This window comes from Cryptomeria japonica, chromosome 11, assembly GCF_030272615.1.
Source record: "Cryptomeria japonica chromosome 11, Sugi_1.0, whole genome shotgun sequence".
NCBI lineage: Eukaryota > Viridiplantae > Streptophyta > Pinopsida > Cupressales > Cupressaceae > Cryptomeria > Cryptomeria japonica.
In genome coordinates this window covers 620,341,387-620,413,475 of record NC_081415.1, presented here as the reverse complement: position 1 = coordinate 620,413,475, position 72,089 = coordinate 620,341,387, and positions in this window count along the sequence as shown.

Below are 72,089 nucleotides of genomic sequence, written 5' to 3'. Positions count from 1 at the left end.
AATTGTTGCAAATATTGAGAAATCTCAATTGATGGTCGTATGTCTGTTGTTGGGGTTTCTGTTATATATCTTCTTTAAGTTCTATGTTTTCTCCTTTATGTACTTTTCGGTTATAAGTACACAAAAATCCTAAATACCCCTATCATACAAGGGAGCTGCCCCTCTCAAACGCAGAGGAAGATCGTGTTTCACAAAATGATCTCTCCAACTATTGGAACATTTGTCACTGCTTATCAGGAAAACAGGGTCAGTTTCAAGTAAATGAATGCAGTGACAAATCTGTTTACCAACACACTCCAATTACACCATCAATTTTTGTGCAACCGAAGGTTTCAAACCCCATGGATAAGGGGAAGAATTCTATTTAGACTAGCTCCTACCTTGCATGGGTGCAAACTCCTCATGTGGCTTCATCTATTACAACCCAACACACATATTCGCTACTTCATTCTCGCAGTCCTAAAGGACAAGTTGGTGGTGAAGGTGAAGGTCATGATAAATGTAGAATTATCTCAAGGGACTCTTACCCTGGTTTTCAACCCACTTCAAAAAAATTTTAGAATAGCTTCTCCTCTCTTGAGGATGAAGAGAGCATGCAAGACTTTGAATGATGAATTTTCTCTCATGGAATGTTCAGGGCCTTATTGACCCCACCAGAAAATATTTTGTGTGGAATATTAGACAAGCTCATCTTGGTATTTATGTTTTCTACTTCAAGAAGTTAAAATTTGAGTTTTCATGTTGGCTACTACATGTTATGTGATATGGCTAGATGGCCTCATTTTTGCTTCAGAACACGAAGTTGGCCGAGGAGGTTTTGTCACTCTTCTCTCGCCACATTGGCTTTCTACTATTGTTGACCATGGTCAGATCCCACTCAGTGGTTGGTGTGGGTCCTCATGTCTGTCGACAATCATTCTTTTGAGATCATTAATATTATGTTTCCAATTATGTTGTCAAGAGATATTGCTTGTGGCAATGGATTATTGATTCCTTTCCACCTGCCACTTGGGTTATGTGTGGGGATTTTAATATGGCTAAAGTGGCTTCCGATAAAGATGGCATTTTGCCTTTCTGGTGGATAGCTAGCGAACGTGAAGCCTAGTTTCACATGCGCAATAAATTGGGATTTTTTTATCCAAATACTATATGTCGCCCTTCTTGTTGGATATTGTTGGTCATTATTGCTGCTAGGATATGTTGTTATCACTGATGTCAACATATTCCTGTGTATTGCTCTAGTGATTGCTAATTGGGAAGATCTTATGATCTAGTTTGTTGTTTTGGTTTGCGGATCACTATTTTGCAGAGTTTGGTATATCCGCCGATATATTTCGATGTGATCAAATCTTGTGCTGAGTTTTTGGGATATTGTTTGGGATGGTCTTGTGTATCTTCATTTCAGATGGATCATGATTTGGTGCTCTGTAAGTTATCTTTCTTCATGACAGTTGTTGATTGGTTGTGTTCTTGAGCTTTCAGAAGTTGACCGATGAAGATTTAATGTGGTGTTGGTGTAGTTGTTCCTGATGATTCCAACATTCTTGTTGGTGTTTCCTAGTCATGTCCTATTTGTTTTGGTGATCGACATTGATCGTTGTGTGATTTTTTGATGGTTTCTATCAACCGGTGATGATTTTGTGTTATGCGGTATTCCTGGTGGTGTAGCATGTTGCGGTTGATCTTGGCGTGATTTCTGATGGAGTAGTGTGTTTGGGAATTTATTTTGGGACCATGTGTCGTATCTAAAATTCATCATTATTTAATTAGAAATAAAGGGAAATCACAACTCCCTATCGAACCAAAGAATCCTAAATAAACCAATGAAATAATACAAAACAAAGTATTAGGAATATAAAATATTCAATTAAAACTCCCTATTCCATGATCGCATATGGCTTCCATTGTTCTTCTCTTCTCTGTGGTATGATGGCTCTTAGATATCGTGCTGGTAACCTTCAAGTGACACAAAGATTCGAAGTTCGTGATTGTTTAAAATAGAGATTGAATGTTGAATTTATAGATTTTTGGAGAGGATTGATTGAGAGGTAAAACAGAGTGATCAAGAGGTGGAACTCAGGTGAGCTCACATATTGATTGATAGTTGAACTGCTGATTTGGAGGTAGAACAAAATAGATTGAATAGATAAATGAGTTAACTGATTGAGAAAAAAGTTGACTAAAAGATGAAAAAGAATGATTGGAGGATAATTTATTGATGACAAAGAAAGATTTATTTAGAAAAAGCTAATTGGAAGATAGAAAAAGAATGATTGGAGAGAATTAAAGAAATTATGTAATTAATCAATTAATTGAAATGATTAATTAAATAGATGGAATAGTTAACTAATTGAAAGCTTTTTGGAAAAATCAAAGTGGAAGATAGAAATAGAGATTGAAAGATAATTGATTTAATTAATTAATTAATTGAATCAATTAATTTAGCATGTGCTTGCACTTTGACTTTGATTTTCAATTTAAGCTTTGCATGAGATTTAATTCAAATATTGAATTTATTTTAAATTCAATTTGTTATTTGAATATGTTTAGAATTTGACTTTAATTTTCAGTTTGATTTTTGAAATCATGCACATGTATTTGAAATTGGAAGAATATTTATTTGAATTTGAATTTGGAGAATTAAATGAAATTAGAAGAATTAATGAAATTAAATGAAATTAGAATTTGGAGATTTGGAATTGGAATTAGAAGAATAAATTAGCTAATGAAAAACCCAAAGCTCATGTGATCGGATGGAGCAGCGGAGGAGATTAGGGCTTCGGCCCAAGGAGTTGCAGGGTTTCTGATCACATGGGGGGCTCTCCCATGAATGAAGATCTGAAGGCCAGGGAACGCAACAAAGTAACAAGTAGTTGTGACCTAGTAAACACCCATGGAAAAATCCAAGCAAGGTTTGGGAGGATCAGAACAATTTTTTTTATCCCCAAAAGCAATGGGGGGAGGAGGCGAAAGCCAGGGAGCCCAAATTTTTTAGAAGTGAGAACTTCAACAACTATGGACATCATAATAAATAATATGGACCTAAAACCATCTTGCAAAATTTTCAAGAAAAACAGTGGCATCCCAAAAGAAATCTGCAAAAGATGAGCAATATCCCAGAGAAAAGGGAGGGCGCGAGACCAGAGAAAGTTTCGTTGATGCTAGATAATAAAAGTTGGACCAGCTCAGTGGCTTTTTTCTGGGAGTGGGGTTTTTTAATGAAATGCTTTGGTGACTGGCCGTCTGTGGGAAAAATGAAAGGTTGGTGTGCCAAAAATTGGAACTGCAAAATCAAACTAAAAACCCTACCAAATGGCTTCTTCTTGGTAACTACTGATGATGGTAAGGATAAGCAGTGGATTTTGAATAGTGGGCCTTTCTTTATGGGCAGTAGGGGATTGCATATTAGGGATTGGGAACCCAACTTCAATCCCTTGCTGGCATCGATTGAAGAGGTGCCCATTTGGCTACGTTTATATAACCTCCCCAGAGAGTATTGGAACAAGGAGTCCTTCCAAGCAATAGGTAACAAACTAGGGTTCTATATCAAAATGGATGAGGCTATAGAATCAAAAGACTTCAATATGTATGCACGAATCTGCATTGGTTGGAAACCCGACAATCCACTACCAGAACACATTGAGATCATAACCAATGTAGGGCAGTGGCTACAAAAGACTGAGATTGAGGAAACAAATAAAAGATGCAAACACAGCAAAAAAGATGGACACATGGAGGATACATGTCTGATTGGCCCAAAAGGAAAAAATGTGGAGACAACGATTAAAGATGAGGTAAATCATTTTGTGAATGAAGCAAATGCAATGGGTGGGAAGGGAATAGTAAATGACACACCATGGCCTCTGCAACAACCTTTCTTTCAAGGGGAGGGCTCAGTGGCCATTGAAAATAGAACCCATGAGGAGGATGAAATAGTAGTGGATGCTTCTCTCATAAACAAACATATGGAGGTTGTAGGTTGGGTAGAAGCAGCTATAGTTAGAGTGGAGAAAGCAGTAGAGATCCTAGACAAAGCAAAGTCTAGAGCTTCCCCTCCTGTGGATATGGGACTCATTTCGGAGTTAGTCTAGAAGACTGAGGATGCTCAGAATTTTGTACCTGAAAATGATGGAACTAATGAAAAAAAAGAGTCTAATGACGATGATGATGAGGATGAATGCGGATAGATGGATGGATGAGGAAGACATCCTGGAAACAAAGACAGTAGAGCAAACAGAGCCTGTGTGTAACAAGGTACATATGGGGGAAAAGAAATCTAGAGGTAGAAAGTCAAACCAAGTTAGAATTGCATTGGCTGGGAGTGTTAAGGGACAAAGCAAACTGGCAATAGGGAAGGGAGTTACTCTTCATGAAGGAAAATGAAAATCATAACTTGGAATGTTAGGGGTTGTAATGCCCCTAACAAAATTCGATTGATCAAACGAGGTTCGGATCAATTAAGGCTAGATGTAGTGTTTCTACAGGAAACTAAGCTTGATAAAGAGGAAGCTAGTTTGCTCATAAGATCTTGGAAGCAGTGGGCGAGGGACTTTGTGGACTCGGAGGGAGCCTCAAGAGGTTTGGGTATACTCTGAATCCTGACCAACCACAAGGTAGAGGCAATCGTTGGTTCCCGTATGTGGCAGGTGTGTAAGATTCATTCCTTTCCCTTAAATGTTGATTTTATTCTTATTAATGTTTATGGCCCGACAAAATCAATTCATCAAGGAAAATTTTGGCAACCCCTCTCTTCCCTCAGTCAAGAATTGGAAGAAGGAATTATCATTATTGGGGGTGACTTTAATGCCGTTTTGGATTTAAATGATAAAATGGGGGGAAAGAGAGGACCTTCTTCGTCCCAGGTAAATTTTCAAAATTTTGTGATAGGCAATGGTCTTAGAGAAGTCAAATCCAAGGAAGGTCAGTTCACATGGCCGAATTGTAAAATTTTGGGGAACCATTGTTAGCATTTCACAAAGGGAGATTGTTGGCATTCTAGTAAGTTTGTTGGTATGAGGATATTGAGAAGGTTGTTGAAGATTGTGGATATAACTAAGAAAGGATGATTACTATCTTAATAATATTATTTTTTCATTGATGTCAAGCAATTGATTTTTTGATTCAGTACGATGTTGCCATATCTTAAAGAGTATGTTTTGATGAGTATAAAGATGTCGATAAGTGAGACAGAATGAATGTAAAAATGAAGGAGAGTAATAAGCTATTTAATGGGCAACTATTATCGAGTCAGACAGTGATGAGATTTTGTTGTTTTGATTATGTTGATATCCTATATATATATGAGTATTCTAAGAATGAGAAAAAATTTCATTCAATAGATGAGTTAAGGTTTGATGTTGTTCTATGTTACCGAGCATGAAGCTAGTCGATAAACACTAAGGTTATCAATATCGGTTAAAGAAGGTAGAATATCTACCGAGTAAAGGTTCAGTATTTACCGAGTAACAACTGAGTAATAACAAAATGCATTGGATGGATAAAAGCATTATTAAATGAATAATTCCAATGAGCTAGAGATGTATAGATGATTGGTATGTCGTGAAAGAATTTTGTTGAAGATCTACAATAATGAAAATACAAGAGTTAGATCTACAGCGCAGATTGAATGGTCATAACCTAGCACAAGTTCCAAGGAAGGAATACAAGTTCCAAGGCGAGATAAAATGTTTTCAGATCGAAGGATACAATGAACCTAGTCAAGTTTGAAGATCTGATGGCTAAGATTGATCATGGGAAATGTGATCAAGGAGATTAAGCAGTTAGGAATTGTTTATAAATAATAAATTGTTGATGAACAATAGAAGCGAGAAAATAGAAGAACAGTGATACTACAGTAGTGATCACCGAGCATAGAAGATTGAATATCTTATTAAAGAACAGATTGAGAAGCCCAGCAAGGAGAAAGATAAGTCTTATGACAAGATTATTTTGAGCACATAGAGTCTGCTTTAGCATTTCAGATGTGAAGTTGCAGATATATTTTACATTGTTATTTATTTTGTAAGTGACAGGAAATCTCTTAACTGAGTGGACCTACCAGTCTTATTTGTAAATCCTCTAGCAAGGTAACATTCTGAATGAGTGTTTGAAATCCTTTGACAAGGTCACTTCTAAAAAAGTGAAAGATTCTAACAAGTCTGAGGGAAATCCCTTAACTGGGTCATATCTAGCAATGTGTTTATGTAATCTGTAACAAGATTGGCTTTTAACCAAGCATACTCTAGAAGGGTATATTTCTCAGTGGGTCCAAAATCCCACAGTGGCTTTTCCCTATTTGGGTTTCCACGTTAAATCTGGTGTTAAATGTGTTATGATGTTTTAAGTGTATATGATTATGAGTTTGAATGATTTACAGTCATAGTTGCATATCAGTAAAGGCTACCGAGGTTGAATCTGATGAATACATTGATTATTGAGTTTTTATGATTCACCCCCCCCCCTCCTCTCATCTTACTAACAATTGGTATCAGAGCTTTGGACTTTGGAAGAAAAGTTTAAAGGTACTTGAGGCAAGATCCGAAGATGTATAAAAGGGATGCACCAAAGCTAAACAAGTCTAGTTTCTCCACATGGCAGAAAAGGATGAAGTTGCACTTATCAGGAATTGGAGAATATGCAATATATTATCTAGGGAATGATTACAGTGCACCTAGCACCTACCTGATGACAATGGAAGAGATAAAGGCAAAGCAAGAGCATATTCAAGAAATGATTGAGATAACATCACCATTAACCGACTCAGAGTTTAATGATCTAGAAGGCTACACTGATGCCAAAGCAATGTGGAACAAGCTTATATATGTGTATGGTGGTGATGAACATGTTCATAGAGAAAAAGTAGACAGTCTAAGAGGTCAACTTGAATCCATGAGAATTAATGAAGCTGAGAACATAACCCAATATAGTACAAGGTTAATAGAAACTGTCAATCAAATCAAAGGAGCAGGATGAACTTGTGTGGGGGAAAAACTGAAACTAAGCAAACATGCCCTAATCTCACTTTCAATCACACATTTGTGGAATACGAAAGAGCCTAGAGGTATCACACAATTGGCTACTTCTTTTTGTGGAAGAGAGAGCCATGGGCTACCTATTAGGATTTCTATTCCTTTGTTGTAATTGAAAGATAAAATGATGCAAGTTCAATCCCTAACCCCAAAGTGCAAGTATGAACTAATAACAAGATTGCAGAATTGAACCTAAACAATGGAAAGCTGTAAACACAAGGACAAGATAAGAATGTAAATGCGTACCTAGTGTTAAAGTATGAATGAAAATGTTCGGGACGGGGGCGCGGGCGCCACTGTCCTGATTCTGCCCCTGAAACTGCTCTGGAAACTGTTGTTTTGCAACCTGGAAAGCTGTCAAAAATGCTGAAAACTACTGTCTGTCAGGAGGACCAGGGCGCCCAGCGCCCCTGTCCCAGGGACCAAGGCGCCCAGCGCCCCTATCCTGGCAGGACCAGGGCGCCCCACGCCCCTGTCTTGGTCTTTTTCTCTGAAACTTGGTGTGAAGTTCTGTCTCGGCCTGCTTCTCCCCGATCTGCAACTTGCGGCGTCGTCCGAATCCCAAACCCTGCACTTATATCTGAAAAGGTGTTTTGGGTGGCTATATAGGGTTTTGCCTTAGTCAAACCCCCGCTTTGGTGATTTCCACCTCCACGAATAGCCAAGTTGTATTGTAAAAGTAGTGTGTGTACAGACCTTGTGTGTGTGCAAGATCCTAAAATGAAAGTAAGCAAGCTAGAGCAACCTAGAAAGTAAACCCTAATTGTTTGTAAATGATAATGTAAATGCTTCAAATCAAGATGTAAAAGAGATCTAAAGCATGAGTACAAGTGATATAATGAGGCTTATGCAAAGACATGAAAACAACATGAAATCATACCCAACCCCAAGGGAGGGGTACAAGCCAATCTTCAGTCGGTGATCCCCTATTGCTCTTCAATATCTTCAAAGCCCTAAATGGATGAATGAAATTGATAGATGTTTGATGGATGGATGTTGAATGTTGTTGAAGTCTTCAAAGATATGCTCTTTCGCTACATAGAAGGTCCTTGAAACCAAAATTCGTGATCCTTTCAAATGAAGAAAGAGAGCTCTTATGTATGAAACCCTAGGTCTTAATTTCAACTTTTGGCCGACCTAGATATTGAATCTCCCGCCAATTTCTTGGGGTTAAGCTTTATTTTATGATTGGATTGCGCTCCTAAAATTTTGGGAAAAATGTCCAGGACCATGTGCACTCCGGGCGCCATGGTCCTGACAACTTTTCACCAAATTTTCAGGGCCATCAGATATGATGATTTTAGAGAGAATCCCAAAGTTACAGCCGATTTCGAGATGTTTTGACCCCCAAAATCAAGCCCCCAAGTTCAAAATAGGACCTAATTAGGGTTTTTGATTAAATGATGTATTAGAGGAATAAAATGAAAGGGGCACACTTTAATGAAAAGGGCCCAACTTTATGATATGGGAGATGATAAAATAGAACCTTAGACCTAATTAATTTAATTAATTAAGTGCTAAAGGGGAAATGCAATGCAAAATGCAAAATGCACCAAGGCGGGTGCTAAACTAGGTGTGAAATTGTACCACCCTAGCAAGTGCGTACAATTTACGATGCTACATTTAGCCCCCACTTTAGCGGTCATATGAACACTACGTGCATATGCAAGCTAAAGTACAGAAAAGTAAACATTATTTGAAAAAGGATATCTCCATAAGTCTGTCGAACGAAGCCCCCAGCGGTATCTGCAGTACACAGTTAGGAACCGCACCCTACAAAACACACGTTAGATCACAAAATCACCTAATGCTTACTAAGGAAGGTGATGAAAATTTGAGGGTAGCTATATGCCCCCCCCTGTTTCGGCTTGCTAATTTTAGTGAGTTGAAACAGGGTATCATGTTTACCACTTCGAATTGTTAAAGAATATTGATGACAAATGCTCACAAGAAGATTTGATATGAGATCAAAAACTAATGGAGAATCATTTGGTAAGAAAGAGGACTAAATCTCAATTCCAACACAACAAAGATTGTGAGGATTTGAGAGTTCTCTAACACAAGATGAAGGATGTAAATGGAAACAAAATGCAAAGAGAAGAAAAGAAAGGAAAAAAAGCATGAATACACACAGTAGTGATCCATGAGAAGAATAGTGAGAGAGAAAACATGGATTTCTCACCCCTAGATCTTGTCTAGGTGATCCATGGGAAAAAGGACATGGAAAACTAGCCCCTAGAGTTTGTCTAGGTGATCCATGTAAGGGAGGAGAGTGAGAAAGTCTAGCCTTATGCCGCTAGTTCCACTCAACCTCGTGCATGTGTGTGTAAGGGAGGTTAGAAGCACCTCATAGGAGTCTATGCCTGAGTATGCTACAACCTGTATATGTATAGTACAAAAGCGTGACATCTCGCTCTAAGAGTTTGTGCTCTGGTTCCGAGAATAATCACCTTGCATAAAAGAAAAAATGGAGACATCTCGCTCTAAGAGTCTGTGCTCTGGTTCCGAGAATGACCCATTGCTCAAAAAGTGTAATGTTTATGTCATAAGAAAAGTAGAACAAGGATACCTACCTTCATCACAAAAGAAGATACCCCAAAAATGCAACAATGTCATAGATCCAAGCAAGAGAGTTTTTTACTCTTTAAGCCAGGATAAGATAGTTGAAAAGGGATATCTTGTAGTATGTGTAAAGGAGATCCTTAGAGGAGAAGAGATCTTTGTACAAAAGACCCCTATCCTCGAGAGGAATTGTCTTAGACAAATATAACATCTTCTAGAATAAGACAAAGAAGAGAATAAGAATGCAATACTTCCTTCTTTTGCGAGGTGAAAGTGATTCTTAATGAAGGATGACGCTCTTTTTAACCCAATTGGGAGAGTGAATTCATTATGGATGTATTTTACCAAGTGCAAAAGAGGTTGTAGTCAAGGACTTACACCTCTTGTAAGAGAGAATCCTTGAACAAACAACAACAAATGCATACAAGGAATAACATCAAGTAATAAAGTTCACACCATCCACAAAATAGGAAAAAGTGGATCCTTACATAAAGAAAAGATCATTGCCTCCCAAGGATAAGGACAATGAGAAGGACTTACACAATTTTCCAGGGAGAGATTTAGACATAAGAAAATTGCAAGACATTAGTGTATGTAAAATGCTCCTCACAAGAAGTGGGTAGGATAAGAAAGAGAATACACGTCTTCTCCCATATCTAGGAAAAGAGAATTCTAAAGCAAAGATAATCAGTATTTCCACACTATTACCCCATAGGAACAAGAGATAACATAGAAAAATTAGGTTATTATGTTGCTTCAAAAATATGATTGCACTTGAAATTGTACCATCATGAATGACAATGAGCCCCCAGTAAATGAGCTACCAATGTCACATAATGATGAGCAACATAATAGCCATTAATGTTATTTAAAGACATGATAGATTGAATGAGGTATTTGAATATGACATGCTAAATGCTCAACTATAAGTGAGATCAAAAACATGTATAAAATGATAAAAATTGAAGAAGAAAAGTCACAAGAAATCTTAGAAGAGGGATGAGTGTAATTTATTAGAGCCTTATCCCTGGAGGAAAGGACTTTATGATGAATAGGAGATAAAGATTCATAAGTGGATTTAGAAATTTGAGGGGATTCATAAAGAGATTTGTTCATCGCCAAGATTTTCTTATGAGGGGAATGAGAGTTGATAGAAGTAGAAGATGATTTAGTTGAAGTGAGATGATCATCACTACTAAATATAGCATTCACATTGAGAGATGGTCTTTTAGATGCTTTGCTGGGCTTAGAAAGATTATATCCAAGTCCAAATGAATATTCATGCATGTTATGTTCTAAAGGAACTTTAATTCCTTGTTCATTTGCGCCACAACCATTTCCACTATCGCCACTCTTAGCCAAAATGTGAAAACCACGACCATAACGATTAGCCATTTCAGAAAGAAAAGGTGGTTTTTCATAAGACAAAGAATCAAATTTTTCAGAATTAGAGGTGTGAGGAGAAGAAGTTTCAGAAGCGGCCACAAAATTATTGCTCATAGGTTCAGGTAAGACTGATTGATCTCTAGTTTCTTCCTTCTTTTTAATTTTAATCTCTCTAGGAGGAACCCTATATTCACCTACAAAGGTGGGATTGAAATCAAGAGATCCCCAATCGTCTTCTACGAGAACCTTCTCAGGATCAAAAGCCTTTTCATGTGTAGATTCAAGTTGAGAAGAGTCTTCTTCAAGAACTTCAGACTCATCCAAAGAATTTTGATTATCAGAGGGTGATGATTCATCCATAGGTATCTTGTTTAACGAGTCATCACTAGAAGAGGAAGGCTTAGAAGAACTCCCTTTGGAAGTAGATGTTTGCAAACAAGATTGAAAATTAGTATCACCTATCAAGGTATATGTCTTATTATTATAAATAAATTTAACTTGTCTATGCAATGTAGAGGGGACAGCTTGCATACTGTGAATCCAAGGTCTCCCTAATAACAAATTGTATGTTAGATTTCCCGACATAACATGGATAGGAGTAGGCAAAGTAACAGGTCCCACTGTGATGGGTAAGGTGATAATACCTAATGAAGACTTAGCCACATTATCAAAGCCTCGAATGGGACGAGAGTCAGGCTCAATAAGGGATGTATCCACATTCATCTTATGCAATAGATTAATGCTACACACATTAAGGCCAAAGCCATTATCTACCAGTGTTCGTCTTATAGCAGTGTCATTTATGATAACCACAATCATCAAGGGATCATATTGATGTTGAATTTCACTAGTAAGCAACTCATCTTGAGTAAACACAATTTGAGCTTTAGGATTCATCACAGAGTTAACCAAAGACACTATATTACTAGATGTATTAGGTGGAGGGACATTCAAATCTTTCAAGGCATCTTGTAACATTCCATGATGAGCGGAAGAAGTTTGGATCAAATCCCAAAGGGATATCTTAGCAGGAGTAGTTTTAAGTTGTTCAATGAGATCATATTCCTTACCAAGGACTTGTGAAATATGAGGAGCTTGAGGAAGAATAGGTTGGGAAGGAGGAAGTGAAGTTGGGCTAACTGGAGGAGGATTAGGTTGCCTACTGTTTCTTGTGTTATAGGTATGAGCAACCGCATGATAACTCTCTCTAGTCAGTTGTTTAGCATACTCATAAGGGCTCTTAGTAGAATAACCTCCTTGCATAGTAATAATAGGTTTCTTAGGAGTGCAAAAAGAATCATTAGCATAACCACCTTGAACCACTAAGATAGGCTTATTTAAAGGTTGAGAATTTTGAGAAGGACAAGCACCTTGGACAGTGAAGAGAGATTTGTTAGGTGTTTCATTCACATGTATCAAATTGATTGAGGATGGTTTAGAGGAATGAACAAAAGTGTTGGAAGAATTATTGATAGTCTTCTCTTGCACTAAAATCTCATCACGAATTAAATCAATTTTAGGAGAGAGACAAGGGGTAGGCATTGATGTTCTAGTAGGAGGAGTAATACTAGGAAAGGTCATATCATCCTCTATCATCAAAGGATCTACATGGGGAATAAACTCTCTAGGAGAAGGATCAACATTACTCTCTAAAGTCTCACTTTTGAGACGGAGATCTTTGAAAGAGATGTTAACCATCCTGCTTTGAACTAGGGTACCCTTATGAGGAGAACCAGGTTGAGGAGAGGGAGATGCTTTATTTTTAGAGGGAGAATGATTGAGATTCAAGGAAGGTGAGAAACTATCAAGGGAGTTTTCAACCTTGATTTCATCCCCTTTGGCCAGGGTTCTCTCATGGGGTAGAGAATAATCTACACCTTCTTCTAATGATTCATCCCAAATAGTGAAGTTGTTGAAAGGAATGTTTGAAGTATTGTCCATTTCGGGAGAGGAGATAACATTGTTTATTAATTCCTCATCCTTAGGAGGGAGAGCATCAATAGATGTGTTAAACTCATCCTCTTTCCTCAAAATATGTTCAATATGATCTTTAGGGGAGAGAGAATTAAGGAAATTTCTTATTATTTCATCTTCTTTCTCTAAGGGATGCTTATGGGTAAGACAAACTTTAGGAGAAGGGTAAGCATTTATCATTAATTCATCATCTCTAGTGGGAATTTTGTTGGAAAAGGAAATGCCATCACTAGGAAATGTAGGGATAATGTCATCTTCTTGCACAAAAGGATCCTCATGAAGGGAGTGTTTTTTAGGAGGAACATGAAAATATGTCTCCAAAGATTCACGCTTAGGAAGGAGATCTTTGAAAGAAGTGTTCATAACCTCTTGTTGCACTAACATGCCCCCATTAGAAGGACCAACTTTAGGAGAAAATATGTCAATGTCTATTAATACCTTTTCACTTAGAGAGGTATCATGTAGGGAAGGTGAAGTAACATTAAGAAAGGTGTTTATGATATCATTCTCTTCCTCTAGGATAGCTAAATAGGAAGGGCACATTTTAGGAGAATTGTCAAGATCACTCTTAAAGTCTTCATCCTTAGAGCATGGGAGAGTCTCAAAGGGATTGGAAGCAACTCTTTTAGGCACTAAAATGTTGTTATAGATGAGGGGAGGTTCTTTAGGAGAAGGAAAAATTGAAACAAGGGAAGCTAACCCATTATCAAATGAGTGCATCATGACAACAATTTTTCTCTTTCAAATGATAACACATGCAAAATAGAAGGAAATGTTTAATTTTAACCAATGCAAGCACTTAGAATGTAGATTTAGAAAATGAAATTTATGAGTCAAATGAGTTCCTAAATCAGATTTGAAATTAGTGATCCCAATTAAGCTATCCACAAGTTCAACTTTGAATTGAAAAATTGGGGTTTTAGCAAAACTTTCCTCTAGATTTTTTTGAATCTTGCAAGAAATTAAAACTTGTAAATACAAATTTGATTTTGAAATAGCATAAACACTCAAATTTGAAAACATAAATCAGAATTAGAGAAGATTGGAGTTCACGTCCGGTTCACCAAAATGTGTGGGGGAAAAAGTGAAACTAAGCAAACATGCCCTAATCTCACTTTCAATCACACATTTGTGGAATACGAAAGAGCCTAGAGGTATCACACAATTGGCTACTTCTTTTTGTGGAAGAGAGAGCCACGGGATACCTATTAGGATTTCTATTCCTTTGTTGTAATTGAAAGATAAAATGATGCAAGTTCAATCCCTAACCCCAAAGTGCAAGTATGAACTAATAACAAGATTGCAGAATTGAACCTAAACAATGGAAAGCTGTAAACACAAGGACAAGATAAGAATGTAAATGTGTACCTGGTGTTAAAATATGAATGAAAATGTTCAGGACGGGGGCGCGGGCGCCACTGTCCTGATTCTGCCCCTGAAACTGCTCTGGAAACTGCTGTTTTGCAACCTGGAAAGCTGTCAAAAATGCTGAAAACTGCTGTCTGTCAGGAGGACTAGGGCGCCCAGCGCCCCTGTCCCAGGGACCAAGGCGCCCAGCACCCCTGTCCTGGTAGGACCAGGGCGCCCCACACCCCTGTCCTGGTCTTTTTCTCTAAAACTTGGTGTGAAGTTCTGTCTCGGCCTGCTTCTCCCGGATCTGCAACTTGCGGCGTCGTCTGAATCCCGAAACCTGCACTTATATCTGAAAAGGTGTTTTGGGCGGCTATATAGGGTTTTGCCTTAGTCAAACCCCCGCTTTGGTGATTTCCACCTCCACGAATAGCCAAGTTGTATTGTAAAAGTAGTGTGTGTGCAGACCTTGTGTGTGTGCAAGATCCTAAAATGAAAGTAAGCAAGCTAGAGAAACCTAGAAAGTAAACCCTAATTGCTTGTAAATGATAATGTAAATGCTCCAAATCAAGATGTAAAGAGATCTAAAGCATGAGTACAAGTGATATAATGAGGCTTATGCAAAGACATGAAAACAACATGAAATCATACCCAACCCCAAGGGAGGGGTACAAGCCAATCTTCAGTCGGTGATCCCCTATTGCTCTTCAATGTCTTCAAAGCCCTAAATGGATGAATGAAATTGATAGATGCTTGATGGATGGATGTTGAATGTTGTTGAAGTCTTCAAAGATCTACTCTTTCGCTGCATAGAAGGTCCTTGAAACCAAAATTCGTGATCCTTTCAAATGAAGAAAGAGACCTCTTATGTATGAAACCCTAGGTCTTAATTTCAACTTTTGGCCGACCTAGAGATTTAATCTCCCGCCAATTTATTGGGGTTAAGCTTTATTTTATGATTGGATTGCGCTCCTAAAATTTTGGGAAAAATGTCCAGGACCATGTGCACTCCGGGCGCCATGGTCCCGACAACTTTTCACCAAATTTTCAGGGCCGTCAGATATGATGATTTTAGAGAGAATCCCAAAGTTACAGCCAATTTCGAGATGTTTTGACCCCCGAAATCAAGCCCCCAAGTTCAAAATAGGACCTAATTAGGGTTTTTGATTAAATGATGTATTAGAGGAATAAAATGAAAGGGGCACACTTTAATGAAAAGGGCCCAACTTTATGATATGGGAGATGATAAAATAGAACCTTAGACCTAATTAATTTAATTAATTAAGTGCTAAAGGGGAAATGCAATGCAAAATGCAAAATGCGCCAAGGCGGGTGCTAAACTAGGTGTGAAATTGTACCACCCTAGCAAGTGCGTACAATTTACGACGCTACAGAACTATTGAAGAAAAGGATGTAACAAGTAAGTTGCTCAGAACACTTCTACCTGCTTATGCCATTCGCATCTCTGCGATCAATGAATTAAGGTATGTACCAAACATGCCAGTCTCTTTGGATGCTACTATCGGTAAGCTACATGCATTTGCGTTAAGTAATTTTGATAACAGTGGGTCTTCGGTAAATAAATTTGAATCTTCATTCAGTTCTTTTCATCTTGGTGAATCTGATGATTACAATGATAGAATGTATAAGTATATTGAAGGAAATCACAGTGGAGCAAGTGAGAGATTTCACAAAAACATGGAAGAGGAACACAAACTATATGAGGAGATCAAAAATCAAGAAGAGTTTGAAGCATTATTAGCCAGAAGGTTACCAAGAGGCAAAGATAAGTATAAAGGAAAATTACCTTAAAGGAAAGTTACCTTTTAAATGTTTTAATTGTGATAGAATAGGACATATGGCTTCTAACTGTCCTGACAAAGAATCTAGTGAAAAGAGAGAATACCGAGATAATAGACAGAAAGACAATCAATACAGAGGATACCGAGACTTCAGAAGGAGAGATAGAAAGACATGCCTAGTAGCTAATGAGGAATCCAACGATGACAAATATGATGAGACTGAGACAGAGGAAGTTATATATGTGGCTATCAAAGATGGATCAGAGGAAGAAAGGTATGAGGAAAAAGCCTTGATATCTCACATAAATAAAAATGATTCTTGGATCATAGATAGTGGATGCTCACATCACATGACAGGTGATAAACACAAGTTTGTTAAATTAGAAGACTATGATGGAGGTTATGTAAGATTTGGTAATGATGCACCATATCCAGTAAAAGGTAAAGGTTCTATCACACTTCTTGACAATGCTAAATGTGATGATGTATATTGGGTTGAAGATTTGAAATACAATTTGTTGAGTCTGGCACAGCTAAACAATACAGGATATCGAATAGAATTTCAGAAAGGAAGTGTCAAAGTTCATGACAAACATGGAAAGTTGGCTGCTACAGGGACACAAACAAAAGGTAATACATTTCATCTTGACTCAACTTGGAAAAAATTGTTTGTATGCTAAAATAGAAGATACCTAGTTATGGCATAAAAGGTTTTGTCATGTAAATTTTGATAACTTGGTCAAAATAAGTAAGAAGCACTGAGTAAGAGGTCTACCAAGCTTGGAAAAACCTAAGAATGCAATATGTTGAGGATGCCAGATGAGTAAGATGACAAAGTCAATCTTTACAAGTAAGTCCTACACTTCTAAAGGAATTTTAGATCTTGTGCAGACTGATCTATGTGGTCCTATGAAAGTTCAAAGTTATTATGCTGATAAATAATTTGTATTATATGTGGATGATTACTCAAGGATGATGTCAGTTATGTTTTTAAAAGAGAAATCAAAAGCCTTTCAAATGTTCAAATGGTACAAGGCTAGAGTGGAAAAGGAAATAGGAAGACAATTGAAATGTCTAAGATCTGACAGAGGAGGAGAATTCATTTCTGATGAATTTAACCTATTTTGCAATGATCATGTATAAAGAGACAAGTATCTGCACCGAGAATTGTTGGTATTTTGGTATGGTTTTGTCATTGATGTCAACACCTACTAAACACTTATCAACTCTGGCACTTTGGAGAATCAACAGCATTCACTGACAAGCAAGTGACTCATGCATAGTCACCGATATCTGCTACACTGGTAAGATATAATGATCACGGGCACTTGGAATGATATGGAAAACACTTGGTTATGTCGAAGACATTGTGTGGACACCTTGTTTTGGAGTTTTGTGTATTGATACATTAGCATTTGCATATTTGTTGTTACCAGCAAATAGGTCTAGGGTTACACCGGCAGATTTATCTTTTCCAGATCAGCACAGCACGCTATGGAGATGATTAATTATTGTTGTAAATGCATTAAGCTGACATGTTGAATCGGTTATTGCTTCAGATATTGTATTGTTTGTAAAATATTTTTATTGTAATATCTTGTAGAGCTGACCTACTAAAATTGGTCTTAGGGTATGGTATAAATGTAAGATCTTATTTGTAAGATCAAGTGTGGAATGCAAAAAAGGGATTGTGTGAAGGTATATGCGAGAATAAGAAGAGCTATACATGCTGACATCATTTGAAGATTGAAGGAGGGTTTTTGTGAAGACAATCAAAACCACACCAGTACTAAATCCAGCATATGAAGATGCTATTTTGAGTAGTACATTCTTATTGGATTTAACCATCCAATTGTAGTCAGTGTGACTCCCATTTTGTGATTGAGCAGTGAGCTCTAGGTGCTTGGCCTTTCTGCATGTGCAGACCCCTTTTATGTACACTTACTATCTATAGTAGTATCATCTGATTATGGGTAAGGTTTCCCACTGTGGTTTTTCCCCTTACAGGGTTTCCACGTACAAATATTGGTGTTATGTGTTGTGGATGACTTTGTCTTTATGTTTCATGCACTAATCCTTACTGGTATAGCAATTAACTGTTAAAACTGTCTACCGGCATATTAAACTAGTTTACCAATATTAAGCATTAAGTTGGTCAAGTTGTTTTTTGTTTGAATTTATTTGACAACTGATTCACCCCCCCCCCCTCTCAGTTGTCTCCGGGACCTAACAATTGGTATCAGAGCTTAGTCCTCTTTTGCAGAAGTTTAATAGCTTAAGGAGATCCAATGTCTACTAACTATTTCAGAAAGGACAGTCCTAAACTTGATAGAACCAACTATGGCATATGGAAGATTAGAATGGAGACACATCTAAATTGCATTGCAAAGGACATCTGGGATGTTACAAAAAATGGTTATACTGCTCCTACTCCAGGTCAGCCTAATCCACCTACCTTGGGAAAAGATGAAGAAAATGATTGCAAAGCAAGATAAGCACTTTTGAGCGCATTATCAGATCAACAAATCATGGGACTATCAGATAGGTCTACTGCTAAAGCTGTTTGGGATCATTTGGAAACACTGAATGAAGGAGATTCCATAGTCAAAATTGCAAAACTTGAAAGCTTTCGGGTTAGGTATGAACATCTAAAAATGGAAGAAGATGAAAGGATTTCTGCTTTTATGGAAAAAGTAAATGAGATTGTTTTGTGTATTAAATGTTGTGGAGGAACCTTAAGTGAGGATGAAATTGTTTCAAAAGTTTTAAGAGGATTTCCACTGGCTTATAAAATGAAAGTCACTGCTATAAATGAGTTAAGAACAATGCCTAACACATCAATAACTAGGGATACATTGATTGGGAAACTTTCAGCTTTTAAAATTGAAGAATTTGGTCCTGTTGCTACTATAAAGATAGATTTGGCCTTTAAAGCATCAACATCATCTGCTCCATTATTTGACAAATCTGATTGGAAAGCCTTTTATGCAAGAGAACTTGAAGAAAGCGAGAAAGAAAATGAAGAACTTGAAGCACTATTTGCAAGGAAAATGCCTAAAGGTCCAGTTGGAAGTAAGTATGAAGGTAAAGCACCCTTTAAATGTTTCAACTGCAATAAGATTGGTCATATGGCTTCAAGATGCCCTGATAGGCATGCTAGAATAAGAGAAGAAGCTAGAAGAACATACAAGCCTAACCCTGAATATCAGAGATACAGATTTAAGAAGAATAAAGATAAATCTTGTTACATTGCTGATGAAGGTGTGACTGATGATTCTGATGAGGATCTGGCAAACAATGGATGGGTTTTTGTTGCTATAATAGAAGATCAACTAGCACCTACTGCTCAACCGGTAGAACAGGCCTTGGCAGCTAAAGTTGAAGTAAAGGATGAATGGATCATTGATTCAGGATGCTCACATCATATGACAGGAGACAAAGGTAAATTCTTGAACTTTCAAGAATACAATGGAGGCTTAGTGAGATTTGGAGATGACAAAGCTTGTTTAATCAAAGGTAAGGGTACAATATCTCTTGATGGTAAGCATAACACTGACAATGTTTACTATGTTGAAGGATTAAAGCATAATCTTTTGAGTGTTGGTCAATTAGTTGAGAAAGGATTTCAGCTACAATTCAAAAATGAAAAATGTAAAATCATGAATAGAACTAGTTTGGAAATTGCAACCAGTAATTAGACTAGAGGTAATATCTTTCATTTAAATAATAATGAAAAGACATGCTTAATTGCACATATTGATGAAAGTTGGTTATGGCATAAGAGACTATGTCATGTAACCTTTGATTGCATGGTAAAGATCAGTACTATTAAGGCAGTTAGAGATTTACCTAAAATTATCAAACCTCAGAATATAGTATGTAAGGAATGTCAATTTGGAAAACAAGTTAGAGCTAGTTTCAAAAGTATTCTAGAAAAATCCAATAATGCTCTTGATTTGATTCACACTGATTTATGTGGTCCAGCTAGAACTAAAAGCTTACAAGGTGATAGATATTTCATGCTAATCATTGATGACTATTCTAGAATGTCTTGGGTTACTTTTCCCAGAGAAAAATCAGAAGCACTAGGAAAGTTCAAACTGTTCAAAGCAATGGTAGAAAATGAAATCGGTAAGAAAATCAAATGTCTAAGATCAGATCAAGGAGGAGAATTTACATCTAAGGATTTTAATACATTTTGTGAAGTAAATGGAATCAGAAGATAGCTATCAGCACCTCGAACACCACAGCAGAATGGAGGTGTTGAAAGGAAAATCAGAACTATCTTAGATGCAGCAAGAAGTATGTTATCAGAAGCAAACCTACCACATGTATATTGGAGAGAGGCAGTTAGTACAGTGGTCTATACATTCAACAAAGTTCACATCAAAGGTGAAACCAGTAAGACCCCTCATGAACTATGGTTTGGTATTACTCCTACTCTTAAATATTTTAGAATTTTTGGAAGTAAATGTTATATCAGAAGAGATGAGTATATTGGCAAATTTGATCCTAGAAGTGATGAAGGAATATTTCTTGGTTATTCATCTAAGAGCAAGGCATATAGATGTTTTAAAAAAAGATTTCAGAAAATTGTTGAAAGTATAAATGTAAAGATTGATGAACAATTCAGAGGAACTTCAAGGTATATAGACTCTGAACCAGCAACAGAAATTTTGATAAATGAACCTACTCTAAATCCACCAGTACATAATGAAGATCCAGTTACCCCGGTATCATCTGAGGATTCCACAGTAACTGAGGAACAACAGCAAACAAAGACACCCCAGTATGTAAGACTGAATCATTCTGAAGATCAGATAATTGGGAACAAGTTTAAAGGAGTTATGACAAGAGGAAGATTGGAAAATGAAGAGGTATGTCTTATTTCTCAAATTGAACCATCATCAATTAATGAGGCATGTGAAGATAAATTTTGGATTAAAGCTATGGAAGAAGAATTAGAACAAATTGAGAAAAATAACACTTGGACATTAGTTCCCCAGCCTAAAGATAAAAATGTAATTGGAACCAAATGGGTATTCAAAAACAAACTTAATGAAGATGGTAAGGTTGTCAGAAATAAAGCAAGACTAGTGTGTAAGGGATATTCTCAGAAAGAAGGAATTGATTATAATGAAACCTTTGCACCGGTAGCTAGAATTGAGGGAGTCAGATTATTTTTGGCTTTTGCAGCATATAAGAACTACAAAGTATATCAAATGGATATTAAATGTGCATTTTTGAATGGAGATCTTGAAGAAGAAGTTTACATTGAACAACCTGATGGATTTTCTTTGATAGATAACAAAGATATGGTTTGTAGGTTAAGAAAAGCTTTGTATGGATTGAAACAAGCTCTAAGAGCTTGGTATGCAAGATTGGATAAGTATCTTTTGAAGATTGGTTTTTCTAAAGGAAATGCAAACATCAATTTATACTATAAAGTGACTAATGATGACATCTTGATTATAGAAGTATTTGTTGATGATATAATCTTTGGAGGAGAAGATGGATTATGTAAAGAGTTTTCCATTAAAATGTAGCAAGAATTTGAAATGTCTATGATTGGAGAAATAAAATTCTTTTTAGGATTGCAGATTTCATAGACTAATAAAGGTATATTCTTGAGTCAATCCAAGTACTTAAAAGAGTTACTAAAGAAATTTGGGATGGAGAACTCTAAACCGATAAGCACACCTATGACTACAAATGACAAACTATCACTAAGGGATGAAACTACAAATGTGAATCCAACTAGATACAAATCTATGATAGGAGGTTTACTGTATTTAATACAAACCAGACCTAATATTATGAATGCAGTATGTATTGTTTCAAGATTTCAGAGTAATCCTAGAGAAAATCATGAATTAGCAGTAAAAAGGATTTTCCAGTACTTACAAGGTACTATAAATCTTGGATTATGGTATCCTAGAGATGAAAACTTTGAATTATGTGCATACACAGATGCAAATTGGGTAGGAGATGTGGATGATAGAAAAAGCACCACCGGCAGAGCATTCTTTCTTGGAAATAGACTAGTCTCTTGGTTGAGTAAGAAACAAAGTTGTACATCTTTATCAACAGTAGAATCAAAATATGTTGCAGCAGCAACTAACTATACACAGGTACTATGGCTTAAGCAAATGTTAAAAGACATAAAGGTAAAATGCAAGGAACCTATTACTATCTATTGTGATAACACTGCAGCAATTGATATATCTAAGAATCTGGTATTACATTCTGAAACCAAACATGTTTCTATCAAGCTGAATTTTATAAGGGAAAATGTTGAAGCAAAGGAAATAAAACTAGTTTATGTGAACACTAAAGAGCAAATTGTAGATATCTTTACTAAACCTCTGCCTAAGGAGACTTTTGAATATCTCAGAGATCAGCTTGGGGTCATACCCCCGCCGGTAGAGACTTAGAAAGTTAGTGATTGTCATCAACCGGCAGAATTAATAGAGAAATATTTTATTCGAGCCTTGATGGGAAACTACTTCTCAGGGGGAGTAGTTGGTCTACTAAATTGATTGGTATTTTGTATATGAACTTTGGCATTTGATGTCAAAGGGGGAGAGATTGGTATGGAAAAACACAAGGAAAACACATGTTTCTCCCAAGGGGAGAGATTGTTGTTTGAGAGAGATTATTACTCTTTGTATCTGTATTTTGATTTCTGGTTATGATCTCTTTTTGGAGATTGTTAGTTCTTGGTATTTGGCATTTCTGTTTTGGCACTTTGATGGTTTTTCCATCTTGTGTTGCCATCAATGCCAAAGGGGGAGATTGTTGGTATTTTGGTATGGTTTTGTCATTGATGTCAACACCTACTAAACACTTATCAACTCTGGCACTTTGGAGAATCAGCAACATTCACCGGCAAGTGACTCATGCACAGTCACTGGTATCTGGTACACCGGCAAGATATAATGATCACCGACACTTGGAATGATATGGAAAACACTTGGTTATGTTGAAGACATTGTGTGGACACCTTGTTTTAAAGTTTTGTTTATTGATACATTAGCATTTGCATATTTGTTGTTACCGACAAATAGGTCCAAGGTTACACTGGCAGGTTTATCTTTTCCAGATCAGCACGGCACACTATGCAGATGATTAATTATTGTTGTAAATGCATTAAGCCAACATGTTGAATCGGTTATTGCATCGGATATTGTATTGTTTGTAAAATGTTTTTATTGTAATATCTTGTAGAGCCGACCTACTAAAATTGGTCTTAGGGTATGGTATAAATGTAAGATCTTATTTGTAAGATCAAGTGTGGAATACAAAAAAGGGATTGTGTGAAGGTATATGAGAGAATAAGCAGAGCTATACATGCAAACATCATTTGAAGATTGAAGGAGGGTTTTTGTGAGGACAATCAGAACTACACCGGTACTGAATCCAGCATATGAAGATGCTATTTTGAGCAGTACATTCTTATTGGATTTAACCATCCAATTGTAGTCAGTGTGACTCCCATTTTGTGATTGAGCAGTGAGCTCTAGGCGCTTGGCCTTTCTGCATGTGCAGACCCCTTTTATGTACACTTACTATCTGCAGTAGTATCATCTGATTGTGGGTAAGGTTTCCCACCATGTATTTTCCCCTTACAGGGTTTCCACGTACAAATATTGGTGTTATGTGTTGTTGATGACTTTGTCTTTATGTTTCATGCACTAATCCTTACCGATATAGCAATTAACTGTTAAAACTATCTACCAGCATATTAAACTGGTTTACCAGTATTAAGCATTAAGTTGGTCAAGTTGGTTTTTGTTTGAATTTATTTGACAACTAATTCACCCCCCCCCTCTCAGTTGTCTCCGGGACCTAACAAGAACACCTCAGGAAAATGGGATAGTTGAAAGAAGAAACAGATCAATTGTAGATTGTGCCAGAACCTTGATGATAGAAAAGAGGGTACCTCAAACATTTTGGAGAGAAGCGATCAGCACTGCAGTTTACACCCTAAATCAAGTACAACTAAAGAAAGGAACTTTGAAGACATCGTATGAAATCTGGTATGACAAGAAACCTAATGTAAGTTACTTTAAAATATTTGGAAGTAGATGTTATGTTCACAAAGATGATAGAAATGGAGAGTTTGATCAAAAATGCAAGGAAGGAACATTTCTTGGTTATTCTTCTAGAAGTAAAGCATTTAAATGTCTGATCAAATCATCTAAAAAAATAGTGGAAAGTGCAAATGTGAAAATTGATGAATTTGCAGAAAGAAATGATGAAGGAAATTCCAAAGAACCAGAAGATTATGAAGAGTTTGTATATGTTCAACCGAGAAGTCCTACCGAGAAAGTTGATGAAGAAAATGAAGAAAATACCCAGTTACCGAGTGATGAAGAAGATCATACAGAGCCTACCGAGAGTATATTAGCCAATTATGTCAGAAGAAATCATGCATCAAGGCAAATTATAGGAGATAAGGATGATCCAGTGATGACAAGGAACAAACTGAGACAAAACACGTGTCTGATATCTGAATTTGAATCGAGAATAGTAAAAGAGGCATTTAGGAATGAAGATTGGTTAAATGCTATGACAAAAGAGATTGAACAAATCAAGAAGAATGAAACATGGACACTGGTCCCAAGACCAAAAGAGAAAAATGTGATCGGTACAAAGTGGATTTTCATAAACAATCTAAATGAAAAAGGAGAGGTCATTCAGAATAAAGCAAGACTAGTTTGCAAAGGTTATGCTCAAGAAGAAGGAATAGATTATGGTGAGACTTTTGCACCTATGGCAAGACTTGAAGGAGTGAGAACATTGTTGGCATATGCTGCTTACAAAAATTTCAAGGTATATCAAATGGATGTTAAATCTGCATTTTTAAATGGTATAGTAGAAGAAGAAGTTTATATTGAATAGCCTGAAGGATTTATTGAAGACAAGAATAAAGATCAGGTATGTAAGTTGAACAAAGATTTATATGGTCTAAAGAAAGCACCTAGAGCATGGTATGAAAGACTGCACTCTTACTTAATCAAGATTGGATTTATAAGGACAAGTGAAAACAACAACATGTATATGAAGAATGATGAAGACAATGGAATACTACTTTCAGCCATATTTGTTGATGATATTATTTTTTGTGGAAATGACTTTTTATGCAAGAACTTTGGAAATGAAATGTGCAAAGAATTTGAGATGTCATTAATCGGTGAAATAAAGTATTTTATAGGTTTACAGATACTGCAAATGAAAAATGAGATTTTCATTACTCAATCCAAGTATATAAAGGAAATCTTGAAGAAATTTGGAATGGAGGATTTTAAACATATAAGTACTCCTATGACTACCAATTGTAAACTATCAAATAGTGATGAATCTGCATCTATTGATGAGACACTTTACCGATCTATGATTGGAAAGTTGCAATATGTGGTTCACAGCAGGTCAGATATAGCACATGCAGTAGGTATAGTTGCAAGATTTTCTACAGATCCCAAAGAAACCCATATGACAGCAATCAAGAGAATTTTCAGATACTTAAGAGGCACAAAAGATTATGGTTTAGTGTATAAAAAGAGGAATGATTTTGACTTAAAAGTCTACACTGATGTTGATTGGGCAAGGAACATTGATGATAGGAAAAGCACAAGTGGTGGAGCTTTCTTTCTGGGAGACAGACTAGTAAGTTGGCTTAGCAAGAAACAAGGATGCATTTCACAGTCAACAGTTGAAGCTGAATATGTCGATGCAGCATTAAATTGTACCAATATAGCATGGATCAAACAATTGTTGGAAGGTATGAATGAGAAATTTACTGAGCCAGTAACTATATTCTGTGATAATACTAGTGCCATTAACATTTCAAAGAATCCAGTAATGCATTCTAAGACAAAGCATATCTCTATAAAGTATCATTATCTCAGAGAAGAAGTTCAAGAGAAGAAAGTTGCACTGGAATATATTAGTTCAAAGGAACAAATAGCAAAAAATTTCATAAAGCCACTACCAAAGGACACTTTTGAGTATCTCAAAAGTAAGTTAGGGGTCGTACCCCTATCTAGTACTCACTGACAGAGTTCGGTGAAAGCATCAATTCTACGAATCTACAGATTAACTATTTATGAGTTGATGTTGATTTACACACTTTAGGAGGTTACCTAAAGTTGTGGAGGCAATAGTGATTGAAGACAAGTTGCTCTAACTGAGACTGAGATGATACATTTGTATTTGCAGCAAGCAAATTACTTCACAGCAGAAGGAATCATGAATTAGTTTTATTTTTTGGCTTTTTTTCAAAGGGGGAGAAGACTAATTAGTGAAGATTAATAGGTGAAGATGGGAGAAGACTAATGACTGGGGGAGAATTCAAGGATAACAACAAAAGAAGATTAACAGCAATCCGAATCCGAATCAATTGAAATAAAATCAAGTTAGGTATTGCCATTAAAAGTTGGTTTTGCCATCAATGCCAAAGGGGGAGATTGTTAGAATTTCATAAAGGGAGATTGTTGGCATTCTAGTAAGTTTGTTGGTATGAAGATATTGAGAAGGTTGTTGAAGATTGTGGATATAATTGAGAAAGGATGATTACTATCTTAATAATATTATTTTGTCATTGATGTCAAGCAATTGATTTTTTGATTTAGTATGATGTTGCCATATCGTAATGAGTATGTTTTGATGAGTATAAAGATGTCGGTAAGTGACACAGAATGAATGTAAAAATGAAGGAGAGTAATAAGCTATTTAATGGGAAACTATTACCGAGTTAGAAAGTGATGAGATTTTGTTGTTTTGATTATTTTGATAGCCTATATGTATGTGAGTATTCTAAGAATGAGAAAAGATTTCATTCATTAGATGAGTTAAGGTTTGATATTGTTCTATGTTACCAAGCATGAAGCTAGTCGGTAAACACTAAGGTTATCGATATCGGTTAAAGAAGATAGAATATCTACCGAGTAAAGGTTCAGTATTTACCGAGTAACAACTGAGTAATAATAGAATGCATTGGATGGATAAAAGCATTATTAAATGAAGAATTCTAATGAGCTGGAGATGTATAGATGATTGGTATCTTATGAAAGAAGTTTTTTGAAGATCTACGACAACGAAAATATAGGAGTTAGATCTACAGCACAAATTGAACGGTCATAACCTAGCACAAGTTCCAAGGAAGGAATACAAGTTCCAAGGTGAGATAAAATGTTTTTAGATTGAAGGATACAATGAACCTACTCAAGTTTGAAGATCTGATGGCTAAGATTGATCATGGGAAATGTGATCAAGGAGATTAAGCGGTTAGGAATTGTTTATAAATAAGAAATTGTTGATGAACAATAGAAGTAGGCAAATAGAAGAACAGTGATACTACAGTAGTGATTACCGAGCATAGAAGATTGAATATCTGATTAAAGAACAGATTGAGAAGCCCAGCAAGGAGCAAGATAAGTCTTATGACAAGATTATTTTGAGCACATAGAGTCTACTTTAGTAATTTAGATGTGAAGTTGCAGATATATTTTATATTGTTATTTATTTTGTAAGTGACAGAAAATCTCTTAACCGAGTGCACCTAACAGTCCTATTTGTAAATCCTCTAGCAAGGTAACATTCTGAATGAGTGTTTGAAATCCTTTAACAAGGTCACTTCTAACAAAGTGCAAGATTCTAACAGGCCTGAGGGAAATCCCTTAACCGGGTCACATCTAGCAATGTGTTTATATAATCTGTAACAGGATTGGCTTTTAACCGAGCATACTCTAGAAGGGTATATTTCTTAGTGGGTCTGAAATCCCACAATGGTTTTTCCCTATTTGGGTTTCCATGTTAAATCTAGTGTTAAATGTGTTATGATGTTTTAAGTGTATCTGATTATGAGTTTGAATGATTTACAGTCATAGTTGCATATCAGTAAAGGCTACCGAGGTTGAATCTGATGAATTCATTGATTATTGAGTTTTTATGATTCATCCCCCCCTCTCATCTTACTAACAACCATGTAGCAGAAAAGCTTGACTGCTTCTTCCTGGGAGGATCCTAGGCAGAATCCCCTTTACTCTTTGTCTCAAATGTCCAACCGATGGTTGCTTCAGACCATTTATCGGTGGAACTCATCATTGCATTTGATGGTCCTCCCATCAAGTGCCCCTTTAAATTTGAAAATATGTGGTTGAGGAAAGGGAGCTTGAGAGATTTAATTATGGAATGGTGGTTAGGGGCCCCTAAGGTCATAGGTACTATGGCCTTTGTTTTTGTCAATAAATTGCAATCTGTTAAGTCTAAAATCAAAGAGAGGAACCGCACTAAATTTGGCAACATTTTTGCCAATAAAAGAGATCTAGAGGAGAGGCTAACCATATTGCAAGAGGCTATAATACAAAAGGGAATGTCCTCCAAGACCTTTTTGCAAGAGCGAGATATCAAAAAACAATACAATGAAATTTTGGCACGAGAAGAGATCTTCTAGCGGCAAAAATCGAGGGAGTGTTGGCTTAAGGAAGGAGACAGAAATACAAAATTCTTCCATAACTCAGTCAAGGCGAGAAGGTCCTGGAACAAAATCACATCCATTTATAATAGTGAAAATGTCTTGCTAGATAATTTGGAGGATATTAATAGAGAGGCAGTTAATTTTTTTTGGCATTACTATCCAAGGAGGGAAATGTCAATTTAGAGTACCAACAAAATGGACTCAATGTCATTTTGGAGCTGATAACAGAAGCACAAAATCAGGCACTTATGAAACCCATCCAGTTTGAGGAGGCTTGGAAGGCAGTTTTTAGTATGGTGGGTGACAAAGCTCTGGGGCCAGATGGTTTCCTATCTTTTTTCTATCAAACTTTCTAGGATATAGTAGGAAAATATGTTTGGACAGTGGTGGAGGAGTCACAGAGAAAGGCGAATGTTGCAAAGGAACTAAATTGCACACTTTTATCCCTTATCCCCAAGGCGGATCATCCTACTTCTTTTAATGAATTTAGGCCAATTTCATTGTGTAACACCATTCATAAAGTGGTAGCGAAAGTGATTTCAAATCACTTAAAGCCAATTTGAAACCACATTATTTCAGAAGAACGGAGTGGCTTCATCCCAGGTAGATCGATTGTTGAAGGAATAATAATTGCACATGAAGTTATCCATATAGTACGACAAGCAAAGGTGGATTGAATGTTGATCAAACTGGATATCAGGAAAGTGTATGACATGGTGGACTGGGAATTTCTGCTCCAGGTTCTGCACAGAATTGGTTTTTCAGAAGAGTGGATTAATTGGATTCAGGCCTGTATAGGGGGAGTGTGGACTTCTGTTCTGGTTAACGGAAGCCTACAAGGTTTCTTTCAAACTACTCATGGGGTCAGGCAAGGTGATCCATTATCATCCTTCATCTTCATTATTTTGGCTAAAGTGTTGGGAAGATTAATTAGCTTTCAGAAGCACCGTGGATCCTAGAAAGGAATTAAAATTGCAGAAGGAAAGGATCTGGTAACACATCAGCAATTTGTGGATGATACCCTTTTATGTGGATAGTCTTCACTTCAAAAGGCCAGAGTAATTAGAAGGACAATAGATACCTTTTGCAGGGCTTCTAGATAGCGGGTCAATTGGGCAAAATTAGAAGTTCTTTTTTTCAACACAAGGGGTAGCAGACAACATGAAATCTCCAACATCTTAGGAGTCAAAATGGGCACCTTACCTGGAAAACTTATGGTACCCCCTTATTTGGTGGGCCAAACCACACTGCTTTATGGCACAGCCTTAATGATAGTTGTGTTAACCGTCTTGAAGGTTGGAAAAGTAAATGGCTCACTCTGGCTAGGCGCATTATGCTCCTTAAATCGGTTCTCTCTGCTCTTCCTATATATTCCATGACGGCTTTAAAGATACCGGAGAAAGTGATTAGCTGCATAAACAGAGGAATGAAAAAAATTCTATGGAATGGCAAAGAGACAAGTGACAAAATCCCCTTGGTAGCGTGGGATAAAGTTTGTCAATCCAAATAGGCAGGGGGTGTAGGATTGCGCAACTGGACTCTGCTAAATGAGACAATGGGGGCAAAATTGATATGGCGGATTTATTCTCACCCAAATTAGAAGTGGACACAAATCTTAAAACACAAGTATCTTGATCAGATGACCAGAGAACGTATATTTACCATTAGTGTCCTACCTAAAGGCTCTGCTATCTGTAACTTCATCACTTCCTGTAGACATGTTATTACTGAGCATCTCACTTGGGAACTAGGTAATGGGACATCGGGTAAGTTCTAGACGGATTCCTAGGAGGGGAGGTCGGCTCTCTTTGAGAGACAAGGTCTTGAGGATATCAAACAGATCACCGAAGCACAGTGGGGAGTGAAGGTAGGGGATTTCCTTATGAAAAGTAGGATAAATGGGGTAGACCATTGGGAGTGGAAGGAGGTGGATAACCTACCTCTGACAGCACATCACAAAGATCTTTTGAAGACCATCATGCAGGAGTACACACCAATTCTATCCAGCAGGGAAGATACTCTTAGATGGTGTGGATCAAAATCAGGGCAATACTCGGTCAAGATTGGTTATAATTTGGAAGGTAGGAAGGACTGGCCAACTAAACTATTATGGAGCTCCTCCATCCTCCCAAAAGCAGGAGCCTTCTCCTAGTTGGTCTTGAAAAAATGTATTGTAACAGGGAAAAGATTGTGTAGATTGGGCTTCTTGGGTCCTTTTAGATGCATTATGTGCAAGAAGGCAAAATAATCTTTGGAGCATCTGCTACTACAATGTGAGGAAGTGCAGAAGGTATGGAGCTTCCTCCTAGGTAAGCTGGGTTGGGTCATCCCGCTACCCAAATCAATTTTTGACCTTTTCTCAAGCTGGAGACTTCCTTGTTGCAAGACTGTCTACTCTAGCCTCTGGTTAGTAGCCCCCTCCCTTATTGTATGGGAGATCTGGAAGGAGAGAAATAGGAGAATTTTCTGAGAAAAAGAAGAATCTATGGGGAGATTGTGTTCAAGGGTAGAAAGAGCAATAGTTGAAGTTGTATCTGTGGTGGCTAGGAATCATAACTTGGCAAAACGCCCTTTCACTAATGAAGATAGAGACATCCAAGCGAACTGGCCTCTTGTGGTTTGCCAACCCGTTAATGGGTCTTTGGGGGTTAATCTTTCATCAGATAAAGGGGAGGTCATATGGGAGCCACCTAGCAAGGAATGGATAAAGATAAATTCTGATGGTGCTTCTAGAGGAAATCTGGGAATCTCAACTGTTGGGGTATTGGTGAGGAATGATGTCGAATCTATACTTTTCAAAGGTGCACGACGTCTGCAGGATGGTATGAATAACGAAGCGGAGGCTCAGGTGGCACTTCTGGCAACTGAGTTGGCTTTAAATATGAAAGTCCAATGGCTGCATTTGGAAGGAGACTCTCCGGTGGTCATTAATGCAATTGCTAAAGGCAACACTCCAAGTTGGAAATTAAATCGTTGGGTGTCTATTATCTGAGAGAAACTCAAATTATTTTTGGAATTCCTTGTCTCCCATGTCAAGTGAGGTGCAAATGTAGTGGCAGATTTACTCTTCTAATATTGGTTGCAACATGGATAGTTATATGGCCAAGTGGTGGAAAATAGACAGAATTTTGTGGAGGTGGTCTTAAATGCAGTCCTAATTTGCAGTCTACAATATGCATTTAAAGGAAATTCCTTTATGGCAAGTATATTTGTAAGTTGGCGCTTTCTCTTTAAAGGGGCAATTGTCCATGACAAACAGCACATTTTAGAGAGGGTGGCGAAGGCAACAAATATGTCGTGCAATCTCATGGCTTTTACACCATCACTCCTGCATTTATTACTCAACTCAAATGACGACGGAGGAAGTTATTTCCTTTGGTTTGTGTGTTTGGGGTTGCATTTTTTATTTATTGTAACTCTTAGTGGTTCTTATGATATTCTTATTGTAGAAGTTGGAGTGAATACAATTTGCAGGTGTTCATGGAAGCAAATTTCACCCTGTGTATAGAGAAGAAGTCGGTCCCTTTCCTGGGCAAAGTGTCAGAGAAGAAGATGCAGGGGCTCTTCCGGTACAAGGAGGAGAAGTTGTGAAGTGCAGTGCATCTAATGCTTGAAGAAGAGGTGGTGCATATCCACTTCCATTACAGGATGAATATGGAGGTGTATTCCATGTTTCTGGCATGGGCATGCGAGTTTGAGCCGGAGGTGGAGAAAATCATACTCACTTTGACCAAATTGATCGATGGGGAGTAACTAATCAACCTCAACTCCATTCTGGAGTGGGTAGTACCCCAAACAGGTATTCACATCAAGGAGGAAGATGATCAAGAGGAGTTGTTGCCTTTTCTTCGTGGGCCGGAGAATGACATAAAGGAACAATGTCGCAAATGAGCTTGCATTGGATGGGAAGCCATGAAGATCTATGTAAAACTTATTAGGGTGGATGAGGTCTTGAAGGCTTTAAAGGTGGTGGCACAGATGGAGGTTGGGAGGGAGCTGAGAGACAGGTTTAAGGAAGGGCGGGTTGTTCAACTACTAGTGAGTTTGGAAGGAGACCCCGACTTTGGATGCATGGATTGCATACCAAAGATGAAAAGTGAAGTGGCAAGGGGTAAAGCTCTAGTTGATAAGGTGGAAGGGGAGATGGAGAATCAGAGTGAGAGCGAGTGAGTGGCCATTTGGCCATTGTTTTCTCTTTGTTGTTTTGATATATTGTTATTAGTTGTTTTAAATCATATTTTTGTAATATTTGGTGCAGGAGATGCACTAGACAGTTTCCTTTTTTGGTTTGCATATGTATGGCTTTAGAATAGGATATGGATGTGGATATTTTGGGGATGATGTTTAGAGCATGTAAATGGTTTATGGATGCTGGTAGATATGTATATCTTTTAATTCTAAATTAATACAATACAACAATTACCGATCAAAAAAAAAATTAGCTAATTAAATAATTTAAAGAAACTATTAATTATTTAGAAATTGAATTTATTTAAATAATAAAGATTATTTAAATTAAAGGCTTAAAACATAATTAATTAAATAGTGAATATTTAATTAATATTAAGAAAAAGGTTAAATGATTAAATAATGAGAAGATAGAAAGTGAAAATAGAATTTATTTAAATAATAAAGATTATTTAAATCGAAAGATTAATAACCATAATTAATTAAATACTAAATATTTAATTAACATTAGAAATTGGTTTAAATGATTAAACGATGATATAATTGAAATTGAAATAATTAGTAAGATGATGAAGAAATATGAAATTAGAAGAATAAGATTAATTAACTTAATTAAATAATTAAATAATTATTTAATCAATTAGAGGAATAATTAGTGCATTATCAATGAGACATTTTTAGGTGTCTACACCATGTTATGCTATGTAAAACATTGTATTGGTCTAGTGGTCAATCTTTGTATCATGTGATGTAATTTTGTAATTGAGTTGAGGGTTGAGGGTTTAGCCGACCTTGTTATCAAGGTTGATGAATTGTATATATAGGTGATATAGTCATGTAATTTAGGTGTCGATGTTGTGTCTGCATTATCAGAGAGAGGTTTGTGTGCGAACAAGTGGTTTATCCTTCGGTGTTGAGTTTGAGGTGAGATTGGTGTTGCAAGGCAGACATATATGCTTAACTGGAACTGTAATCAGGCATTTGGAGATGTTATTCTTTCAATTCAATTATTTTGGATTGTAGTTCAAATCTTATTGTAAGTCAGTGAGACTTCCCTGAGGGTTGTAGCCTTCTGGGCCATTACATTTGAGCAGTGAGCTCTAGGCAATGTCCCTGAATGCATGTGCATTCCCCTTTGTAACATTTTCACATACTACTATAGAGTATCATCTTACTAGGGGTAGGTTCCCACCATGGTTTTTCCCTTAGCCAAGTTTTCCATGTCAAAATATTGGTGTTATGTGTTGTGTTATTAATTTGCTTATATGTCTTATTACTGCAGTTTATCATATCTGTGTTTTGTGATTAAGTTTGTTATTCCAATGAAGACTAATTCACGCCCCCCCCCTCCTAGTATTCCTTCTTGTTTGCTACTAACAATTGGTATCAGAGAACTACCAATGAGCATTCTTTTGGGTAAGAAGTTGGTTTCATGGGCTAGCAATAAACAAGCTTCAATGTCCTTATCTATTGCTAAAGTTGAGTACATTGTTGTTGCTAGTAATTGCACTCCAGTAGTCTGGATGAAGAAAATGTTGAAGGATATTAGAGTTATTTATGATGAGCCTACTGTTATATACTGTGATAATTCTAGTGTTATTAACATGTCAAAGAATTTGGTGCAATATTCAAAGACTAAGCATGTGTCAATCAAACATCATTACTTGAGAGAGCAAGTCAGTGAAGAGAAGGTGAAGTTGGAGTATGTATCTACAAAGGAACAAATAGTTGATATTTTTAGTAAGCCTTTGGTTGTAGATACATTTATCTATTTGAGAGACAGGTTAGGGGTATCCACCCCTCTTGATGAGAACTATATGCATTGATTTGTATCAGTCTGGTGGACTTCAGAGCTTTATCTCTTTATTTGGATTGGTGTGTTGGTGCTACTCCTCTACTGGAGTAGTTTGTGTTTTGGGGGCGAGAGTCTGGTTTTCTATTTTGAGACCTTTAGCATTGTTGTCAAAGGGAGAGAGAGATCATGTGTAAAACTTCTTTCTAAGTCCTGATCTTAGGGGGAGTTTGTTGGAGAAATCTTCTTTCTTTGCATTGATTGTTTTTCACATTCATATGTTGCCATTAATGCCAAAGGGGGAGATTGTTGGATATAGTTGTTCATTGTTGCTACTAGGATATGTTGTTTTCATTGATGTCAACATATTCCTATGTATTTCTTTGGTGATTTCCGATTGGGAAGATCTTATGATCCAGTTTGTTGTTTTGGTTTGTTGATCATTGTTTTGCAGAGTTGTATATCCTCCGATATATTCCGGTGTGATCATATCTTGTGTTGAGTTTTTGAGATATTTCTTGGGATGGCCTTGTGTGTCTTCATTTCAGATGTATCATGACTTGGTGCTCTACAAGTTATCTTTCTTCGTGACAGTTGCCAATTGGTTGTGTCTTGAGCTTTCAGACATTGACCGATGAAGATTTAATAAGTGTTGTTGGTGCAGTTGTTCCTGATGATTCCAACATGCTTGTTGGTGTTTCCTAGTCATGTCCTATTTGTTTTGGTGATCTGTATTGATCATTGGGCAGGTTTTTGGTGGTTTCTATCAACCGGTGATGATTTTCATGTTATGTGGTACTCCTGGTGGTGTAGCATGTTACGGTTGATCTTGGCATGATTTCCGATGGAGTTGTGATTTTGAGAATTTGTTTTGGGACCATGTTATGCTATCTAAATCATTTTATTGGTCTGGTGGTCGATCTTTGTATCATGTGATGTAATTTTATAATTATATGTTGAGGGTTGAGGGTTGAGGGTTTAGTCAGCTTTGTTATCAGGGTTGATGAATTGTATGTGTAGGTGATATAGTCATGTAATTTAGGTGTCGATGTTGTGTCTGCATTATCAGAGAGAGGTTTGTGTGTGAGCAAGTGATTTATCCTTCAGTGTTGAGTTTGAGGTGAGATTGGTATTGCAGGGTAGACATCTGTTCTTAACTAGAACTATAATTAGGCATTTGGAGATGTTATTCTTTCAGTCTAATTGTTCTGGATTGTAGTACGAATCTTATTGTAAGTCAGTGAGACTTCCCTGAGGGTTGTAGCCTTCTAGGCCATTATATTTGAGTAGTGAGCTCTAGGTAGCGTGCCTAAATGCATGTGCATTCCCCATTGTAATATTTTCACATACTACTATAGAGTATCATCTTACTGTCGGTAGGTTCTCACGTGATTTTTCCCTTAACTGGGTTTTCCATGTCAAAATCTTGTTGTTATGTGTTGTGTTATTAATTTTCTTATCTGTCTTATTACATCAATTTATCAAATCTATGCTTTGTGATTAAGTTTGTTATTCCAGTGAAGACTAATTCACCCCCCCCCCCCTCTCAGTCTTCCTTCTTGTTTGATGCTAATGATTGGTATCAAAGCACTATCGGTGTGCATTTTTTTTAGGTAAGAAGTTGGTTTCATGGATAGCAAGAAACAAGATTCAGTGTCCTTATCTACCTGTTGAAGTTGAGTACATTGTTGCTGCTAGTAATTACACTCAAGTAGTCTGGATGAAGCAAATGTTGAAGGATATTAGAATTATTTATGATGAGCCTACTATTATATACTGTGATAATTCCAGTGCTATTAACATGTCAAAGAATTTGGTGCAACATTTAAAGACTAAGCACGTGTCAATCAAATATCATTATTTGAGAGAGCAAGTCAGTGAAGAGAAGATGAAGTTGGAGTATGTATCTACAAAGGAAAAAATAGCTGATATTTTCACTAAGCCTTTTCCTACATATACATTTGTCTATTTGAGAGACAATTTAGGGGTATCCACCCCTCCTGATGAGAACTAGATGCATTGAGTTGCATCAATCTAGTGGACTTCAAATCTTTATCTCTTTATCTGGATTGGTGTGTTGGTGTTGCTCCTCTGCTGAAGTAGTCTGTGTTTTGGGGGAGAGAGTTTGGTTGTCCATTTTGGGATCTTTTGCATTGTTGTCAAAGGGGGAGAGAGATCATGTGAAAAAACTAATTTTTAACTCATGATCTTAGGGGGAGTTTGTTGGAGATATCTTCTTTCTTTGCATTGATTGTTTTTCACATTCATATGTTGCCATCAATGCCAAAGGGGGAGATTGTTGGATATTGTTGGTCATTGTTGTTTCCAGGATATGTTGATGTTATTGATGTTAATATATTCCTGTGTATTACTCTGGTGATTGCTGATTGGGAAGATCTTATGATCCGGTTTGTTGTTTTGGTTTGTTGATCATTGTTTTGTAAAGTTTAATATATCCTCTAGTATATTACGATGTCATCAGATCTTGTGCTGAGTTTTTGGGATATTGCTTGGGATGGTCTTGTGTATCTTCAGTTCAGATGGATTGTGATTTGGTGCTCTGCAATTTATCTTTCTTTGTGACAGTTGTCAATTGTTTGTGTTGTTGAGCTTTCAGACGTTGACCGATGAAGATTTAATAAGTGGTGTCGGTACAGTTGTTCCTGATGATTCTAACATGCTTGTTGGTGTTTCCTAGCCATGTCTTATTTATTTTGGTGATCTGCATTGATCGATGTGTGATTTTTTGGTGGTTTCTATCAACTGGTGATGATATTTGTGTTATGTGGTATTCCTTGTGGTGTAGCGTGTTGTAGTTGATCTTGGCATGATTTCTGATGGAGTTGTGTGCTTAGGAATTTGTTTTGGGACCATGTTATGCTATTTAAATCATTGTATTGGTCTGGTGGTTGATCTTTGTATCATGTGATGTAATTTATTAATTATGAGTTAAGGGTTGAGGGTTTAGCTAACCTTGTTATCAGGGTTGATGAAATGTATATATAGGTGATATAGTCATGTAATTTAGGTGTCAATGTTGTGTCTACATTATCAGAGAGAGGTTTGTGTGTGAACAAGTGATTTATCCTTCAGTTTTGAGTTTGAGGTGAGATTGGTGTTGCAAGGTAGAAATTTGTGCTTAACTGAAACTGTAATCAGGCATTTGGAGATGCTATTCTTTCAGTTCAATTCTTTTGGATTGTAGTCTGAATCTTATTGTAAGTCAGTGAGACTTCCCTAAGGGTTGTAGCCTTCTGGGCCATTATATTTGAGCAGTGAGCTCTAGGAAGTATGCTTGAAAGCATGTGCATTCCCCATTGTAACATTTTCACATACTAATGCAGAGTATCATCTTACTATGGGTAGGTTCCCACCATGGTTTTTCCCTTAATCGGGTTTTCCACGTCAAATCTTGGTGTTATGTGTTGTGTTGTTAATTTTCTTATCTGTCTTATTATTGTAGTTTATCATATATGTGTTTTGTGATTAAGTTTGTTATTTCGGTGAAGACTGATTCACCCCCCCCCCTCTCGATCTTCCTCTTGGTTGCTGCAAACAATTGGTATCATAGCACTACCAGTGAGAATTCTTATTGGGTAAGAAGTTGGTTTCATGGGCTAGCAAGAAACAAGATTCAATGTCCTTATCTATTGTTGAAGCTGAGTACATTGTTGATGCTAGTAATTGCACTCAAGTAGTATGGATGAAGAAAATGTTGAAGGATGTCAGAGTTATTTATGATGATCCTATTGTTATATACTGTGATAATTCAAGTTCTATTATCATGTCAAATAATTTGGTGCAACATTCAAATACTAAGCATGTGTCAATCAAATATCATTACTTGAGAGAGTAATTCAGTGAAGAGAAGGTGAAGCTGGAGTATGTATCTACAAAGGAACAAATAGCTGATATTTTCACTAAGCCTTTGCCTGCAAATACATTTGTCTATTTGAGAGACAAGTTAGTGTTATCCACCCCTCCTGATGAGAACTAGATGCATTGATTTGCATTAATCCAGTGGACTTCAGAGCTTTATCTCTTTATTTGGATTGGTGTGTTGGTGTTGCTCCTCTACTGGAGTAGTCTGTGTTTTGGTGGAGAAAGTTTGGTTTTTTGTTTTGAGATCTTTGGCATTGCTATCAAAGGGGGAGAGAGATCATGTGAAAAAATTATTTATAAGTCCTGATTTTAGAGGGAGTTTGTTGGAGATATATTCTTTCTTTGCATTGACTATTTTTCACATTCATATGTTGTCATCAATGACAAAGGGGGAGATTGTTGGATATTGTTGGTCATTCTTGCTGCTAGGATATATTGTTGTCATTTATGTCAACATATTCCTATGTATTGTTCTGGTGATTGTTGATTGGGAAGATCTTATGATCTGGTTTGTTGATCATTGTTTTGCAGAGTTCGATATATCCTCTAATATATTCCGATGTGATCAAATCTTGTGCTGAGTTTTTGGGATATTGCTTGGGATGGTCTTTTATATCTTCATTTCAAATGGATCATGATTTTGTGCTCCATGAGTTATCTTTCTTCATGACAGTTGTCGATTGGTTATGTTCTTCAGCTTTCAGACGTTGACTGGTGAAGATTTAATGTGGTGTTGGTGCAGTTGTTCCTGGTGATTCCAGCATGCTTTTTGGTGTTTCCTAGTCATGTCCTATTTATTTTGGTGATTTGCATTGATTGTTGTGTGAGTTTTTGGTGGTTTCTATCAACCGGTGATGATTTTCGTGTTATGTAGTATTCCTGGTGGTGTAGCGTGTTGCAATTGATCTTGGTGTGATTTCCGGTGGAGTTGTGCATAATTTATTTTGGGACCATGTTATGCTATGTAAATCATTATATTGGTCTGGTGGTCGATCTTTGTATCATGTGATGTAATTTTGTAATTATGAGTTGAGGGTTGAGGATTGAGAGTTTATCCGACATTGTTATCAAGGTTGATGAATTGTATATATAGGTGATATAGTCATGTAATTTAGGTGTTGATGGTGTGTCTACATTATCAGAGAGAGGTTTATGTGCAAACAAGTAATTTATCCTTCGGTGTTGAGTTTGAGGTGAGATTGGTGTTGCATGGAAGACATTTGTGCTTAACCAGAATTGTAATCAAGCATTTGGAGATGCTATGCTTTCATTTCAAATCTTTTGAATTGTAGTCTGAATCTTATTGTAAGTCAGTGAGACTTTGATGGGGTTCACCTAGTTTTCTCAACACTTCACCTAGTTGGTGTTGCTCAATTCCACCAACTCTCCAGGCCTAATTGCATTCTAGACCTCCAAGTCCTTCTCAATCTCTTCTAGGGCTTTCTTCTTAACCATTCCAAGGTTTTTTCTTCAAGTGTTCTAGCTAGGAACCCTACCAAGTTACAATGCTTCCCATGTGCTCAATTATGGCTTCTTGGCTTCAACTTGTCAAATTGACCTCCTACTATTGTGAGTTGATGTAGAGGTGTGCAGGTGTCTTCTAACATGTTTTGAATGCTTGTTGGGTCCATTTGAGGTTTGCAACCATTAGCTTTCTTACCAATTTCAATATTTTGTCTAGAAAAGGGCTACAAGGAATTAGGCCTCCAAAATCTGGTTTTCTAGGGCTTGAGTGAAAATGGTCCAAAAGACCCCCTAACAAGTTTGGTTTTTCTTCAATTTTTTACCTAACCCCAAGTGATTTTTGTGGTTTTGGCTCCTTACTCCACTGTACAATATGCTAACCCCAAAATGAGGGTTTTGAAGGGTTTCTAGGCCTTCTAGCCGGCAGTGACTGGTCAAGTTGGTGTTTGGGCATCAAATGACTTTTTCAAGGATTTTCCTTGCATTGGAAACTCTTTCCCAACTTTATGGACCCCTCCAAAATCTTAAATGGTGGTTTGGCATTCACCCTTGCAGTTAGCACTTCAATTTCACCTTGTTTCCTCTAGCCGAGTTGCTCCTGGACTCGCCTAGAACAAGGTGACAGTCATATTGAAACTCATCTCGAGCACTTGTTCCTACATATGTACACTATACAATTGGTTTCCCTTCATGCACCAATAGGCCATGATGGTAGCACGTGTGGAATTCATGGGGCAACCATTTTACATAAAACTGCTATATACAAGCCAAAACTGGTTGTGTGCAAACCAAAACAAGAAAACACTAATGTAAAATAATTAAAAAGATTGAAATGGAACCAAAAACACTATAACACACTATAGAAACTCAATCCATTTCTAGATCAATGGATTCAATCCATTTGCATTTATAAAATGAGTAAAAACAAGCCAAAATGTTGCCAACTAGTCTGAAAATGAGTAGTTTCAGATTGTTGAACTTACAAAAAAACATTCTCCAACCTTGGTAACCATGCAAGAGAGGGTTCTTATATAATTTCCCATGTGTGGGGTCTTTCTAGGGTGTTGGAAAATCCCTAACTCCGTTGCTAACCAATTCAGGACAAAAGTTGTCATGACAACTTTTTGCAACTTTGCACTTCTGCACTTTTTGGTCTTCTCAACCCATGAGACCTATTCTAAGTCATAACTCATGACTTTTAAAACATGTTTAAGACTAATTTAACCCTCCCTAATTCCTATACCAAGTTTTGACACTTTTGACCATCAAGAAGCTCAACTATCTACTCAAACCACTATTTATGCACAAAATGCAAACCTAAGAAGAATGAATTCAACCTAGGCCTACATTGACTCTAAACACTAACTCTTGGACCCTCCTGGAGTCCTTATTCACTAACTGACTTGGATAGGGTCAGTACAAGACAAAATTGACAAAACTAAATAGTCTAAGTCCTAGGTTCTCCTGCACCATTCTCCCGAACAAAAGAAAATCATGTCACCTCCTTGGGAATCAAATTCTGATCAATGCCTAGCTTCTTAAACTTTGTCTCAAGAACCCATGTATCTTTAGCATTATCCATACCCTACCATTTGATTAGGTGCTCCCAATAGGCTTGATTCCTTGTCTTCTTAGTGATCCTTGAACTCAACACCTTCTCGGCCTTTGGATTTGGTTTAGCTGGTAACTGAAGGTTGTTCACATCATCTGATACCTCTGAGTGACTACAATCTAAACCTTGAATTGGTCCCTTGTAGGCAACTAAGTCTGCTATGTTGAAAACTGGTGACAATCCTATGTCACTAGGTAGATCCACCTTGTATGCATTTTCTCCATACTTAGCTAGAATGGCACGTGGACCTATCCTTCTCATTTGCAACTTGTTAGGAACTCCTTGTTGTAGCCTTTCTTTATTTAGGTGCACCATGACAAGATCTCCCACTTGAAATTGGAGATTCTTCCTTCTTTCATCAACATTTTGTTTGATTTTGCTTGTGTTCTCTATCAATGCTTGCTTGACTGATTCATGAACCTCCTTCATTGATTGAGAAAAGTCTTCTACATATCCACTTCTTGTTGTTGCACTTCCTAAGTCTCTCAACTCCAAAATACCTCTTGGGTGCACACCATAGACCACTTCAAAAGGGCTCTTGCCGGTAGTCCTATTCATGGTATCATTATATGCATATTCAGCTTGTGAGAGTACTTGATCCCATGTCTAACCATATTCCTTAGTAAGGCACCTTAATAAGTTCCCCAAGCTTCTGTTCACCACTTCGGTCTGCCCATCTGTTTGAGGATGGTAGGTTGATCCAAAAGAAAGGTTGGTGCCAAGCTTTTGCCAAATTTTCTTCCAAAAATGACTCATGAACTTTGAGTCCCTATCTGAAACAGTGCTCATGGGTAAACCATGTATCCTCACTACCTCTTTGAAGAACAAATGAGCTATTTGGCATGCATCATGAGTAGTCTTGCGAGGCACAAAGTGAACCATTTTGCTAAATCTGTCCATAATGACATAAATGATGTCATATCCCTACTTTGTCCTTGGTAAACCTACTAAAAAGTCCATACTAATGCATTCCCAAGGTCTACTTGGTATGGGAAGAGTTTGGTATAAACTGGCATTTGTAGAAGTACCTTTGGCCTTTTGGCAAACTATGCAAGTCTCCACATACTTTTTCACATCTTGATTCATCCTTGGCTAATAGTAATACCTTTGAACCAACTCTTGAGTCTTATTGACTCCAAAATGTCCACTAAGGCTTCCATTATGCTTCTCTTGAATAAGGTTTTATCTCATTGAGCCACTAGGCACACAAAGTTGCCCACCTTTAAACAATAGTCCATTTTGCAAAGTAAAATTAGAATACTCACTATGGAAGTGAATTTGATACTCCTTACACACCTTGTAGGGATTTGAGAAGTCTTCATCCTCCAGGTACAAGCCTTTAAAACTGTCAACACCTATGCTTCTCAATTGAATTTCTTGGACTGTCAAAAGTCTCCTACTTAACGCATCAGCTACCCAGTTTAACTACCCTTTCTTGTGCTTAATGGTGAATGTGTAGGCCTGCATGTACTCCACCCATTTCATATGTTTATGACTAAGTTTGTCTTGTGAGTTTAGAAAACTCAATGCTTGGTTGTCCGTATAGACTACAAATTCCTTAGGAAGGAGATAGTGTCTCCACTTCCTCAAAGTCTGCACTAAAGCATATAACTCAAGATCATAAGAGGAGTATTTCCTCTTGGCATCACTTAGCTTCTCACTATGGAAGGTTGCTTGTCTTTCTTCTTCTCTTAGGACAACACCTACTGCAACATTGCTTGCATCACATTCCACTATGAAAAGTTTCTCAAAACTAGGCAACACTAGCACCGGTTGAGTAGCTATCTTCTCCTTCAAGGTTTCAAAACCTTTGTTTTCTTCTTCACCCCACTGAAACTTTGCCTTCATTCCACCTCTAATGGTTTCTAACATTGGTGCACATATAGCACTGAATTGCCTAATGAACTTCCTGTAGTACTGAGCTAGTCCATGGAAGCTTCTCACCTCTGTTGTTGACTTAGGAGTAGGCCAATTTACAATGGCTTCAACCTTGTTGGGATCCATCTTGAGGTTTCCATGAGACAAAACAAAGCCAAGGTAAACCAACTCCTGCTTAACTAACTCACACTTATGCAAGTTCATGGTTAGCTTTTCATCATACAATCTTTGTAATACATCTTACAAGTGATTAATATGATCTACCCTATCCTTACTAAAAATGAGAATATCATCTAGATATACCATCACAAATTTACCTATTAAGTCCTTCATCGCCTCATTCATGAGTCTCATGAAGGTGCTTGGAGCATTGGATAAGCCAAATGGCATTACAAGCCACTCATAAAGACCCTATGTTGTCTTAAAGGCAGTTTTCCATTCATGACCCTCCTTAATCCTAATTTGGTGATATCAACTTTTAAGGTCAATCTTGGTAAAGTACTTGGCTTCCCCTAAATGATCCATTAGGTCTTCTATTCTAGGAATTGAGAACCTATATCTGATGGTGATCCTATTTATATCTCTATAATCAGTACACGATCTCCAAGTACCACCTTTCTTTGGGGCTAACACGGTAGGGACAACACAAGGACTAATGCTTTTCCTAATTAGGCCTTGGTCTAAGAGCTCTTGGATTTGCTTGGCAATCTCAACATTTTGTTGGGGAGTCATTTTATAAGTTGTCTTATTAGGCAATGATGCTCTAAGAATGAAGTCTATTTGATGGCTTATGGTTCTTTGTGGAGGTAAGGTGGCTAGTTGTCCATCACTTACTATGCCTTTGAATTTCTTCAACAAATCTTGCACCTCTATTGGCAAATCTAGCTGCTCTTTCTTGTCTTCCTCTTTGGGCTTCATTACTAGTGCAAACCCTATACCTTCACCTTCCTCAAGTGTCTTCAAGAACTACTTTTCACTTACCAAAAGAACATTAAGACCTGATGTCCTCTTTTCACCTTCCTCAAGGATAGACTGAATCTTGAATGTGACTCCATCTTTCTTGAATGAGTATGCATTCTTGGCTCCGTCATGGATAGCTTGTCTATCAAATTTCCATGGTCTTCCCACTAGAATATGGCATGCATCCATGGGTAGTACATCACATAACACCTTGTCCTTATACCTCCCAATGGTAAAATTGACCCATGCTTGCTCATTGACTAGGACATGTTGGGCTTTGTTCAACCAAGTGACTCTATAAGGATTGTTGTGAGGCATCCTTTTCAATTTGGTCTTACTCACTCTCTCTTTTGACACAATGTTATCTATTGACCCTGAATCAATGATCACTTTGCAAACTTTGTCCATAATCTTGCATTTGATTTTAAATAAGGACCGTCTTTGGCTTGGCTCTTCTCTAATTGGTTCTTTGATCAAAGTTATCCTTATCATCAAGTTGTCACCTACCTCTGACTCTAAGGCAACCTCTGAAGTCTTGTTGCTTGAAGACTCTTCTTGAAGATAGTTCACTCTTCTTTCACTACCATGTGATGATGTTCCCTTCTCTAGACACCTATATGTTGGATGACCAAGTTGGTTGCAATGGTAACACTTCATTGTTTCAAAATATGAGGAAACTCTACCTTGGCCACTAGATCTTCCTCTAAAACCACTATTGGACCCCCTTCTTCTATTGAATCCTCCTCTATTAGTGCCACTCTCTTGCTGCTCGGTGAGTTTAGACTCTCCTTGTGTTCTTTGTTTATAACTTCTTCCTCCAAAGCCTCCCCTATGGCCTCTATTGTCTTTTCCTCTACCCCTGCCCCTATTGTTTCTTGAGTCATATCTTCTTTTTAGTTTTTCCTCCACTTTAAGGGCAATTTTATAGGTTTGATGGACTATTTTTGGGCTCATTAGACTGATTTCTTCTTAGATGTTCCACCGTAGACCATTTAGGTACCTAGCAACCTTAAGACTCTCTTCTTCCATGGCATGAGATCTAAGGTTAATTTTGTGAAACTCTTCCATATAGCTACTGACATCAAGGTCTTTTTGTCTTAAGTTTTGCCTCTTCCTATGAATTTGCACTTCATAGTCATCAGGGAGATAGACTTCTTTGATTTTGACTAACATCCCTTTCCAAGAAGAGATGGGTGCTTTGCCCATTTTCTTCCTCTCATCTTGCACAAATTTCCACCATGTGAGAGCAGCTCCTCTCATCGTTGACTTGGCTACTCTGACTCTCTAGGCTTCATTTATGCCTTCAGATTCAAAATGGTTCTCCATGCCTTCTATTCATTCTAGGACCACTTCTGCCTCCATCTTATCAGTGAACAATGGCAATCCTTCTAATGATTTACCACTCAAGGCCTTCAATGCCTTCAAGAAAGGTTCTTATTCTAGGATGGGATCAAGTTTAGGTACTTGTTCTATCTCTGACACATCTTTACCCTTCCCTTTTGCTCCTTCTACCTGTACCAACACTTTATCTGCCTTGGTTTCTACCTCACCAAGCTTACTCTCCAATTCTAGTAACTTCTCCTTCAGGAGTCTATTCTCTTCCTCCTGATCATCCACTTTCTTTTCCAACCCTACATTGGTCACCATATTGTTGTCTCCTACAAATTCCACTAAGGACATCTACTCACCTAGCCCAAATCTTATAGGCTCTGATACCAATTTGATGGGGTTCACATAGTTTGCTCAACACTTCACCTAGTTGGTGTTGCTCAATTCCACCAACTCTCTGGGCCTAATTGCATTCTAGACCTCCAAGTCCTTCTCAATATCTTTTAGGGATTTCTTCTTAACCATTCCAAGGTGTTTGCTTCAAGTGTTCTAGCTAGGAACCCTACCAAGTTACAATGCTTCCCATGGGCTCAATTATGGCTTCTTGGCTTCAACTTTTCAAATTGACCTCCTACTATTTGATGAAGAGGTGTGGAGGTGTCTTCTAAAATGTTTTTAATTCCTTTTGGGTCCATTTGAGGTTTACAACCATTAGCTTTCTTACCGATTTCAATATTTTGCCTAGAAAAGGGCTACAAGGAATTAGCCCTATTAGGCCTCCAAAATCCGGTTTTCTAGGGCTTTAGTGAAAACGGTCCAAAAGACCCCCTAACAAGTTTGATTTTTCTTCAATTTTTCACCTAACCCCAAGTGATTTTTTTCGTTTTGGCTCCTTACTCCACCATACAATATGCTAACCCCAAAATGAGGTTTTTGAAGGGTTTTTAGCCCTTCTAACCGGTAGTGACTAGTCAAGTTGGTGTTTGGGCATCAAATGACTTTCTCAAGGATTCTCCTTGCATTGGAAACTTTTTCCCAACTTCATGGATACCTCCAAAATCTTAAAAGGTGGTTTGGCATTCACCCCTGCACTTAGCACTTCAATTTCACCTTGTTTCCTCTAGCCGGGTTGCTCCTGGACTCGCCTAGAACAAGGTGACAATCATATTGAAACTCATCTCCAACACTTGTCCCTACATATGTACACTGTACAAGTGGTTTCCCTTCATTTCCCAATAGGTTGTGATGGAAGCACGTGTGGAATTCATGGGGCAACCATTTTACATAAAACTGCTATATACAAGCCAAAATTGGCTGTGTGCAAACCAAAACAAGAAAACACTAATGTAAACTAATTACAAAGCTTGAAATGGAACCAACAACACTGTAACACACTAGAGAAACTCAATCCATTTCTGTATCAATGGATTCAATCCATTTGCATTTATAAAATGAGTAAAAACAAGCCAAAGTGCTTCCAACTAGTCTGAAAATGAGTAGTTTCAGATTGTTGAACTTACAAAAAAACATTCTCCAACCTTGGTAACCATGCAAGAGAGGGTTCTTATATCATTTCCCATGTGTGGAGTCTTTCTAGGGCATTGGACAATCCCTAACTCCATCGCTAACCAATTCAGGACAAAAGTTGTCATGACAACATTTTGCAACTTTGCACTTTTGCACTTTTGCACTTTTTGGTCTTCTCAACCCATGAGACCTATTATAAGTCATCACTCGTGACTTTTAAAACATTTTTAAGACTAATTTAACCCTCCCTAATACCTATACCAAGTTTTGACACTTTTGACCATCAAGAAGCTCAACTACCTACTCAAACCACTATTTATGCACAAAATGCAAACCTAAGAAGAATGAACTCAACCTAGGCCTACATTGACTCTAAACACTAACTCTTGGACCCTCCTGGAGTCCTTATTCACCAAATGACTTGACTAGGGTCAGTACAAGCCAAATTTGAGAAAACTAAATAATCTAAGTCCTAGGTGCTCCTGCACCAGACTTCCCTAAGGGTTGTAGCCTTCTGGGCCATTATATTTGAGCAGTGAGATCTAGATAGTGTGCCTGAATGCATGTGCATTCCCCATTGTAACATTTTTCACATACTACTGCAAAGTATCATCTTATTGTGGGTAGGTTTACACCATGGTTTTTCCCTTAACCAAGTTTTCCACGTCAAAATCTTGGTGTTATGTGTTGTGCTCTTAATTTGCTTATTTGTCTTATTACTGTAGTTTATCATATCCGTGTTTTATGATTAAGTTTGTTATTTCGGTGAAGACTGATTCACCCGCCGCCTCTCAGTCTTCCTTCTTGGTTGTTGCTAACACTTCTTAGGGTGTTTGGTACACTTGGTGTAATTACAGAGATGGCCCTTGTTGGTCCTCACAACTGGAATGGTAACTAGGTAATAAAACACAATTTAGAGATTGAATATCCTTAAATAGCTAACTTTTCATGTGGCAAAGGCTCATTTAGTTGTCAACCAAGGACATAAACTTGAAATGGGTCAGCACTATGTGTGCACCAAGTTCATATTGCAACCATTCTATATTACTACAGGAAAGGAAATTCTTCTTAAAATAAACACACAGAATCTCAAATGAACTAATACTTAATCTTACAACTAGAAATTACTTTAAACAACTACTATTAAATGATAAAGTTCTGGCTGGCAGTAGGAACTACTCTGCTGATGTGGCTGCAAGAACAAACAACTGCAGAAACAACTGTATACACCTAAAAATGGTCTAAAGATATTTAATTGAATTCATAAACAATTTGATTAAATTTCCTTTTCATCTACTTATTAATAAATCTAAGGATTTATTTAATAGGTTCATTTCACCCCTTTAATTAATTAATTCAAATTAATTAATTTCATCCTTCCAAATTCATTTCTTCTAAATCCCCTAATTAATTAAAACAAATCAATTATGAATTGTTGAGATTAATTAGCCATTTTCATATTATTTGAATTTCTAAATTCAAATTCTCGTAACTTCTACCACTCCTAAACCTAACCCATTCTACCTACCACCATGTCCCCTTTCATCCAACATCTTCTAGAACCTTGTGACACTTGTCACTAAGTGTTCCCTTTCATCTAATTCCTTCTAGAAGCCTCTTGACACTTGTCACCATAGAGATGACAGATGTTCTCCAACCCCCTTTGCCATCCTCCTCCAATTTAACCATTGATATCTTCAGATCAATCTTGACCGTTGATTCTTGCCACATCACCCCTAGCCTTGAAAAATATATAAATAGACCTCATTTTGGAGCAATATGGGTCCTAATTTCATGTCCCAATTTCATATGATTTTTGCGTATCATGATTGTATCCCATCTCATTCTCATCTTATGCATTGTTATTATAGGCATCTAGCTTATAGTTTATCAGTTTTAGCAATGTTATCATGCTCAATTTTAGCTTAAATCTTAGCTTAATCATGCTAGATCAATCATTCATGTAGCTTAATCATACTATTCTTGCTAAGATCATGCATTTTCATCTTTCAAATCTTCCATCTTAGTGTATTCAAGTCACTAGAATATGCATAATCAGATCTGAGAGCATTTTCATACTCGCATTTACTAGGAGGCAATAAGTCGATTAGCTATGGTTTTGTCTTTCTTTGATTTAAATCTTCTAACCATGCTTGTAATGATTTATTGAGTGCATTGTGTTTGCAGGTATAGGTACACTTCATAGAGCACGACAACAACTGCTACAAAAGTATAAAACTAACTGGAACATACAAAGGATTACTCACCAAGTGGGCCCCCTTGAGTGAGTATCTCCAGAACTTCAGATTACAATTATCTAATCATTAAAAATCACATTGATCTCTTTATTTCATCTTTTCTGGAAAATACATAAACAATACCAGAAGACTGTGTATTACAAAATACTATGGTCGTTCTCTGCTATCCCCGAAAGGAGAGAGATCCCTTTATTTATATGAAAACTTATAACAAACTTCTAACTAATCGACCACATTCCTACAGAATAGGTGAACGGGATTTATTAACAAGAGAAGAAGAAGTCAACGAAGGACAACAGAACAACATCTATCCTGTAACTAAGAAAATATAGCATGATTAGCCTCCTAGATCTAAGCTCCACTAGGAGCAGTTATAAATGTTTCATAAATCAATCTGCTGAAGAACTGGTCAAGTGGTTTTGATCATTAATGCATTTCTTTGACTGGGTCTGCATTGCAGTTATATACTTGATGCTCTTTTGAACTGCCATTTGTCTTTACTTCACCTTTGCTGACCCTGCATCATGATATTAATGTGGGCAACAAACATGTGTATATACTAATGTTAACATAATATAATGTAAACCATATTTATAATTGATTTTAGATATTTGCATAGATAGACCATTTGAAACCATTATATGACATCCTTAGGTATGATTTAAACCAGTTTCAAAAACACTTAAAAGGTATCAGCTTAGGAGAATATTATAATCCAAATGTTATCTAATAATAAGACCTAGGCAGGAGTATTATATCAAAAAAATATCAAAATAGAGTCATTATTTAGGCTCATCATCTCCCCCTAACCTAACTTCTTGTTGATCCTCTAGCAATAGGAAAATTTTGGATTCTAACATTGATTTGGAAATTGCTTGGGGTAACCTATCCAGAACCGCATGTAGATAAGCTCCAGTAGAATCCTTTCATTTTCTCCAATATCTTCCACCTAGTACATTCTATTGCTTCACTGTATGGTGGATAACTGTCCCTGCATCCCATCAATGGCCATAGGAGGATTGGAGGCTGAAAACTGAGAGGCAGCCAATGTCATCCCTTTGTTCTTCCCAAGTGCATATACTTGGGTGCTCTGTTTAATGTTGCATGGTAATTTTGTGCAGAGTGTGGCTCAGATTGTTTCAACTCATCTGTTAGGCTATTCCAGCGCTGGACTACATGTCCTATTGTTGCTTGTCCTTCCCTTGGAGCCATTTGTTCATATTATTTATACACTTCTTCCCATAAGGGTAGGATTTCCTTTGCATTATCTGGCTCATATACAATCTTCTGCCAATCAAAGTAAAGTCACCTAGGTTCCCTTGATTCAGCCCTTAAGGGCAATGAAAGCTCAAGCTCTTCCTTGTGATGAACTTGAAACTGCTCTCCCCTTGATATTTCATTCTGCATCCATGACATAAGAGCCCTCAATTGGATATATCCAATGTAAAGGAGAGGGTTCCAATCAACATCATTAGGAACAGCATAGTTATGTACATAAAGTTCACAGAGTAGATTTTTTATTGTTGTGGGAGATGTCTGTTAAACACTGTAGAATTCTTTTGTTGTTTGCAATGAGGGACTTAAATCTCTGACAATCCTCATCATTTGGAAACTAATGTGTTGTTCTCTTAAGTATAGAGAGTAAAAATGAGGAGGAGCTCGGCATTGCATCAGTTGTGGCACCATGATGGCTATTGTTTCCACCTTATCTTTAAGTTGGGCTATTTCCTCATCCTTTTGCTCAATAACTTTCTTTTGCCAATTAATTATCATTTGCATTTTTACCTTTTCAAGTTACCAATCTTCGTAAAGAGCAAGTCCCACTGCATGACTAGTAAGGGAAGTAGGTGGTCTATGAACAGGTGCCCTAGGTTTCTTCTTTTCTTCTTTGCTCCCTGCTTCAATAACCTGCTCTACAACAGATGTGAAGTTGTCCAGACTGTCAAAACCTACTTCTTTCTAAGGCTGCTCAATATCCTGGAGTTCCCCTTCTTCCTGAAGTTGTAATTCTTGTTCTTCCTCAATATTTTGCAGTTCTTCCTCTTCTTCATATTCTTTTTGAGGTTCATTTGGTGGAGAAGGAGGGATATCATTATGGAGTGGACTGTGTTGTTCTTGTTTTGGGGAGTCAATCGGGATTGTAATATTTGGCTTTGTGGGTTGGTCTTGGCTTTTAAACTTTTTATGAAGCCTACCACTACTTCTTCGAGACTTTCCTTTTTCGGTTGCAGGATTACTTCCTGTAGCCAATTCTTCAACCACTTCAATAGTTACTGCAGGAACTAGTTTTACAATTTTTCTCTTCTTGGCCGCAGGAGGGGGTAAATTCTCATTTATACTTTTCTCCTCCTTATGTCCTATGTCAACTTGTTTTTCTTTGTCCTTTTCCTTTCATGTGGTAGCCCTAGTTTTTCTTAGAGTTTGAGAAGGAACCCTTGATGTAGCTTCTTCTTGTAAGGGTTCCTTTGCTGTAGGAATATTTTGTTCTGATGATATCAAAGAGGATGAGGGTTCAAGAGGGGAACCAGATTTTTCAAGGTTTTCTTGTTCCTGAGATGGAAGTGCCTTCTCTATAACTATGTTCTCTACCCTAAACATTCTAGTTTCAACAAATTCATTCCAAAGCATTGGAGAAACATCCCTCAAAGATTTTTAAACTAATAGCTTAATTAAGCAATGATGAGAAATAGAGTGAGGCCTACCTTTCTGGGTCTCTTTTGCACTTATGGAAAGAAGGTTGTACAATAGGCTTGGAACATTCATCCTTCTTCCATGGTGTAGATGACTTAGGAGCTTGAAGTGATGAGAATGCAGAAATGAGAACCTTCCTTCACAAGTTAAATATTTTAAAACATACAATTCTACTAATTTCCATTCAAGTGGAAGGGATTCTCACCTAGTTCCTTGTCTATCTACTACTAATGGGGGGTCTCTTGGATGTGTAAATTCTACTCTTGCACTGCGTGCATCCTTGGATTCTGAGTACTTCTCCCCATCTATTGGTAACCTAGTTACCTCTACTATCTGTTCCTCTGTAACCACCACTCTCAAACCTTTTACCTGAGCTTCTCCATTTGAAAGTGTGCGGGTAAATTCCCTCGCAATTTCTTCATTAAACTTCCTCAACTTTAAAAAATAATCCAGCCATCCACTATTACGGAATATTGGTTCACAATCCTAGTCCTGAAGAAGAATTTCATGGACTGTTGGCTCATGTCGAATAGGTGGACCACCCATTGCAGTGGTAACACTTTCAACTCTATAATGACATAAATTTGCTCAGTTTCTGCACTAAGTTTTGCACTATAATATACTCAATGTACCTTTAATTGGTCAGAACCTAGCTGAAATCTAAAAATAAATCTAAGAAGACAGACAAGCAGAATGCAAGATATCACCTCAAATGAGAAATTTGAAAAATAAAATGCAATCTGACAAGACATCAAAATTATCTGCTAGAGTAATTATCAGTGTACTCCACCCCCAACCTAATGTTTGAGAGGTGTCCACACATGCGGAGGAGGATCGAAAGAGGAGAGTGTGCAAAATATCATAATTAGAGTTAATATGGTTTAATTACATACATGCAACAAAAATAAATACACATGAGCATACCTAACATTATGCGAGAATGACTGCAACTTGAAGATATTAACCCGCGATGCGTGGAAAATGATGCGAAAATGGATGGAGTGAAAGGAAAGAAATGAGTGAATACAGAATGGAATATTTATTATGCAGAAAAGTACTTCCACCAGATGTGGAAGTATTTATTATGATCATGCAACAAAGATATTAAGATGGAGTGGTGACGGCAAAGCCATCAGTAGTGGCTGCAGGAATCTCGGCATGCTTGGCAGTGGAAAACTGTCATAGAAAGTCATCTTTTCTCAGAGGTTTATGGTATAGGCATAACCGATGACCATTGACTAAAAATTTAAACTTAACATGATCTATTGTAGATAATCTGATAGGACCATTAGAAAATGTTTCAACTATCTCATAAGGTCCTAACCACCGTGTCTGTAATTTTCCCAAATTATCTTTATACCTAGAATCATAGAGAAGAGCCCAATCACCTAGTTGGAATGATTTATCCTTGATATAACAATCATGCCACTTCATGCACTGGTTTTGAATAGATTCAGTATGTTGCAGGGCGAACTTCCTTATCTCATCTAAAGCATTAAGTTGCAAGAGCCTTTCTTCTTGTGCTGCAAAAAGAGTCATATCTAAGGAAACAACTGTTCTCAAAGTTTTATATTCAAACTCTACAGGCATCATTGCTTTGGTCTCATATACTATTTCAAATGGTGTAAACCCTATTGTAGTTTTCCAGGTGGTTCTATAAGCCCATACAACTTCATATAATCTGCTAGACCAATCTTTTATGTTGAGTGCTATTATTTTGGTCAATATCGATTCAAGCTCCATATTAGTAATCTCTGCTTGGCCATTAGCTTGTGGATGATAAGGAGTGGATTTCCTATGCTTGACATTGTATTCATTAACTAGGGTTGTGATCAGAGTGGAAGTGAACTGTGCCCCTTGATCTATCACTATTTTTCTAGGAACTCCATACCGAGTGAAGATTTATTCATATAAAAATTATGCTACCTTATTATCTCTGGCATGCTTGAAGGCATTGACTTCTACCCATTTAGTAACATAGTATGTACAAACAAGAATGTAGGAGCGACCATTTGATGGTGGATCGATTGGCCCAACAAAGTCTAGGCCCCATTTGTCAAATGGTGTAACAACCACCTAAGGGTGTAGAGGCATTTCATCATACTGAGTTGGTCTTCCCATTCTTTGACATCTGTCATATTTCCTGGTGTATTTAACTGCATTCTTGTGCAAGGTTGGCCAATAGTACCCTGTAGTTAATATCGTGAGAGTTGTTCTTTTGGCTGCAAAATGACCTCCACAAGGCTCATCATGATAGGCATGAAGTATATCATATGTCTCATATTCCCTTACACAGCACCTCATAACTTGATTTGGCCCTGTATAAAATAAGCAATCTGCTATCGATGAGAATTTTAAACTCTTTTCTACTAGCAGTCTTTTCTCTTTAGGTGAGAAATGTGGGGGTGTCTTGTTAGCTGCTAGTTAGTTGGCTATGTCAGCATACCATGGACTATGTAAAATGATGGAAAACAAATGCTCATCTGGAAAGGAATCATTAATGACCTCATTATCGGTTGGTGTTTGAATCCTTTACAGAAAATCTGCCACTACATTTGTTTTTCCTGGTTTATCAATGATAGTAATATCAAATTCTTGCATTAACAATAACCATCTTGCCAATCTACCTGTAATGGAGCTTTTATTCATGAGGTACCGGATGGCTGCATGATCAATATGTACCAAGATTTGATATCTATTTATATAGCATCTGAATTTATTTAGGGCATAGATGACAGCTAACATTTCCTTTTCAGTAATAGTGCAATTTAGTTATGGTCCTTGCAAATTTTTATTGATGTAATAGATTGCATTTTCTAGCACTCCTTGCTTCTACCCCAGAACTACTCCTATTGCAAAATCGGATGCATCTGTATGAATGGGAAAAGGAATTGACCAATCAAGTCCTTTAAGCATAGGGGCCTGGCTTAAGGCTTCTTTTAGTTGATAAAATGATTTTTCACATGCAACTGTCCATTCAAACTCAGCTTCTTTTGTCAATAAAGAATATAATGGCCCTACTTTTTTACTAAAGTCCTTAACAAAACTCCTATAGTACCCTACATGGCCTAGAAAACTTCTTACATCCTTTTGTTTAACAGGGGTAGGAAGAGCAAGTAATACTTCAATTTTAGCTAGATCTACTTGAATACCTGTTTGAGAAATTCTATGCCCCAACACTATTCCTTCTTGCATCATCATAAAACATTTTCACTATTTAGGGATAAATTGTGATCTTCACACCACTGCAATACTTTGGTTAGATTTTGTAATGCCTCCTTAAATGTAGTCCCATAACTAGTAAAATCGTCCATGTAAATTTCCATACAATCATGGGATATATCTGAAAAATATACTGAGGACAACCCTTTGAAAGGTTGCAGGAGCATTACATAAACCAAAAGGAAGGACTAAATAGGCATATGTGCCCCAAGGGTAGGTAAAGGTGGTCTTTTCCTAATCTTCTGGAGCTATTCTAATCTGATTATAACCATTAAACCCATCCAAAAATGAAAAGTATTGCTTACCTACTAGAGAGTCTAACACTTGATCTATAAATGGAAGTGGGAAGTGATCCTTTTTGGTAGCACTGTTGAGCTCCCTATAGTCCACACAAACTCTCCATTTTCCTCCTTTCTTTGGAACTATAACTAGAGGAGAAACCCATTGACTGTCTAAAATAGGGTAAATGAATCTTGCATGAAGCAACTTTTGTAGTTCCTCTTTAACTATTTCCCTTAAAGAAGGATTAATCCATCGATAAGGTTGTCTAATTGGTTTACAATCTTCCCTGATATAAATTCTATGAGTACATAATGTAGGATTTAATCCTTTCATGTCCTGATAATCCCATACAAAAGCTTGTTGTTGGGCTTTGAGTAATTCTGTTAATGACAATCTTTGATTTGTTGCTAATTGACTATTGATGTTCAGCTTTTTTCTTGCAGGAACTTCTATTTGAACTACTGAATCGGCATTAGATATTTCAGACAGACAAGAGGTTTGAATCTCTTGTGGTAGAAATGTGTGAAACGTGTATGTGGCTACAGGAGAATTTAAAAAGCCTGCAGATGGAAGAAGGGTATGCAGAGGACTTACTGGTATACCCAATGACTGTTGAGCTACTCCATAATGATTTCTTATGATGTTAAAGAGTATTGTATCATCCTCTTGAAGTGCTATGAATGGGTCCCTTGATAACATCATTAATAGTTGAATAGAATTAATTTCCTCTACTTCTTCTCCTATATTTGGCCATACTACTCATTCTTGATCAAGTTGTGGTTGTGGTGGAGAATAAAGTGCAAGTGTTTTGGTAGTAATACCATCTAAGATTGTCATATCTCTAGATCTGCAACCTATATATGCATCAGGTGTTGCCAGCTAAGGTCTTCCCAAAATAATTGGATATCCACCTAATGTTGCCTTAGGAGAGAGGATTATAAAATCAATAGGATATTCCCAAGAATCTAATGTGACAACAATATCTTCAACCATCCCTTTAGGCTGAACAGTAGAGCTATCAACAAGCTACATGACCGTTGGAGTTGATTTGAGACTAGTTATGTTCAGTTGCTACATGACATCCTTAGTCATCACATTTATGGCTGCTCCTAAGTCTATCAAGGCACTTTGTATTTGAGTTCCATTAATAACTACCTTGACAATCGGGCTACCTGGGTTAGAATATTTAGGGACAGCAATTTTTCCTAACATAATATCTACCAATTGTCCTACTACATGCACTGTTTTGGGGTCTTTTTTCTTCCTCCCAGGTTTCTTCAAACATGCTTGTTTAATAAATTTTCCATATATGGGAATGTCTTTAATAGCTTGAAATAGTGGGATTTTAACACATATATATTTTAGCTGATTGATAAGATCAAAAGCTATATCATCTTGTTGCCTAGACACTTCTACCTACAATCTTTGAGGAAACGGGGGAGTTCTTATAGGTATATCTGAAGTTTCAAACTATTGAACCTGCTCAAGGTTTCCAAATTTATCAGGTTTTCTTTTCTGAGCAGTCTCCTCTGTTGGTAACATTGTTATGACTGGAGGAGATGGAGTAGGCAATGTTGTCCTTGACCTCAAATGAATACCACTTATATTAAGAGAGTGTGTAGGATAGTTATTAAGATCAGTTCAAAAGACTTGTTGTTGTTCTTGTGGTTTGTTATTTGGATTTGGAACAGGTTGAGTTGGCAGTTGGATTGTCTTGGATGGAGTGACATTAGGAGTTGGTGGCATTAAGGTTGGTTGTTGGGACTGTTGTTGTGGCTATAGGAAACCTGATGACTAGTTTGCCCATTGTTGTCCTCCCCTCCATTGTGGTGACAGTTACCTTGAGGGGGAGACCAATTCCCTTGTGGCTGCTACCATTGAGATGAGGATTCCAATAATTAGGCCAAGGGTTTTGAGAGTTATTCCAAGACTAAGGAGTATAATTTCCAAAATTTTGGGAATATGGTGGTTGCCACTGATTGTTTTATGCATTGAAGTTCATATAAGGATTAGAAAATGACAATGGATCTTGTGGCATACCTTGTCTTGGAGGCCAAGGCCATCATTGTGCAACATAAAAGAGTTGCTCATCATCTCCATAGACAGGCTTGAAATCTGGGGAACTCTACTAGCTATCAATTTTAGCTAACAGTTTGCATCTATGGTCCTTCTTTTGTCAATAGTAAGGACAAAATTCAACAAGCATAGCCTCTGCCTCCTCATGCTTCTTCTTTGCTTGTAATGTTCCCAATTGGGTAGCCATGTTATTAATTATATCCTCTTTAAAATCCTTCAATAGATGAATTATTTCCATTCTTGAGACTGTTGAAGATGACTTTGCAACTAAAAAACCAGGCCTATAATGTCATCCCTTTTTTGCTACAGCTCTTGAATACTTTTGACAGATTTGTCTGATATCATCTTGTTCAACTTGAGTAATATCTTCTCCTCCCATTAGATCTAAGGAGTCAACACAATCATCATTGATTCCCCTTAGAAAAATCAACTTCATAGAGTCTTCACTTAGAGTACTACATTTGGATTTGCTGACACTAAATAAAAATCTTTCCAAATAGTCTTCCAGGCTTTCATATTCTTTTTGTGTCATTCTGAAGATATCATCACCATGTCGGTCCATTCCCCTGCAATAGTCTTTATACTTATCCAAGAAGTTTGTCTTCATCTCCTCCCAGGTAGTGATTACATTTCTTTCTAAACTCATAAAGCATCTCAAGGCATCTTCTTTCAAAGTAGCAGGGAATAACTTGAGTGTATGAGCATCAGTGGTATAATCATAACTTTTGCAAAGGATATCAAATTCAAACAAAAAGGTGTTTGGATCTTCTGTTACCAATCCATAAAATTTTGGAAGTGAAGAGGTTGGTATGTTTTTCAAATTTGCATTATCATGCAGGTCGGGAATGGGAAACTCAAATGTTGGAATTACAAGTGGAGGTGGAGGATTTGTTGCCATTGGTCCCTAATAAATGACTAGTGGTAAAATGTTTTGTTTAGGGGGTTCGTTCAGGAAGTCTAGGTCTCCTTTTGACAAATTAAAGACATCTCTAATTAGCACATAAGTTTCTGCAAACGGGTTTACTTCAGATGCTTGATCCGATCTTATATCTTGAGTGGAATGCGAGGGAAGAAATCTTCCTAGTGCATCTCTTCTCCTCCTATGCATGTAGATTAATGAAGAAAATTCAAAGAGCTAATTAAGAAAACTTAAAAACTGATGGTTTACTACAGGTCCTTAGCTTGGTACCATCCCCGACAACGATGCCAAAAATGTTGGTCCTCACAATTGGAATGGTAACTAGGTAATAAAACACAATTCAGAGATTAAATATCCTTAAATAGCTAACTTTTCCTATGGCAAAGGCTCATTTAGTTATCAACCAGGGACGTAAACTTGAAATGGGCTAGCACTATATGTGCACCAAGTTCATATTGCAACCATTCTATATTACTACACGAAAGGAAATTCTTCTTAAAATAAACACATGAAATCTCAAATGAACTAATACTTAATCTTACAACTGGAAATTACTTTAAACAACTACTATTAAATGATAAAGTTCTAGCAGGCAACAGGAACTACTCTGCTATTGTGGCTGTAGGAACAGACACAAGAACCATTTCCTATGGCTGTAGGAACAAACAACTGCTATAGAAGTATAAAACTAACTGGTGCATCCAAAGGATTACTCACCAAGTGGGCCCCCTTGAGTGAGTATCTCCAGAAATTCATATTACAATTATCTAATCATTCAAAATCACATTGATCTCTTTATTTTATCTTTTCTGGAAAATACATAAATAATACCAGAAGACTGTGTATTAAAAAATACTATAGTTGTTCTCTGCATCCCTGAGAGGAGAGAGATCACTTTATTTACAGGAAAACATATAACAAACTTCTAAATGATCGACCACGTTCCTATGGAATAGGCGAACAGGATTTATTTACAAGAGAAGAAGAAGTCAGCACAGGACAACAGAACAACATATGTCCTATAGCTGAGAAAATATAGCATGACTAGCCTCCTAGATCTAAGCTCCACTAGGAACAGTTATAAATGTTTCATAAATCAATCTGTTGAAGAATCGGTCAAGTGGTTTCGATCATTACTACATTTCTCTGACTGGGTCTGCATTGCGGTTATATACTTGATGCTCTTTTGAACCGCCATTTGTCTTTACTTCACCTTTGCTAACCCTCATCATGATATTAATGTGCACAACAAACATGTGTATATACTAATGTAAACCATATTTATAACTGATTTTAGATATTTACATAGATAGACCATTTGAAACCATTATATGACATCCTTAGGTATGAGTTAAACCAGTTTCAAAAACACTTAAAAGGTATCAACTTAGGAGAATATTATAATCCAAATGTTATCTAATAATAAGACCTAAGCAAGAGTATTAAATAAAAAATCTATCAAAATAGAGCCATTATTTAGGCTCATCAACCCTGATAGGATTTTTAAATGCCTTGATTGTGCCATGATTACTGTACAATCCTTTTTTTCTTTTGGGGAAAATCAATCTCTTTCGGTTGTACCGCTTGCTGAGGTCACCCCGTCCAATCAATTTCCTATCAAATTTAACATTAAATGGTTGCCAACATATAGGCGTGTTACAAAAACACATTTTTTTCACAATACTTCTTTGTTGAGTCATATTCCCACGCTGGCCCATATCTAGAGGTTTTGGAATCTTCAGAGTCATCCTATTCAACTTACTAGTTGGATTACATTGTGGAATGATGTTATCCAACGCACCGCTCGCTTCCTCTACATTTATGGCAGATAGTTGGCCTTGTACCACAAGCGGCCCTGTGAGGCCACAACTAGAGCCTTGAAGTCTGCTACTGAAGATTTGATGGCAAATCCCTATAGCCCTAAGTATCAAGTTCAGGTGGTGCAACTCAAGCACCAAAACAAATTGTAGACTCTCATGTTGCAAGAGGAGCGCAGATTAAAGCCAGATTATACTAGCTTAAAGTTGGTGATCGTGCTTCTAAAGAATTTTTTTTGGCTCTCATAGCTCGTCATTCCTCTCTGGGTATTAAGAGAATTAAAGAAAGGCATTCGGTGCTCTCTGAGCTTTTGGATATTCTTCAATCTTTTGTCAAACATTATGAGAAGGTGTTCACAGCGCAAGAAAATTCTCTAGTATGCAATATTGCTCTACAAGAATGCTTGGGGGCTACTCTTGTTCAGCTCTTTGATGCTCAAAGAGTGTTTTGTGACCAATTTCTCACTCTTGAGGACATTAAGGAGGCCTTTTTTTCTATGGCAGATGACAAAGCACCTGGTTGTGATGGGTTCCCTTTCGAGTTTTACAAGGTGTTATGGCCATGTGTTGGTGCAGACCTATATAAGGTCTACTTAGAGGCTTTTCATTCCCATTCTTTGGGGCCAATTATCAACAAGGGGAATATCAAGTTCATTCCCAAAACTGGTGATCCAGAGGACATTTGTAATTAGCGGCCAATTACCTTGCTCAATGTCTCCTATAAGATAATTGTGAAAGCCTTGGTGCTCAAAATCAGACATTTGCTTCCACAGATTGTGCGGCCTAAGCAAACTGGTTTTATTAAATCCAGGTTTATTATGGATAATATTATTGTGGTTTGGAAAGGCATGGAATGGGCCCGACGCTCTTCACAGAAAACCCTCTTCCTTAAAATTGATTTTGCTAAAGCTTATGATTGCATTGGATGGCCTTTTATTATTGCTATGCTTAAAGTTCTTGGGTTTGGTCCCCACTTCATTTAGTCTATGCAAATGATTTTTGGTGATGCTTCTTCTTGCATCACCATTAATGGTCACCAATCTTCAACTTTTGGTCTTCATAGATCCATCTGCCAAGGTTGCCCTCTTGCACCTTCCTTGTATGTGTTTGTTGCTGAAGGTTTTGGGTATTTGCTTGCCTCTACCATTTATGTTGGTCGTTTCAGGAGGATTTCCCTGCCTGGGTCACCTTCTCAGCTTGTTAATGGTCATTTTACAGATGATTCCTTTCTGAATCTTCTCAAAGAGGAGAATAATGTTAAAGAAGCCCTTCATTGTCTAGACATTTTTTTCTTATCCTCTAGGTTGACTATTCAATGGCACAAAACCCAGTGTTACAGGCAATATTTCCTTCCAACCCCTCCTTGGCTACTCCAGTTTGGTTGGAAATGGATTCAACACAAGGAAATTTTTCATTTCCTAGGCATTCCCTTTGCCTTTCAAGGGTCTGTTATTGCTCTTTGGAATGTGGTGCTTGCAAGAATTGAGAAGAAGCTTGCTTACTAGATTACCAAGCCTCTTTCTTTGGTTGGTAAATTCCAAATTTGTTCAAAAGTTCTTGCTGCTACTCATGTTTATTACTCCTTGTGTTGGGCTCCTTCTAGAGAGTCTTATTTTAAATTGGAGAAGCCCTTGAGGGAATTTTTATGGGCCAATGGCACGAATCATCATGGATTTTATAGAGTCGCTTGGTATTTCTCCTGTCTCCCTTGGGACTATAGAGGACTTGGCCTCTTATCCACTCAGAAACAAGGTTTAGCCCTTTGTGCCAAATGGGTGATCAGAACTATTTCTAGCAACAAAGCATGGAAAGTGTTGCTTCAGAATTGTATTTCTTCATGACACCTAGTTAATAGGCTGACCTGGAAGGGGATTGGTTTTTAAACCCTTCTTATGAAATATGCAGTGCGCATTCAAGGCGGTTTTGTTGCTAAAAGCATTTGGCGTGCCTGGGAAGCTATGAAGTCCTAGCTTCCCTGGGATGGTTCAAGATTTTGTGATGGCCTTTCATTCAACCAGCACAATATTTGGTGGTTGCCTCACATTCAAGTTCAAGGGCTCCCTTTGGCCCATGTCCCTAGAGTGCATGCTCGGTGTTTTCATAAATGCGACATTTGTACTCCCTGTGACCTTTTTTTCATACCACTATGAGTATTCTCTCTTGAAAAGATTTGCAAACCGAGTTTCACCTTGTTTGACTAGATCAACGGACATTTGAGCTTGTTCTCTCTGCTATGCCTCTAAATATGCTACACAAAATTGGTATTCATTTTGTGAGGCCTTGGTGGAAAGATTGGCGTTGGTTTCCTCGCACTTCTTTTTGCAATTATAAACCCAATATGGGTTACCACTGGCTTGTGCCTCATTTGCCTATGGTTCCCACCTTGAATTGTAGATGGAATTTGTAGTCTTCGCAAAGTATTTGGCATTACAAATCTTAGGCTCTTTGGTCTATCATTGCTGAGCCTAAGGTGGCCCATTTTGCATGGTGTATTATTTTCCAAGGCTTGCGTATTGGCTCTCATCTTAGGCATCTTGGGGTTCCTAGCCCTCGTTATCCCTTTTGTGGGCCGCCTGAGACCTTGATGCATCTCTTCTGGTTTCGTAGAAGAGCTCAACAGTTGTGGGTTTCGATTCATGACTTTTTTAAGCCATTTCGGCTTGAACCCTTTTCTTGGCATATGGTTTTGCTAGGAGATTCCTCGTGGCTTCCTTTCAAATTCACCTAGATTTGGCATGCTTTCAGGATGGAAATCCTCTCCAGTTTATGGAAAGAGAGAAATGTTGTTATGTTTTCTCACAACTCTCTTGATATTCATATTTCTTTGTACACTAAATCTTCCATATGTAATAATGTGATGTTATAGATCCAGGTGCAGGCCAGTAAAGTGGCCTTGGAGATGGCCCACTTGCAGACTTTACTTGATCATTGGGATAATGCCCTGTGTGTGACTGCCAAAACTCCATCGGATTCTGCTGCCTCTAGTGACCGTTCTTCGGCCCGTGGTCACAACTCTTCAGCTGACGATTCTCGCACACCTCATTCTCAAGCTCCTTGGGGTTCTTGGCCCTCATTGTCCCTTTTATGGGCCACCCAAGACCTTGATGCATCTCTTCTAGTTCTATAGAAGAGCCCAGTAGTTGTGGGTTTGGATTCATGACTATTTTAAGCCATTTTAGTTTGAACCCTTTTCTTGGCATGTGGTTTTTCTAGGAGATTCCCCGCAGCTTCCTTTCAAATTCACCCAAATTTGGCATGCTTTCAGGATGGAAATCCTCTTCAATTTAAGGAAAGAGTGAAATGTTGTTTTGTTTTCTCACAACTCTCTTTATATTCATGTTTCTTTGTACACTAAAGCTTGCATATGCAATAATGTGATGTTACAAATCTAGGTGCAGGCCAATAAAGTGGCCTTGGATTCCACTGCCCCGTGTAATATTGCCAGAGTTCCACCAGATTTCGCTGCCTCTGGTGACTGTTCTTCAGCCTGTGGTCGCAACTCTTCGGTTGGCGGTTCTCACACACCTCATTCCCAGGCTCCTCACGGCCACTCTAGCAAGCAGAGGGATTTCCTACGTCGCCACTCTATTTCTCTGGCTCATGGTGGCTCTGCTTCTAGGTGGCCTATGGGTGGTGGTACCTTTTTGGCTCCTAGCGGTTCTGGTTGGTCGGACTCTGGTTGGCCCAGCTCCACCAAGGTGGTTCCTCAGCTTGCTTTAGCAATCTCTCTTTCACAGAAAGATGAAGGGGGTGATGGTGAGGCTGATGAGGAGGGGTGGTCTTTTCGAGACCCCCATCCTGACCCCGTTGATGTATAGAGTAAAAAAGATGATTTGGATCATATGCCTCCTTCCTCTACTACTTCTTTAGCTGCTTAGGCTTATTTTTTTATGTTTATGGCATTGTAAGATGTTCTGTTATTTTCGGGCTGGGCCCATGTGACTCTCAAGGAGTGATCTTTTCCTCCCAACCCTTTTTTTGTGAATACTGAAAACTTATTACTTATTTAATGGAATGTATATTCATCAAATATTGAAATTAATACAAAAAAATTCAGAATTATAAAAGACATCATTCAACACACATCAAACAATATTTTCCTCTTTAAAACAATATGCCTAAACAAAATAATAATTAGAAATCACCGACCTGGAATAGAGATGAATGGACAATAAAAAGATGATGCACAATAAATCTGAAAATGTCAAATAATCCACAGCTCGAACAAGCTCCTTCAATGCATGCACAACAATAATGCAGATCGGAAAAGCAATTCACGATCACCTCAAACATACACAAAAATCTCCTTCCAATCCAAGACCCAAAACTTCCTTCTTCTAAGAACCCAAAATACAAAAATCTCCAAAATTCCTATAGCATTCCCTTTTTCCAATAACGGCACAATCATAAAAAACCTCTAAAAATCACCCCCAAAAAATACATGAATAATAAACCTGAAATAAATTTTCCTTTTTACATGAAAACTATTAGCAATTTCCCATGCAACCACCAAAAATCACTCCACCTCAAAATTCAAGAAGAAAATAAATTAAATAATAATCACCAAATTTAACTCCTAATAACTGCTTAAAATAAGCTAAATAATTAAATGCATAAATAAACATAAATTCTTAATTAATATAATCTCATAAAATAATCATTAATATTTATTATAAGCTCACAATAAGTAAATATATATTTATATGTCTACACGTAGCATTATTTATTAATTGCTTAAAAGAGCTATAGATAATAATTAATTAATTAATCATCACAACTCCATAAAATCAACCCAACATAAAATTAAATAAAATACATCAAACTTAGACCACATGGAACCTACAAGACAACTTAAGCTTAAACACTGGAACTCACATAGGATGCCGACTAGGTTTAGAATGTGTTAAGGCCTTATGTTACCTCGAATCAACTGCCATTGGGATTAAAGGCACGCTCGGACCTGTGAGACTAGGTGAAGTCAATGCCTAGTACCTGCATCTTGCATAACACCAAACATCTTTACACAAGATATACATTAACATAAGATACACAAGCAGGTGAAAGAGAATCACAACATCACACCTCACTCATAAATGAGTGATGTGACATCATCCCTTTCACATCCACATCAGTAAGACATCATTTCAATGACATAACATAATAAATAACATCAACATCATCGACATCTAATGTGGACACCAAATTAGGGTTAGCACAAAATAGATCATCATAAGCAATAAGCATGAACCACATCTCCTAATTAGTGAATAATCATGAAGCTAATCATAAACCTAACTTCAATTATTAATATAGAGTATAGAATCAACATCATCATAGTAATCAAAATGAATCCACTAATATCAAAGAGAATACCAATGTAAAGAGTGAAACAAGGAGCAAGGAATTTCAGCAACACAAACTGGTCCATAAGTATCTAACATTACCATTCACAAAGGATGAATCAGGGAAGGGCACTACACCTTCATCTTTATTTTGGCACACCCAATTGGACCCATGTCCGTGTCTACTAACATAATTGTGAGTTTTGGTTGAATTTTTTTGTTGCAAGTATAGAGTAATTCTTTTGACCTGTCATTTAGCACTTTTGTTGGTAGATCAATGCCTTTGACACAAGATTAACACTTTTACAAGTAGATCAACGCCTTTGCTTTTAGATGAACACTTTCATATTTTAGCATTTTTTCTCTGCAAATTAGTAATTTTATATTTTTTAAAATTTTCTTTTTACTTTCTGATTTCATATTTTGGATTGGTTTTTGCTTAGTTTTCTAACTAATCGAATACTAACCATTCCCCTATGTTTCATAATTATGAATTTTGTAGAAAACTAACTTTTTTTCTTATAGACATTATTTTAAGAGTAGCTTCTTTGTGGATCAACAATTTCACATCTTTTAGCACTTTTGACCTACACAATAGTGTTTTTTTCCTAAAGGTATAACTTTATTTTTTACTAGATATTGTGTCTCGATTATATTTTTTATTTAGCACCTACACTTTCGTTAGCACATTTTATGTCAATTATTTTGTATATTTTATCACTTCTCCTCTATATTTTTAGCACCTACATAGGTTTGGTGCTTTTGTTTTGTAGTTTTGGCACTTTTCTAGTCTATTTTAGTGTTTTTGCTTTATCATTTAGCATTTTTTTCAATCAAAAAATTATCCTTGAGAGGCTTCACCCCCAAAACCTTGTTAGAAGGAGGTCAAACATGTCGCCCACAATCCCCTAATCATTGAGTTGAGTGTCCCAACCTACATCATGTAAAAGGTCCAAAAAAAAAATGTTTATCACAATACTTACAATCTTTTTCTTTGATAAATTTAGAATCTAACCCCTTATTATATAGCTTAAGAATCATTTGTTAAAGGCAATATTTAAACTACTAACGTATTTCTTGTAGATACAATTGCCCAAGACTCTTTCTTTCACTAAACTATGAATATTCCAATTTCTTAAGGGTCATTAACAATTGTATGTTGTGCTTGTGAAGCTTTCTTAAGTGTATGATCTCTCTTCTCACATCTTTGGGTGACCTTGGAGATCACAAGCTTAAGTCTGTCTCTTTTTCTTTCTTATATCATTATATACTAAGGAAACCAATATGTGTATGGTCTCCCCTTGTACTTTGTATGATCTTGGGTGACCAAAAATACTTGGATCATTCTTTTAGGCAAATTACCTATGGATTTCATCACCCTAAGGGATGACCTCAACTCCTATGTTTTGGTAAAGTATAAAGAGAGGGTTAATTGAAAGACACACATCTTAGAAGTGGAATATTATCAATATTGTATAATCCCTTAATAAATTTATACTTTGGGAAAGTGAAAGTGGAGAGTGGGTTATCCTCTCCTCCTGATTGTTTAGCATTATTCTCTTTCATTTACAATTTGGGCATCACATACAATTGAGGTATGATGCAGAGAAAGACATCAAGTCAAAAAATAACACAAATTAATCACCTAAGATTACCCACAAAATTCCAAATTGGAGATCTTTCTCCCAAGTCACTTAACCATTCCCTAGACCCCAACTCAATGGCAATTTTAACACAACCTTAGGACAGACCTCAAAATGATTCAACACTTCAAGGTTAAAATTCTAAAGTGATTAAGAGCATCATAAAAAAACTCACCATACCTTGGTTTAGGCTCCATAACTTTCTTTGAGGGGAGTTGCTTCACAACTAGACTAGACTCCTTATAGCCCTACTCAAAGGGTTTTTCTACCATAACTTTTTGTATGGACAATTTTAGGACAAAAGGAAAAAATTTATGGATACCCTTTTGGTTATTTTACAGAATATAAAAATATTCTCTATGGTTTGGAACAAATACCTCTATGTTTTACTGGTAATGTGGCTTTTAGGCCTAATTGGGCCACTTTTCCAAAGCAAGTGCTAGAAATACAAGTGCCAAACTTCTAACCTCCACTCTTGAGGCTCAAAAACATCACATAGGGTCCCAATAAGTGTATTTTTTCTGCCACTTTCACCATCCAAATTCTCTCCAACAAAATCTCTCTTCTCCCTACAATCCTAAGCCCAACACATGATGATGTTAGGAGCTTGTTGAAAAAGGCCTCAAACTTCATCTCCTAAACAAATCCTTCAAAACCCATCTAGAGAACCCCTAGACCACCCATTTTACTTAATTTGGTGAATTTTTTATTGTGGAATGGTGATATCTTCACATTTCTTCACTTCAAACCCTCAAAACAAGGGTTTCAGGGTAGTTTTTAGTAAATTTCTTGTAAAATGCACAAAACTCAATGAAACTTCACAAAATTGATGCCAAATGAAAGGTTGTTCACTCCTATTTCAAATGAATCTGGTCTCTAGCCTAAACTCTTATGTACCAATATGGAATAAATGCTGCAACAGAGAGAACTTAGTGAAAACACAAGAAAAATGATATAGTTTTATTGCCTTGCTTCAAAACTTACACAAACAACCTTCATCCATTGAGTTACCAAAACATTTAAACCTTAATCAACCTATTATAGTTATTTTAACTACCTTTTGAATGCCCATGACCATTGGACTTCTTCAATTTTACATTCTTTGCAGTTTTGCAACTTTTAAACATGACAATATTGCAAAAATATGACAATGTAAACTCAATGCCTCCTAATTACATATTTAGATGGTCTATTATGACCTTATTATCATAACAAAAGACTCACACACCCTAAAACCTATAAAATGACCAAAATTGACCATATTAGCAAAATAAGCTTGGTGCCCCTGCACCAAGGTATTCAAAGGACTCCCTAACAACCTTGTTCATCCTAGTTTAATACCTTTCAACCATTTTCCCTTGTAGTGTATTGTTATTAGGGAAATAAAGTGCTCAAATTTTGTCTCCATGTGATGAGATGGAGTTTAATTTAGGCAATCCTAGTCCCTCAGGAATAAGGACTGTAAGGTGGCACATGACCTTACATTCTCTAGCTATCCATTTCATGTGGTATATCAGACTAAGTGAATGGATGTTACTATTCTACTAGAGTGGTACGGATGTCAGCCTTATGAGTCCACAAGGATCAACACTCCTACTTCAATAATTATAGGCTTGTATAGGTTCGTGGTGCATCTACTTGTTCAAAACAAGTGCTACTATATGCGGGAAAAGCGGTTCGGTGAAATCCAAAATGTGGAAATATTTCAAGGACTTGCCCACACACCCATGAGACTCTTGGTGCAAGCTATGGAGCCATGAGGAATGGCTCAACTTCCCAAGGAGTTTTCCATGGTTCTCTATCTCACAAGGTCCCTCAAGCCAATGCCTTTGCTCTCAGATCACTGAGCAAAGTGACTTAGGGATGACGAATGCAAGAACGAGGGATGCTTTTGATTGAACTTAGTATGAATGCATCCTATTTATGCATGATTCTTGTAAATGAACTAAACTAGATGATAAGATGACAAGGTTAGTAAAAATACTACCCTAACATAATATACTAGTTATATGATTTAAACTAATGATAATAGAAATACTCTAAAATGCTTATTAGATTAATTTCTATTGCAAAGAGAGGCTAAATGCTTTAAAATTAAGTATAAGTATGATGCTAAAGACTTGGATTCTTTGAAATGGAGGAATGAGGGCTCTATTTATAGAAGAAACGGGGCAATGGATGGTCAGGATTGAAAGCTATCAATCCATGTTTGCAATTCTCACCAATGAAATGGTGACAATTGTCAACATAAGACTACTTGAGAGGAGAGGTAAGAAGCATTAAATGCTTGAGAAGACCTCATGGTTACCTTAGAGGTTGAAGGTTAAGGTTAGGTTAAGTTTATCCATTGGATAAATCTTTTACCCAAAGGATAAACTCTCGTGCAAAGGTTAAAGGGATAACCATGGTCAAAGCAATGAATGCTTGATGAGACCCCTGGGTTAGATGAGGGTTGAGTTAGGCAAAAAGTCTCTAGCCGTGCCACTAAGGGTTAGTTAACCATTAATGGTTTGAAGACTTTGGGGACAAATTTGTAAGAGTCCTTCCAAATTTGGGGGAACTCAACAAGTTAGCTTGTTGAAGACATAAAGGCTTTAATGCCTTTGGAAGACTTTACTCCAAATTTGAGAAGTGACCTCCTCAAATTTAGGGAAAGGGGATAATTGATGGGTTAAGCTTAATTTATTAGGATTAGAGGTATTCTAGAAGAATTTAGAAAGGGGGTTTAGGAGGTAAGTGGGAGATGTAGGAAAATGCAAGTGGGTGAGGAATAATAGGATTTAATTAAAATAAATTGTTTTATTTCAATTTGGTTGCAAGTTGGGGTTTTAAATAAATTAGATTTATTTAATTGGGGTGAACTATTTAATTGAATGTAAATTTAATTAAAAAGTAGAGAGAAGGGATTTAATTAAATAAAATGATTTATTCAATTAAATGATACAAAGGGCTTAAGTGAATTTAAATAAATAAATTGAGTGATTTATTTAATTAAATAGAAGAATGTGGGTGATTTAATTAAATTAGATTTAACTAAATAGAGGAATGAGAATAAAATGAACATTAAATAGTCATTTAGGAATATGGTCATTTTTATACGTCTACATTTTGCCCCTCTTTGAAGTGACGTGTGTGCACATGTTGATTCAAAGAAAAATGACGTGTTGTCAAAATTTGATTATGATCAGTGTGATGTCGTGTTGAGATGTTCATGTCATGCCCCAGATTTGATAAATGATGTTGATAATGCCCCAAATTTGATGAACGATATTGATGATGCCCCCTCGGGAGATGAATCAAAAATTTGAAAATTTGATTGCATTTTGAATTTTTGTCTATGTTGAATGTGTTAATTTGATTCATCTCCCAATAATGATGTTTGTTAAGGTTAGAAATGAGACCACGAGCAATTTTCATGTTCCACCACGTAACTCTAATTTCCATTTACCCTATAAAAAGGTAAAAAGTTATTTATTTTGTCTCATTTGTGCTTGTTGACTTTGGAGAAAGTGACACTTGGAGAGAAGGTCAAGATGTCGGTTCCCTTTGCTTCTCATCGAATCTAGCACGTTCGGAGGTTTTTTATTTTTATTTTGTTATTTTTCGTCAGGTTTTTTATTTTTGTCACAGAAATTAATGTTTTAGCATGTCCGATGAAAACTGTAGCGCATATGAAATAAAACGTAGCGCATTGTGTCTTAGGAACTAGGGTAGCATCTGAGTAGGTTAGGATAGCGCAAAGGGGGGTTAGGATAGTGCATAGGCCGAAGTTAGCGCAACGGGTGCACAAGGTAGTGCATAGGGGGAAGCGGGTAGTGCATCACTTAGACCTAGCACTTAGGGTTAGCCGGGGGTCACATGGGTAGGTTAGGGTAGCGCGTAGGTGTGACCTAGCGCATAGGGTTAGGTTTGCAGTGTAGGGCCAGATTAGGATAGCGCATAGGGGGTTTTAGCGCGTAGGGTGTTTTGGGTGGCGCATTGATAGATCAGGGTAGCACATAGGTGCATTTTAGCTCTTAAGGTGCATTTGATAGTGCATGGAGATTGTTGGATAGCCCACATAGAGTAGCATAGCGCGTGGATATAAGTTTTCAGCGCGTGGGCAGAAAAATTTGGGGAAAGTAGGATTTTGGTGAGGATTATGAGATGAAGAAAGATAGGTAGGTGTTTGCTAGTTTTGTCGAGATGGGTGTGATAGGTAGGTTGTGTGTCTGTAGTCGTTGTTTTGATAATTTGTCCAATATGAGCTACGATATGGTTTGTTTGATATGGATTTTAGAGATAACTTGATTTGATTTACAATGTTTCAAGTTGATGTTGATATTGATATGATATGATGTGGATTTGATATGGATTTGTGATGGGATATGAACTTGATTTGATATGCATTGTTTCAAGTTGATGTAAATTTGTAACTTGAGTTGCTTTACAAGTTGATATGATTGTGGAACTTGAGTTGTGTTACAAGTTGATATGAATTTGGAACTTGAGTTGTTTTACAAGCTGATATGAATGTGAAACTTGAGTTGTGTTACAAGTTGATATGATCTGATATGGATATGGATTTGATATGATGTGGAACTTGATTAGATTTTCAATGTTTCAAGTTGATATGGATTGATTT